At 33.4% G+C, this 72,089-nt stretch overlaps 5 protein-coding genes across 5 annotated transcripts; 3 read left to right on the top strand and 2 right to left on the bottom strand.

Annotated features, from left to right (window-relative positions):
- Positions 1-18,809: 18,809 nt before the first annotated feature.
- On the bottom strand, positions 18,810-37,817 carry LOC133328640 (procollagen-lysine,2-oxoglutarate 5-dioxygenase). The gene is made up of 10 exons (XM_061537184.1): positions 37,682-37,817; positions 35,599-35,684; positions 31,997-32,136; positions 31,392-31,923; positions 30,932-31,185; positions 30,617-30,718; positions 30,425-30,550; positions 22,092-22,218; positions 19,161-19,595; positions 18,810-19,102 (listed from the first exon to the last, which is right to left on the bottom strand). Exons 1-10 carry the CDS (start codon positions 37,815-37,817, stop codon positions 18,818-18,820), a joined length of 2,223 nt encoding a protein of 740 aa, XP_061393168.1. The 3' UTR covers positions 18,810-18,817.
- LOC133328632 (immunoglobulin domain-containing protein oig-4) lies at positions 22,931-25,524 on the top strand. The gene is made up of 6 exons (XM_061537175.1): positions 22,931-23,024; positions 23,158-23,264; positions 23,338-23,419; positions 23,487-23,554; positions 25,293-25,368; positions 25,441-25,524. The coding sequence occupies exons 1-6, from the start codon at positions 22,931-22,933 to the stop codon at positions 25,521-25,523; spliced, it is 510 nt and encodes a 169-aa protein (XP_061393159.1). The 3' UTR covers position 25,524.
- Positions 28,190-28,808, top strand: LOC133328629 (immunoglobulin domain-containing protein oig-4). Its single transcript, XM_061537173.1, has 3 exons — positions 28,190-28,363; positions 28,424-28,573; positions 28,647-28,808. Exons 1-3 carry the CDS (start codon positions 28,190-28,192, stop codon positions 28,803-28,805), a joined length of 483 nt encoding a protein of 160 aa, XP_061393157.1. The 3' UTR covers positions 28,806-28,808.
- Positions 37,818-41,007: 3,190 nt separating the features above from the next.
- Positions 41,008-45,124, bottom strand: LOC133328639 (ubiquitin-protein ligase E3A). Its single transcript, XM_061537183.1, has 7 exons — positions 43,816-45,124; positions 43,446-43,687; positions 43,042-43,384; positions 42,761-42,978; positions 42,519-42,700; positions 41,406-41,898; positions 41,008-41,350 (listed from the first exon to the last, which is right to left on the bottom strand). The coding sequence occupies exons 1-7, from the start codon at positions 45,098-45,100 to the stop codon at positions 41,012-41,014; spliced, it is 3,102 nt and encodes a 1,033-aa protein (XP_061393167.1). The 5' UTR covers positions 45,101-45,124; the 3' UTR covers positions 41,008-41,011.
- Positions 45,125-47,725: 2,601 nt separating this feature from the next.
- LOC133328638 (protein FAM91A1) lies at positions 47,726-50,838 on the top strand. The gene is made up of 2 exons (XM_061537182.1): positions 47,726-49,547; positions 49,727-50,838. Exons 1-2 carry the CDS (start codon positions 47,726-47,728, stop codon positions 50,836-50,838), a joined length of 2,934 nt encoding a protein of 977 aa, XP_061393166.1.
- The last annotated feature ends 21,251 nt before the right edge of the window (positions 50,839-72,089 follow it).

Below are 72,089 nucleotides of genomic sequence, written 5' to 3'. Positions count from 1 at the left end.
TTCTAAAATCATATACAGTTATGCCATATACAACAAAAAATTAATTTCTAGGAAAAAAGAACCGGTTTTGCAAATTGCTGAACCGGATATTCCGTTAATAATACTGATAAGCGGCACGGTTCAATAAATTTGGCTCATTTGTTAACTAGCTGTATAATAGAAGATATTTTAAAAATTATTATTGGCAAAATATTTTTGCTTAATATTTTTTTTTTTTTTTTTTTTGTAGTAGCAGTTGCACATCCCGACCCCCACCACCTTCGGTGCCCTTCCAAAGGTGTTTATTTTTTTTCTATTGTCTATTGTCTTTGTTCTTGTTGTTTGGTTATTAGCCTTGAACTTTCTAACATCAGAACCATGTGTTCTAGCCATTTATTTGCACACACACATACATATATATTTAAAAGCAAGAAAAAAATAAAACAATGCAGTTTTTATATATAAACCATTATGCACATGCATGAACGGGATTGTTATAAGGAACCATTTAAAAATATATCTTCTATTCTTTAAGTGCGACCTTATAGTCTTCCAACCGAAAAACTCCCAAAATATTGAAACCTATTCATAAAAATTCCATGTCTTATGGAATGTTGGACGCCATGGTTTTTAGTCCTTGAAAAATAAAACATTTCAAAGTCCTAGAACAATTTTCCAAAAAATCCTTGAGAATTAATCTTCAAAAATCCTGAATTAATACTTTAAAAAAATCCTTTAAACATATTCTTTAATAATCCCAAAAATATGATATTTAAAAACAGCCCTGTGATCCGTCGGTCCTTAAAAATACCTTCGAAAAAATATTCTTAAAAAGTCCTAAAAAATAATTTAAGCCCAGTTCAAGCCCATTTGTATATTTTGAAATAATATAATGGAAAAAATGTGTACATTTTCAAATAATATAATGATAAATAATTTGGAAGATACCTGCAAGTCTTCTCTATCGCATGACACACGAATTATGAAAATCGCTTAATATTTATAGGAACTGTGAGCAATTTCCCTTAAATACCCAATAATTAATAATACTTATACGCCCAGATGTTCAATTGCATTTAACAATTAATAATACTTATACGCCCCAGAGACCACCATAAATTTTTCCACAATAAAAATTCCAGCATATTTTTAAATTTCATATACATATTTTTTAAAGACATATCACCTAGTTTAATTTTTAAAATATCAAATTGTCTCTCGACAAATATGCAAATTATTTATTGAAATCAATTTTTTGTTTTGGTTTTCTAGACAAATCTAAATAAAATATGTGTCAGCTTAGATGGCAAGGCTTAAAATTTGATAATTCAATTTCAATTTATCGCTAAATGACAAGTAAATGTCATTTAGCGATAAATTGAAATTTGTTAGGTTGATGATTTTTTTCCTAGGAAAAAAATATGAATTTTAATTTACGGAAAAATATAAAGCATATTTTTTGTTGTGTTTCATCATTTTAAGCTTTAAAATAATTGATGCAAAACATTTTTAAAAGATTTCTGCAAGTCTTCTGTATAGAATGACACACAAATTATGAAAATCGCTTAATATTTATAGGAACTGTGAACAATTTCCCTTAAACACCCAAAAATTAATAATACTTATACGCCCTGATGTTCAATTACATTCCACCATTAATAACACTTATACGCCCCACAGGCCTCCATACATTTTTAAAGGCTAAAATACGAAATTCAAAGCATTTTTCTAAAATGCATTTTTTTCCTTTAGCTGCTTTTAAATAGAAATTCCGCCACTCCTTCGTGCCCGATTTTTTTCATCTTCAAGTAAACGAATTTACATTTTCGCTTAATTGCATATTCATGCATTGTGACATACATACATACTCATACATATTTCCATCTAAACTAGCATATAGCCTAGAAATCATCCATCCATTCATCCACTTATGTATGTTCGCTGGCTGCATCCGAACAAGGATTCCCAAGGAGGAAAATAAAACAAAAACAAGAAGAAGTTCGTTAAGGCGAAAATAAAAATCAATTAAGAAGCCACGACGATGAAGAAAAAGCGGATGCTGAGAGGTTACAACACATTGGGGTCTTGTTGTCGTTGATCGACAACAGACAACAAATAAAATGTTGACATCACTTCGCGCTAATCACTTAAAGGAATGTCTGAGACCTAAAAAAAGAAGACAAAAACGACCCATTTTAATAGGCCGATGCGAAAATATGCCGAGGGCTTTATGATGCCACAAACACACACAGAAAAAACGAAGATAATAATTAAATAGAGTGTTTGGAAAATAAATAATTGAATGCAGGGCAAAATCATGTCAATCGAAATAGCCGCTTGAAATCAATTATCTGCAAGAAATTTATAAACATTATTTTTTGGTGGATTTTTTCAAGTCGGCACAAGCCGTAAATTTCCACATGGAGTAGACTTTTCAAAAAAAAATATTTTTACGGGTCTCCAGATATTTTAAAAAATATTTCTTCCAAATACCACAATGTGGAGATTTTTTAAAAGGCATAGTTTTATTTAAAAAAATATTTTTCAGGTCTCCACAAGGCGTAGATTTAATATCCACAAGACACAGATTATTCAAGAATAATTTTTATAATTATATTGAGTTTAGATCCACGTGGAAAATTAAATTTTTCTTTACGGCCATTGGTGCGTATGATTATTAATAATAGAGAAGTTGTTCAAATAAAATCTCCGTAATTTCAAAATTTCTTTAACGATCTCTGATAAGAAAATGGGATATGAAACTGAACATTTCCAAGCTATTTTCAGTCTTTAGAAGCAATATCGAAAGTCAGCTAGAAATTACGTAAAAAAATTAGAAAGTTACAAGATTTTTTACGGAATTTTTTGTTTAATTTGTATCCGCATTTTCTGTAAAAATAGTTCGATTTTTTAATTCCATTTACATGAATAGGTTAGCTATTTTTATTTTGAATTCATTCCTTGACTTTAACATTCAAAAAATTAGCTCACATATAATAAAAAATTGTATTTTGTATTCATAGCCATTACAGCGTATGAGTATTATTAATAGATAAGTGGTTTCAATAAAATTCACATATCTTCAAAATTTCTTCAAATATTTCTGATCTGAAAATTGGATATGAAACTAGACATTTCCATCATATTTTCAGTCTTTAGAAGCAGCCTTTTTAGACGACAGAAAATTAAAATGCGTTTTCTAGGCGTTAGAAGCGTTTAAAGGCCTTAAAATACCTTTTTAGACCACAGAAAATTAAAATGCGTTTTCTAGGCGTTAGAAGCGTTTAAAGACCTTAAAATGCCTTTTTAGACCACAGAAAATTAAAATGCGTTTTCTAGGCGTTAGAAGCGTTTAAAGGCCTTAAAATGCCTTTTTAGACCACAGAAAATTAAAATGCGTTAAAATGCGTTTTCTAGGCGTTAGAAGCGTTTAAAGGCCTTAAAATGCCTTTTTAGACCACAGAAAATTAAAATGCGTTTTCTAGGCGTTAGAAGCGTTTAAAGGCCTTAAAATGCCTTTTTAGACCACAGAAAATTAAAATGCGTTTTCTAGGCGTTAGAAGCGTTTAAAGGCCTTAAAATGCCTTTTTAGACGAAAGAAAATTAAAATGCGTTTTCTAGGCGTTAGAAGCTTTTTAGACCACAGAAAATTAAAATGCGTTTTCTAGGCGTTAGAAGCGTTTAAAGGCCTTAAAATGCCTTTTTAGACGACAGAAAATTAAAATGCCTTTTTTAGGCGATAGAGGCCTTTAAAAATGCCTTAAAATGTCTTTTTACACGGTAGAGACCTTTAAAGGCCTTAAAATGCCTTTTTAGACGACAGAAAATTAAATACAATTTCAAAAGATGATTTCCTAACAAGCAATTATCATTTTATCTCTATTTCAATACTTACACACTCAAAACCAGAATTTAATTGTATATTTGCCCTACATTTTTCTAAGAGTAAATATAATTCTTTTTTTAAGTTTGTCAGTTTATTTTATCTCCTATCTACTTTTGTTGCTTTGCTGTTTGTTATTTAAGTATTTCATTTTTTCAGAATTATGGTTTTGTTTTCGGTTTTCTTTTGAAACTTAAAAAAGTACACTATTTGGCTTGTTATACAAACTGACACAAATCTACATAGATGTGTGAAATAAAAACCAACAACACCAACACTATGTTTCAAAAAAAAAAAAAAGAATTATGCATAGAATGTTAGCTAGGCCGACTTTCTATAGTTTTTATATAAAAAACGAACGAGAAGATCTACTTGAATTAAAACATAAAAAATATGCTATACGTGTAATAGAAAAACATATCTAAGTACATAATTTATGTATGTGTTTCAGCTCACTTCATCATAACCCACACCTAGAGCGTGTGTAAATTCTATTACGTCGAGGTACTACACAACACAAAGGCTGCATGTTTGTACATAGGGAAACAATATGTGTATATGTATACACTTCCGCAAGACACTCGAAGAAAAAGGAGCAGAAGACTATAATAATACGAATTGAATGTGAATTTTAATTCATAGAATATGAAGGCACTAGTACTAGGTTTGCATTTCAGTTATTAAGTACTAAAAAAATCCACTTCATAACAAATAAATTTAAATTTTATTTTCTTGCCATTAGAGCGTATGAGTATTATTAATAGAGTAGTTGTTTTAATAAAACTCGTATAACTTTTAAGTTTCTCAAGCGATCTCGGATCTAATAATTGAATATAAAAGTAAACACTTTACAGATATTTTCCATCTTTAGAAGAAATTAGGAAAGTTAACTAGAAACGCCCAGAAACTCGGGTTCTATAAGAAATATATTATGCTAAGGATTTTTACACTCCTATTCTAGAGGTTAAAAGTTCTTCAATAATTAGCATTTCGAGACGAAATTATAAGAAGTCTGAACGAGAATTTTATGTTCTTTAAAATGAAAGAAGTTACATCCAGATATCTCATTAAATACCCGAGATATGATAAAGTTTTTAGAATTACCCAAATTTTTCTAAATTTATAATATTTTTGCATACTGATTTTCTAAGGATCATAAGTTTCAAACTAATTGGCAGATCATTATGCAACAACTATATTTATCGAAGAGAAAAATGTGAACTTTGATTTGTCGTAACTTATATCAACGCATCTCACCCATGTATCTAATAAAATACAAAAATTATGATGGAAAACATAAATCGAACCAAATTTGAGATTTTTTAAAATTTTTGCGTCAATACATTCTACGGTCCATAACTTTTAAATCAATTGGTATAACCTAATAAAATGTAAAGCTTTTTGAAGCAGAATTTAATACTCTTCAAAATTAAGTTCATTAATTATAACCTACCGAAGAAAATTTTAGAGTTAGTATACAAAATATGCCTTTACCCAAAATTTTGAAATTTGTCAAATTTTTTTGTATTCCCATTCTGGGGACCATAACTTTTGAACCAATCGATATATCTTAATGAAATTACTTGGTTTATGAGAGAGAATTTTGTTTTCTTTAAATTGAAATAAATTATGTGTCTGTATCGGATCAAATTCCAAAGTTATGATGAAAAATATAAGCATACCCAAATTTGAGATTTTTAAAATTTTTATGCATATTAATATTCTAAGGCCCGTAACTTTTAAACCAATTGGTATAACCTAATAAAATGTGTAGGTTTTTGAAGCAGAATTTAGTACTCTTCAAAATTATATAAGCCAAGCAAAAGTTACCGAAGAAAATATTGGAGTTAGGGTTAAAAATATAACTGTACCCAAAATTTTGAAATTTGTCAAATTTTTTCGTATTCCCATTCTAGGGGTCATAACTTATTCACCAATCGAAGTATATAAATTATGTGTATGGGTTTATTGAAGGGCAGCATCTAAGCTTTAAATTGGCATACAGTACATCGATGTAGCTCATCAAATACTAGAGATATCGTACATAAATGAACCCACATTTAAATTTTTGGTTTGAAATTTTTCAATTTTTTGTATTCCCATTCTAGGGGTCATAACTTTTGAACCAATCGAGGTACATAAATTATGTGTATGGGTTTCTTGAAGGGCATCATGTAAGCTTTAAATTGACACATATTACATTGCTATAACTTATCAAACCCCAGAGATATCGTACATATATAAGCCCACAATCCAATTTTTGGTTTAATTTTTTTTGTTTTATTTCTCCTCGAGTGTATAATTTCCCCGTCAGTGTCTTAGCATAATATAATAGCCCACAATCCACATACATGTATTTACCTTGTACAGCCCATTCGAGCATATTCAGCATAACAACTAGACCCTGGCAAAGCTCTTTTGTAAATAAATAGGTAAATATAAGCACATGTGTTTGTGTGTGTGTCTGCAGGATCTATTTGAATATGTCATAGAAAATAATCCTCCACACACGTTCATACGCCTGGAAGTAATGAGTAAAAGTGCGTGTTTGCTCTAATTTCCTTTGTGTGTGGAGAAAATCACAACAACAAAGCCTATATCAGCATAAAATAGTTACAACAACAAAAAATGACGAGACATCAACAACAACAACTAACAATGTGAATGACATGAACAAGGTAAATACATACAAGCGATATGGAAAATCATCCGCCAAAGCGACGGGTTTAATGAAGGACTTTGCTTTGAGGAAAATTACCAAGTTTTTTCTCTCTTTTCACAAATGTTGGTCAAACCCCACATTTCATTATAGTTCATACTTCATTTCTAACTTGTCTCAACTGAGTGGGAATTATAACACTTTCACAAAAGGAGGGGCGGGGGAGGATGTGTGAGTGTGCGGGAAAAGCGAAATGTCATCACAACCATGTTTTACAATTCATTTGCCACAGCCAGCCCCCAAAACTAGGTGTTTATTTCCCATTCGAAACGGAAACAGGAAATCACTGGGAAAACTCAACACAACGCCACGGGAAATCTTTAGTGGTATTGAAATAATAAATCAAAGAGAATGCAAAGAAGGGAAAATGAAAGGGTATGCCAGAAAAAAATTATTTAAAAAATCTACGCCTTAAGATATGCCAGGAAAAAATTATTTAAAAATCTACGCCTTAAGATATGCCAGGAAAAAAATATTTAAAAAATCTACGCCTTAAGATATGCCAGGAAAAAATTATTTTAAAAATCTACGCCTTAGGATATGCCAGGAAAAAAATATTTTAAAAATCTACGCCTTAGGATATGCCAGGAAAAAATTATTTAAAAAATCTACGCCTTAGGATATGCCAGAAAAAAATTATTTAAAAAATCTACGCCTTAGGATATGCCAGAAAAAAATTATTTAAACAATCTACGCCTCAGGGTATGCCAGAAAAAAATTATTTAAAAAATCTACGCCTTAGGATATGCCAGAAAAAAATTATTTAAAAAATCTACGCCTTAGGATATGCCAGAAAAAATTATTTAAAAAATCTACGCCTTAGGATATGCCAGAAAAAAATTATTTAAAAAATCTACGCCTTAGGATATGCCAGAAAAAAATTATTTAAAAAATCTACGCCTTAGGATATGCCAGAAAAAAATTATTTAAAAAATCTACGCCTTAGGGTATGCCACCGATTTTCACGAAACTTAATACACATCATTCTAGACCTAATTCATTACGCTATGCCAAATTTCGTGTAAATCGAAAGATATATAGAGACATAGGTACACCATTTACTTTAAATCGGAGGGAAATATATATAGGAGCTATATCTAAATCTGAACCGATTTTCACGAAACTTAATACACATCATTCTAGACCTAATTCCGTACGCTATGCCAAATTTCGTGCAAATCGAAAGATATATAGGGACTTTGGTACACCATTTACCTTAAATCGGATATATATGGGAGCTATATCTAAATCTGAACCGATTTTTCCCAATTTCAATAGGGTTCATCCTTGGGCCAAATAAGTGACCTATACCAAATTTCATCCAATTCAGATCATAAATGCGACCTGTACTTTGTTTACAATTTAACATGGACTAACGGATGGGCGCAAGGACGGACATGCATAAATCGACTCAGAAAGTGATTCTGGGCATATTCTCAAAAGGAACCATGTGTCCATCTCGTTTCCTTTTGCCTGTTACAAACATATGCACAAAGACATAATACCCTGTACCACAGTGTGTGGTGAAGGGTATACAAATTAGGCCCCTCCTACCCCTTCCCCACTTTTAAATAGTGGCTGATAAAGGCAAATATTTCAAATAATTATTTTTGACACACATTTTTGTCAGTAACACATTTTTTTAATTTTTTTTTACGAATATTTAAATATTTGTCGTTCCTGTTTTAGTTACTGTTGTTGTTGTTGTCGCCCCCTGCAGAACAATAGCAACGAACGGAAATCGTTTGTAGATAAAACCGCTTTTAAATAAATACTTAAACAGCCGTAGAGTAGCGAAAATAAATACAAATACACATAAGAGACTTAGACGGTGGCGTGTCAATACGCCCTCCAACGCGCCACCCTCATCATCACCTCCTCCTCTTCTTTTTTCGGATTATTATTGTTGTATTGGAATCCATTATTGTGTCGAAGCCACTCTGACGGAATTAGTGGCACACTAATCTGCTAAGAAATTCACTTATTGTGATTTAATCTAATCTCAAAAAAAAAAGAAAAAGAGAATTTTTAAAGAATAGAAAAGAAAACAATAAAAAATAATTTTTTAAGAATAAAATGGATAATGTCATTCTTTTTAAGGCATTGTAAATTTAAATGGGGTATCCAATATTATTTATAGTTTATCTCCTTATAGCTTATCTCCTTGAAGTCCACAAGGCGTAATTTTTTTAAATATTTTTTCGAATAGGTACTAAGACGTGGATTTTTATACCCTTCACCACACACTGTGGTACAGGGTATTATGTCTTTGTGCATATGTTTGTAGCAGGCAAAAATGATCGGGATAGACCCATGGTTCCTTTTGAGGATATGCATAGAGTCACTTTCTGAGTCGATTTATGCATGTCCGTCTGTCCCTGTTAAATTGTAAAAAAAGTAAAGGTCGCATTTATGATCCGAATTGGATGAAATTTGGCACAGCTCATTTGTTTGGCCCAAAGACAAACCCTATTGGAATTGGGAAAAATCGGTTCAGATTTAGATATAGCTCCCATATATATGTTCGTCCGATTTAATGTAAATGGTGTACCAAAGTCCCTATATATCTTTCGATGTGCACGATATTTGGCACAGCGTAATAAATCAGGTCTAGAATTATGTGTGCAAAGTTTCGTGAAAATCGGTTCAGATTTAGATATAGCTCCCATATATATTTTCGTCCGATTAGAGGTAAATGGTGCACCAAAGTCCCTATATATCTCTCAATTTGCATGAAATGTGCCACAGCGTAATGAATTAGGTTTAGAATAGAGTGTGCAAAGTTCCGTGAAAATCGATTCAGATTTAGATATAGCTCCCATATATATTTTCGTCCGATTTTAGGTAATTGGTACACCAAAGTCTCTATATATCTTTCGATTTGCACGAAATTTGGTATAGGGTACTGAATTAAGTCTAGAATGGTGTGTGTTAAGTTTCGTGAAAATCGGTTTAGATTTAGATATAGCTCCCATATATATTTCGACCGATTTTAAAAATTATTGTTTTCCTTATACCCACTTCTCAGATCCCAGTCAGACCAAAATGTCATGACGTTCATATGAGACGCCTAGTTGTTTATCACTGCGGCATTCTTGGTATGAGTCACAAGCAGAACTGCACACACAACACACACTCAAACACACAAAAAAGCTGAATAAAAAACAACGACAACAAAACTCAGGAAGAAACTTTGCGTCTCAGGCCCATTTTTAAGCAGATGACGAAACAAATGTTGATCCGTTATCAATGCGTGTCTGCTGTTCTGCAAAGAGCACTTCTATTGGACCATAAATTGTTGCATTGCAAAAAAGACAAAGACAAAAACAACACACCAACAGGCTAACTTCTAAAAACACAAATTGCGAAAACAGAAATAGCTGTCGGTGGTGTTACAAAGTCTGTCTGTCAGTCAGTCAGTCGGTTTTGTTTTTATTTTTTACCCAAAACCTTCAAAAACAAATACGGCTCTCCCTCTCTCCTTGCCTTGCTGAATGGCTGGGTCTATAAACACCAGCCGCCAGACGAAAGAAAAAACTGTCCAACCATTTATGTTTTCTCGATGACGACAAGTATGAGTTGTGGTGGTCGAAGAGTACGGAGGTCGGGATATGGAACAAAAAATTCGTTTGTTTTTATCACTAAAAATCACTTTCGTTATAGCACCATCACCACGACCGACCACTACACCCCTAGGAGGAAGGCGTCGACGACCACCGAACAACAACAGGCGACCATATGTTATGATCTGTACCTCGGGATACGTACATACACGACATTCATGGTCGTCGGGATAATAACAGCACATATGCAAAGAAGACTTCAGTGGTTGTCGAATACTTCGAAAAAAGGGCAAAATGTGGACAGGAATAGAAGTGGGCAAAATAAAATTTTGAAGTCTTGTAAGGAGAGAGAGAGGGATTGTGAGAGAATGCGTGATAAATCGCTCATGGGCAAAATTGGATTTGATTTTGCTGTTGAGGCAAAGAAAACATGAAGCCTAATCCTCTTGAAAGAGCAAATATTTTGAAATGGTTTGGGGATCAAATATTCGCATGGATATGCCAAACATGTTTGGTTAAAAAAAAATAAAAAAATCTAAAAATATTGAAAGCATAATTTTTAAAAAATATAATTTGTTTTTTAAAAACCTAAAAAATGTTGAAAAAATCTAAAAAAAAAAATTGAAAAAATAATTTTTAAAAATTTTTTTTTTTACATTTAAAAAATAATTTTGAAAAATATTTCTTTAAAATTTTTTTTAATTAAAAAATTTTTTTTTAAACTGATTTTTTTTAATTTTAAACAATTTTGGAGTTTTTTTTTTAAATTTTTGAAAAAAACATGTTGAAAAAATCTAAAAAAATAATAATTTTTTAAAAATATAAAAAAATTGATTTTTTTAAATTAAAAAAAATAATTTTGAAAAAATTTATTTAAATTTAAAAAATTTTTTTAATTTTTTTAAGCCATTTTTTTTTAAATTTAAAGAATTTTGGAATTTTTTTAAATTTTTGGAAAAAGAAATTTAAAAAAATCCACCCCTTGTTGAGAACTCAAAAAATAAGTTTAAATTGTAAAAAATCTACGCCTTTTTAAAATCTACAAAATAATATATAAAGATTCTAATCCTCGATATATTTAAAAAAAAATTATAAGCTACACCCTTTTTAAATTAATATTTTTTATTTCAATATAATATTTTTTATGCCAATAAAAAAAGTACCCCAAATTTTTTACCTCATGAAATATGAGAACTAAATGGTTGTAATGCAATAAACATATTAACTTCCCTGGCCAATTTTTTTCCACTTTGATTTGTGTTTTATGGCTGGTAATTGTACCAAAAAAATTCAACCAAAAAAGAAATTCAGCGAAATATTAAAAAATGTTCACCTCTTTTTGTGGCCAATTTTTTTATGTTTCGGTTGGTTGGGTTTTTATGATGATTTTAGTTCTTTTATTTTAATTTCGGGGCTGGCAAAGTAACGACCAGCAGCACCAGCATTGCTTTCATTTGCAGTAACAAAAAAACATAAAAAATACCAACTACAAAATAAATGTACAAAAAGCCCTGCCACCAAAAAGCATTTTTATGCTCCACTAAAATTCAATGCGATACAAAAAAAAATTGGCAAAAAAATATTTTATTTGATATTTTTTTATAATAAAAAACGTGTACAAAACATTGAATTCTTTATTTTTTTTTGTTTACAAAACATGGGTGTGCAGTGCACGCACACACACATCCTCTCAAATTCCCCATTGGAAACAAAAGCAACAATGCATGCATTGACTGGCCACCCCACCAACAAAACAAAACCCCACATTTGTTGCTACGTTAAAGAGTTGTTGAGTTGCTGAGAAGAGAAAGTAAAGCTCTCCGAGTGCCCAAATAACAGGAAAGAATAGGCATGGTCGTTCATAGAAGAGTGGGTGGTTGGATGGGTGTTGATAGTAATCATGTTATAACAGCACACTCACACTCTAACTCTCTCCCTCTCTCTCTCCCTTTAAAATACCACGAAAAGAACCCCTCATTCGTTTTGTATAGAAAAATTGCCGAAAAAATGCGGAGTTTAATTATTTTTGCATTTAACAAGTAACAACAAAGAAGGCTCTAACACAGCAGTAACGGCAACTTGTGGGACAAAATAAAAATGAAAACAAAAACAACAACAAACATTTTATATTTGTTTATTGAGTGTGTGTGTGTGTGTGTATTATTCTCACTCCTGCTGTTTGGGGAGTTTTGTTTTCACATTTGTTTGTGGCCCGAGGAGTAAGCCGACCGGCAGTCGGGGCTGGCTTATGTTTAACAAGGGTGTTTAACCAAACAACAAAAACAACAACTGCGGCGGTAGTGTAGTGCAGTATTAGTTATAGCAGACCAAAAAATATTTTTTTAATTACTGTTGTTGTTTCTTTGTTTTTTGTTGCTGCTGTTGTTATTGTTATGGTAGCCAAAAAATAGTATAAAAACAAAAAAGTAACTCGTCAGCAGGTGTTGGCTGGCTGGTTGTTTAAGGGGTGTTCGTTGGTAATGGTGTGGTAAATAAATGAAATTAAAATTTGTTGTTGTTGCTGCTGAGAGAGGAGGGTGAAGTAAGAAGGCGTTAACGTATTTTATTAGAGAGTGGGTAATAAAGTTTGAATGATACTGCTTTGTGAAGGTGGTTATAATAATTATGGGGAAAAATAGCAAATTGATAACTGGTCAATTGACTTGTTTGGATTTATTGAAGATGCCAAGAACTAAATAAACGTCACTTTGTTAAAAAACATTTCTCTAAAAGCGTAAATATTTCGAATTTTTTTTTTTTTTTTTGATTTGATGAAAGAATTTTGTTAAATATATTTTTTCTGTCGATTAATAATGTTAAAAATTTTAGCATAATTTATTTCATTTTTTATACCCTTTACCACTCTATTTGTAACAGGCAAAAGGAAACGAGATAGACACATAGTTCCTTTTGAGAATATGCATAGAATCACTTTCTGAGTCGATTTATGCATGTCCGTCTGTCCATGTTATATTGTAAACAAATGCAGGTCGCATTTATTATCCGAATTGAATGAAATTTGGCACAAGTCTCTTATTCGGCCCAAGGACGAACCCTATTGAAATTGGGAAAAATCGGTCCAGATTTAGATATAGCTCCCATATATATTTTCGTCCGATTTAAGGTAAATGGGGCACCAAAATCCCTATATATCTTCCGATTTGCACGAAATTTGGCATAGCGTAATGAATTAGATCTAGAATGATGTATGTTAAGTTTCCTGAAAATCGGTCCAGATTTAGATATAGCTTCTATGTCTGGCCAAATGAAAAATTTAAAAAAATTTCATAGTGTGATTTTTTAACTTCATTTAGTTTTAAGTATAAAGTCCGAACATAAAGGAATGCATTTTTTATTTTTTATAAATCTTGGATTTTTTTTAAATACGCTTATAACTTTTTTTAATTTTTTTTCTTTTATATTTAATTCAAAAAGAAAATACAGTATAAACTTATAACTTTTTTTACATTTTTTCCGGATTATATTTAAAAAATCAAAAAGAAAATAAATTTAATTGAAAATGGTACCTATTATATTCAAAGTTCATATTTTTGAAATGAATAATTTTCGTTTTTAATAAAAACATAAAAATACTTAAATTATCACCAAACTAATATAAATTTATATATAATATTTTTTTTATCCGGATTAGCATTTTTGTATTCGAACTATTTTTAGTTTTTTTTCAAAATTATATTTAAAATATTTTTTTAATCATTTTTTTGGCTTTTTTATTTATTTAAATTATTTTTTGGAAGTTTAAAACTTTTATGTTAATATTTATTTAATTTTTTATTTTATTCTTTAAAATTTTCTGTGATGCCCTTTTTCCAAACACTTCCATTCTGACTTCCTTAAATCATGCTCCACTTTGCCATTCTTATCAGCCTCAACCTCATTCTATATTACAAATTCTAACAAGAAACACAGTCACACATACACATTTATGGTCACACACATATTTATGTGCATGATGACAATAAAAACAAATTGGAAATTTTATTAACATTGTTTTTTTTTCTTTTTTGGTTAAAGAAGTTTAGCACCAAATCCCATTAAAAAGGAACCCCACCAAAATTTGTTTTGTTTCACGGCAATATCAAGCGAAGACAATTAAAGGAGCACGCACATTTGTGTCTTTTTGAAATGAGAAGAAGAGGCAGCAGCAGCAACAACATACCTCACTTGTTTCAGGAGAGACAGACGAGCCAGCATAAAAAGGAAATGACATGGCAATGCCTTAAGGCAGCAACAGTAAACTAGCAAAACACACACAGGCACATACACATATTGTTGTTGGGGAACAAATGGTCTCGGGTAATAACAACAACAACAAAAATAACACACAACAAGAACTGTTTTGGCAAGGAAAACAACAACAACAGCTATACACTTGAAGATTTCGTTCTTATGCTAGTAATGACAAACACACACGTTTACTTCTATACAAGAGACAGACTGAGAGAGAGAGAGTAGTACAATAACGGTTACTCTTGTTCTTCTTCCTGGTTTTTTGTTTGTTAAGATGCCCTGTTGTGTGTTGCCGTTTTACCGTTAGTCCTTGTTGTGAAAGAAATATACACACTCACTATGCCTCTCCCTCTCTCTGTTTCACTCTCACTGATTTCTTAAGGAGAAATAATAATAATCTCCTTGGTTTATTTTGTTCATTCTTCCTTAGTTAACTAAGCAAAGATGCAATAAAAAACATTAAAGGATGAAGAAGGAAATAACAAAAATCCAATTGGATTTTCTTGTCTTCATAATAAATGTCGTTTTTTAATAAATTTTCTAATAATAACAACTATAATAAATTAAGTGTGACTTACTTTTTATCGTTTACACATTGTTTTCCCTGCTATATAAGCTGGCAATTTGTTTATCAGCTTTTGTTCGTTCTTTTTGTTTTGTTTTTTAATTCTATTTTATGTTTCACTCACTAATATATTTTTTATCACTTATTTTTTTCCAATTTTTCCTTTTGCTTTCAATTTTCTTATTTCATTTTTATAGATTTTCAATTACTTTTTTTTTTTTGATTTTATATTCACTTTATCTAAAGGAATTTCTTCTATATTTATTTTTTTTTTATTTTTGCATGCACAATTTATCACTTATTTTAAAGTTTCCATTCTGTTGTTGTTATGTTTCTTTCAAAACATTCATGGCCAAATGGTCCCGGTCCGGTCTTTATATCTTTACGCTCGAAAAGTCAAAACTGAACTTTAGAATAGCTCGCTCACTGGGTTTTATACTCCCTCAAATGGCTGGCCAAATTCTAGGCTTTCCGTTTTGTTGTTGTTTTTGTTTTGCTTTGCAAAATATCCAGCGTACCGAAAAAAGCAACGTAACCGAACAAACAAACGAAGAAATCAACTTGACTCGCGGCTATATGCGACTGACTGACTGAGGGATTTTCTGTGTTGTGTTAGTTGACACAGCCATACTATTTTTCGCTGCCGCAGCAACGACTGCGACGTCAGCGGCAAACACGACGCCGTTGTGATAAAAAGGGAACATATGAAATTGATGGATTATTATAGCCTTACATGTGAGTGGATAACAACGGCACTTTTCACTCTCTCTCTCTGTCTCATTGGAGATGGCGACACATACACACACTCTCTTAAACAAGAAAAGACCTGCCTTGCACAGCCTGTGTGATAAAAAGATGGGGAAAATAATCAACAGCACCCACAATTTTTGTCGTTTCTTATCAAAATAAACCACGCAACCGAATAAAATACACCTCCTGCTGTGCTTCTTTGTGGTTTTTCTTTGTTCCTCTTTTGTTGTTTTATCCAAAAATTTTATTTTCCGATTAGCAAAGTGGTTGTTCGTATGTCCGCCACCAGCAGCAGCAACAGCACATGACAAATTTTGTGAGGCAAACGCCACACACACATCCTTTTGACAGATAATGCAACACCAGCTGTGAGCAACCGACTAAAAGAGAGGGAGAAAAAATAAATTGGGAGTAGATATGTGTGTGTGTGTGTGGTAACTGTGAGGTGGTTAAGCACAGAAGAAAAACACAAAATAAAAATTCGACATCACCTGTTTACCATCACATGCTCTTGATGGCCAAGACTTGGTCTGTCGCAAGTGTTCTCTCTCTCTCTCTCTGTCAATGTCTGTCAATCGTTCTCTCTCTCCGCATTATAAACAACTAATCAGCTGGTATTTGTTTTCAAATGCAGTATTATTTTGTAGAAGAAAATAACAGTAACTTTTTTTTGGGGGAATGTTATCAGTGGAACAAATTGGAAATAGAACACAGTGCTTAAAGCGAGTAAATGGAATGAAAATATTGAATTTATAGAAATGATATGAATTATTAATAAAAGCATCTAAAATTTAATTAATTTAATCTTTTAAATAAAAAAATAGAAAAAATAATTCCAATTTGTAGTTTAACTGAAAATACTTATATCAAGTGGGAAATAATATTTGTTAAAAATTTTAGATTAAAAAATATTTAAAAATAAAATCAAAATTTTCAATTGACAAAAAAGTAATTTCTTAAAAATTAAAAATTCCCTATTGAAAATGATTTAAACAAATCATGCCTAACTTAAAAAAAAAATTGAAAAGCGGAAAATTTTGAATTTTTGAGAAAAAATTTTGCATAGAAATTTTGAAAAAAAAAAATAAAAACAAATAGTAGAAATATATTTCTGAAATTTTGATTTTTTTTTTTTTTTTTTTTTTGAAAGAAAATAAACTTTTGAAGTTAAAAGAAAGTAGAAAAAATATTTCAAATTTAATTTTTTTCTGAAAAATATTTTTATCAATGGTGATTTTTTTTTAATCCAAGCTTGAAAAAACTGTGCTAAGATTTAATAACAATTTTGATAAAAAGTTTTTTTAAATAAATTTTCCTAAAAAAGTTATTTCAAAGAAAAATAAAATTTTTCAAAATAATTTAAAAAAAATACAAAAAATTCAAGTTTTTTGAAAAGTTATTAAAAAAATAAAAAATGTAAAAATGCTACATAAAAATAAAAATATTTTTTTATCGTTATTAAAATGAATGGCAGCCCTAGTATGTTAACAACAAAGCTAAAGAAAAATATAGCATACTTTTAGGTGCAAGTGGTTAACCCAACTAAATGAAATAAATATTGATCGTTACATTTTTAAATAATTTGAAATATAAAGGGCGCCTGGGAAATATTGGTTGCAAATTCGATTATATGAATGAGAACAACAATTTTAGGTTAATTTTGAAATGTTCCGATTTGAACCAGAAAAGCGTATTTTTGGTAGGAGTTGTCAATGGAAAAAATATTCTATATACAATTTCAGTATAGGTCCCAAAAAAAAGAAAATCTCTGGCTTTAGTACGAATGTTTCCTAATTCCTTATCAACTAACTAAAAAACATCACTTTTTAGGTTATTTTTTAATTTTTCTAAATTTAATTCAAACGAGCATATTTTTGGTGGAGCGTATTTTGGGCGGACTTCAATGGAAAACGTATTCTATATAAAATTTCAGTATGAGTCAGTAAAAAATCGACTTCATATTGGAAATTTTAAACAACTATTTTGGTCATTTTTATATTTTTCCCAATCTGGTCCATTTTTCCACAATTCGTTATTTTAGAGGGTTGATGTCGATGGAAAAAATATTCTACAGAAGATTTCAGTATAAGTCATCGAACAAAGAAAATCTCTAGCTATGACACGAATGCGGGAAAATTCGTAACAATCAAATAAATAAAAAACATAATAATATTAAACATTTTAGGGTTATTTTCAAATCTCCCCAATTTTCCGTTGAAGACAAAATTTTTCGGGGTTAGTGTCAGAGGAAAATTTATTCGACAGAAAATTTCACTATGGATCTCCGACAAATTAGAATCTGTAGGTTTAGTAGATATCGGTAAAATTTGGGTATTTAAAAAATGTTATTGGTATTTTTTTTTTAGAAAAATAAACATTTTAGGGTTATTTTCAAATTTTCCCAATTTTAAAGCGAAGACTAAATTTTTCAGGGTTGGTGTCAGGGAAAATTTATTCTACACAAAATTTCATTAAGGGTTTCTTACGAAGTGGAGTCTGTAGGTTTAGTAGATATCAGTAAAAAATGGACATTTGGTTATTTTATTTCTTTCCTTTGAAATAATAAAAAATACAGTTTTGTTTTATAAATTCTTTTTTTATTATTGTTTTTGTTTTATTATATTTTCTATATAAAATATATATCAATTCGATTTTTGTTCGTTAGTTGTTCCTTTTTTGTTGTTGTTTTACATACAATATAAAATGTATTGCTTTTTAAGACTAATAGGTATGTTTGTATGTGTAAAAAGATAGTGATACAAAATAGATGGTAGGAATCAAGACATTACTAAAAACGTAATTAAACACATACGTAGTAACCTGGGGGAAGGGGGCGAAGAATTAAGGACAAATGGAACTTTTCACAAATTTGTTATGGGAAAAATTCCACCACAAATATTTGGAATTCGTTGAAAAATTTTGTTACTTAAAAACTATTAAACGAGCACGACGAAAGAGATTCTCTTATATATTCCACACATTCTCCGAGGTAATGGTGGAAAACAAAACCTTAAAGTAATTTAATTTCTTTGGATATAATTTGTGCTTAACCTTAATAATGGTTGTGGCAACGGTGGTTGTTTGATTGTGAGAGGGTTTGCCTTTATTTATGGATCAATAAAGGAAATCATAATATAACGTGTACCATTGGTTACACGTAAGCCTTCATGATAATGGGTCAAACGACCGGGATGCATAAGCATCCAACCTTTTTTGGTGGCCGTAACGGAACAATTGTAGCGCAGGAAACGACAACCACCACCCTCGTAGTCAATGCCGGCCCGATTCAAGGCAATATTAATGGTATAGGTGGAGGAGTCATGATGTGGTCTCAAGGAGGGTTGTTCATCGGGACGATAGCGCACCACAAAGTTCATCAGGGAGCGAGGAGGCTGAAAAAACCAAACATATTATTATTTGTAATCTTAAGAAAGAATAAAATGTACTTACATTATGATAATAACCCAAAAAGACCTTCTCCTGTAGTGGCCGTACAAAGAGATTCAAAAATTGCAACCATAGAGCATCCAAACCAACTTGTTTCATGTGAATATCCCGGGTAGGTACAGCCTCATAGCCACCCTCTAAACGTTCATCTTTATTACTGCCATCGGACCATTTACCAAAACCTTCCATAATGGCAACCATATCATCACAAAAAGCATCGGTGGCAATTTTAAACCAAAATACATCAGTGCAGGGTTGATTGTATACATAGTTGTCTTCCAATTGTTCTTGATATTCGGGATGAATATATTTGCGAGTCCAATCGAATTTATTCGTAAATAAGGTGTAGAAATCGGGCCGTGTTACAGTGATATCGAAATTATCCGCATTAACCAAATGACCATAGAAACGATCGTTGATAATGAACATATGGACGCCCTAAGGAATGAAAATAAAACAAAGAGGAAATGGAAAATTAGTAAGGATATTCAGATACTGTGATATTATGATCTATAAAATAATAATAATAAAATTTCTAATATAAAATTATTTAGAAAAATAAACGAAAATAACCAAAAATGTTCATCCACCTAAAAAATTACCAATAATATTTTTTAAATACCCATTTTTTACTGATATCTACTAAAACTACAGACTCCATTGACAGCAACCCTGAAAAGTAGAGTCTTCCATGTGAAATTGGGTAAATTTTAAAATAACCCTAAAATTTTTATTTTTCTAAATTAGTAATTTACCAATATTTTTTGTTTGTTTTGAATGCCCAATTTTTACTGATATTTACTAAACCCACATATTCCATTTGGTCCACGACCCATAGTGAAATTTTGTGTAGAATAAATTTTCCATTGCCACCAAAAATGAAAATTTTAGTCTTCCCTGTGAAATTGAGCAAATTTGAAAATAACTCAAAAATGTTTATTTTTTTCATATATTCAAAGTTGCTACGAAGTTTCCCGCATTCGTATCATAGCTACAGATTTTCTTTGTTCGGTGACTCATAATGAAATCTTATGTATAATATTTTTTCCGTTGACAAAAACCCGATAAATTAACGAATTGTGGAAAAAATTTACCTGATTGGGAAAAATAAAAAAATTGCCAAAACAGTTTTTTAAAATGTCCAATTTTGAAGTCGATTTTACTGATAAATTCTAAACCTACAGATTTCGTTTTGTCGGAGACCCTTAGTGAAATTTTGTGTAGTATAAATTTTCCATTGACAACAACCGCGAAAAATTTAGCCTTCTATGTAAAATTTAGAAAATTTATAAAAATAATCCAAAAATGTTTATTGTTTTTATATATTTAAAATTACTACGAATTTAAGCGCAGTTGTATCGAAGCTAGAGATTTTTTGGTCGTTGACTTATGTACAATATTTTTTCCATTGACAACAAACCTCTCAAATAACGAATTGTGAAAAAATTGACCCGATTGGGAAAAATATAAAAATGATCAAAAACTGTTAAAATATCCATTTTCGAAGTCGATTTTTTACTGACAAATTCTAAACCTACAGATTTCATTTTGTCGAAGACCCATAGTGAAATTTTATGAAGAACAAGTTTTCCATTGACGTCAACACCCAAAAACATGCAATTTTAAGTCAAATTTGAAAATACAACTAAAATATTTATTTTTTTTTATTGCTATAGTCAAAATTGCTATGAATTTCCGATTTCATAGCAAGATATTTTCTTTGTTCGGTGAAATCTTATGTATCTTTTATTCGGTGACTAATAATGAAATTCTCCCTAGAATATGTTTCTCATTGACACTTCCGTTCGAAAAAGGAGTTATCTGGGTCAAATAGTGAAATTTTTAAAATTAACCTAAACATTATCTTCTCTTGCACATAACCAAATTTGTTGGCATAATTTTCAATGTTATTATTGTATATAGAAATTGATTTTGTTCGGGAACTTATGGTGAAATTTCGCGTAGAATAATTTTCTCATTGACATCTCCCACGAAAAATCTACTCTACTGGATCAAATGGGCCGATTTTCCAAATTAAACTTAAAATGATTTTATCGTTCACATAACCAAATTTGTTTACTAATATTTCTCATATAATTATTGTATATAGAAACTTATTTTGTTCGGCAACTTATGGTAAAATTTCCCGTAGAATTTTTTTCTCATTGACACCTCCGACCAAAAATGCAGTATTCTAGGTCAAATGGGGACCTTCTTGAAATTAAAAAAATATAAAATTAATAATTCCAAAGTTTTTAGTGATTTTTACCCAAACTTCTAAGCCTCCAGAGCCTTAAGGCCACTTTGCTAAGATCCAAGACCTAGCAGTCAATGTATTTCCTAAGCTTACTTGTAAAATTTGTAAAAAAAATAATTTTCTTCAAAGGCGTTGTTATTTCTCTCCAAGACGTTGTTATTTCTTCACCATTTTTGTATAGTTTTTTATGTGATTTAAATATTTCTGTTACACCCTGGGTGGACCTTGGCCGGATTCTTCAACATTTTCAAAAATCAAAATTTCAAATTTGAACGAAATCGCTTGAAAATTGCTTCTTTTATGGTAAACATTACCAAATTGCCTTGTAAATGACGTTAGATGGCTTAGTTGTCAAAATTTAAAGCATACTTTGGTTTCAATTGCCTTCTATTGAGGAAAAATTATGAAAATTAATAAAAATAATAAAAATTAACGAAAATTAATTGAAAATAAAAACAATTAATAATATTTACTATTATCCCAGACTATATTTTCCGGAAACTGCTGGAATTTTCCTGCAATTTCCCTTGGGAAAAATAAAAAAGACTCTTTATAATACCATAATAACAAATAAATCTCGTAACTTGTGCGGAAATTAATTTGCATAGGCATTATTCACTATTTAAATAATAGTAAAATTCTGCTCTTCTTCTTCTCCTCAAAAAAGTCGTACTTACCGCATTTCTAAGTGATTCACACATGGCCATATCGGGGTCATAATATTGATGATCATAGTTGAGATGTTCAAAGGCAGTGTTTTTGATCAAATAAATGCTGGACACATAAGGCACATTCCACATGCCACTGGAAAGAGAAGTAAAGAGAAGAACAAAAAAAATTAAAAAATATGGATAAAAATAAAATCACAAACACAGTAAGTCGCAATGAATGTAAATTGAGCAACAGAGCCATTCGGAACAGACAGAAACAAATATATTATCTAAGGGGATAAAAGTGTAATCAGATTAAAGACCTGAGAATCTCAGTCATTTATAAAAAAACAGGGGTCACAAAACACCATGACTAACCCCTTGCTAGTGGGGCATGCTCAAAACAAATGATCACCCACAACTACTCCTCATAACGCTCATCAACCTCAACGCTCATCTCAACCATCCATCACAATAACGGGCTGGCTATGTGAGTGAGAGTGTGGGTTGGCAGCCCGACTGGCTGGCTGTTTGGTTGGCTCACAGTTTGATTTTTCTGACTGGGGGTCACCAGTATACCATAGACACTTCAAGCTCCAACATACCAACCAGGCAGCAGCGCAATAGGTGTCCAAATTAAATACTCAACAGCATTTAAGGCTGAATTGAAATTCACGCTGTTCTGAAAACAAAAAAAATTGCAAAAGCGAAAAACAACAACAAATCTATTTTTAATTTTTTTGGGTCAAAAACGCCGTTACAAAAACAAAAACCACAAAAAAAATTAAAAATTTTATTTTTTAAGTGGTCCGGTCGGATTGATTGGTGGACAAAAACGCATTCTCTTCGTTGTGAAAACAAAAAAAATGTGTTGGTCTTCTCATCGTCATCAACAGCAGCTGAAATTTTTAATATTTATTGTGATTTTATTAATACGGGCCAATACGTTGGAGGGTCAAAGTAAGGGATTTTGAAAGAAAAACATATTTTTTTTAATTAAAAAAAAACAGAATTAAATAAAATATTTTTTCCAATTTTTTAAAAAACATTATTTTTTTTGAAAATTTTTAAAATTCTTCGATCCTTTTCCTAGGAACTGTCAGTGGCCGTGGTGTATTACGTCGAAATTATACGGGTAAAAAACCAGTGCTGATACAACATCGTACCCCAGATGCTGTCAATTATTATGATCATGAAAATGTATGGTGAAGTGAAGCAAGATTGATCAAGAAAATTTTGGATTTATTGAAAAGTTGTTTTTTTTTTTTTGTAGGGTGCCAAAATAATCAAATCCTCCCACTTTGAATTGGACTATACATTGGGACGAAAAATCACCTTCTTTTGTATGGCTCAGGGTAAGTTTGGAAAAGAAGTGAAATAAATTTTGAATTTCATAAAATTTTTAATTTCACTTCCCCGAAGGTAATCCTCGCCCCACCATAACCTGGTTTAAAGATGGCTCGGAATTGTATCAGCATCGTTTCTTTCAGGTATGTCAAATATAAAAAAATCTAGATAATCTAAGCAAGATAATAAGATAAATAAATGATTAAAGTAAGATAATTAGATAACTAATTCATCTATGTTAGATAGATAAATAATAATAGATAATGTATCTATTATTATTCATTTATCTAACATAGATAATTTATATATGTTATCTAAATAACATAGATAATGTATCTATGTTGTCTAAATATCATAGATAATTTATTTATGTTATCTAAATAACATAGATAATGTATCCACCTTACGTAGATAATATATCTACGTTATATAACTAATATAGATAAGATATAGATATAGATATCTACGTTATCTAAATAACATAGATAAACTATTTACGTTATCTAAATAACAGATAATTTATCTACGTTATGCAAATAAAGTAGATAATGTTTATATATAAATGACATACATAATGTGTGTACGTTTATTAATAACTTATGTAATGTATCTAAGTTATATAAATAAAGTAGATAATTTATCTACGGTATATTAATAACTTAGTTGATGTATCTACGTTATCCAAACACCTCGGATAAATTATCTAACTCATCCAAATGTATCTACGTTATCCAAACATCTCAGATAAATCATCTAACTTATCTAAAATGTATCTACATTATTCAAACACCTCAGATAAATTATACAACTCATACAAAATGTGTCTCAGTTATCCAACCACCCCAGATAAATTATCTAACTCATCTAAAATGTATCTATGTTATCCAAACACTTAGTATAAATTATCTAAATCATCCAGATAAATTATCTAACTCATTTAAAATGTATCTACGTTATCCAAAAACCGCGGGAAAATTTTCTAACTCATCTAAAATGTATCTTCGTTATCCAAAGACCTCAGATAACTTATCTAACTCATTTAAAATATATCTACGTTATCCAAACACCTCAGTTAAATTATCTAACTCATTTAAAATATATCTTCGTTATCCAAACACCTCAGATAAATTATCTAAGTCATCTAAAATGTATCTACGTTATCCAAACACCTCGGATAAATTATCTGACTCATCCGAAATGTATCTATGTTATCTAGATAATGTGTAAAAGGTATCTAAGTTGTCCAAATGACATCTAAAAATTATCTGGACTATCTAGATAAGGGTTATAATAACCCCATAATTTGGATAGTGTATCTACATTATTAAAACACATCGTTTCTAAGTGGTCTAAATAACATCTAAAATTTATCTCAGTTATCTAGATAAGGTTTAAAATGTATCTTCATTATCCAAACGCCCCAGATAATTTATCTAACTTATTCAAACGCATTGGATAATGTCTTGGCAATATCCCAACACCTCATATGATTTATCTAACGTAACTAAACTGCTCGATTACGTATTTACATTATCTATACATGCGGATAATTTATCTACATTCTTCAAAAATTGACAGATAATTTATCTTTGCTATCCAAACCTAATGAATAATGTATATCTACATAAAATAGTTTATTATATCTACATTATCTAGATAATGTAAGTTATCTATGGTATCTGTTATCTAGAAAATGTAAAAAATGTATCTACCTTTCATAAATATCATTTAGAACGTATCTAAGCCATTAAATTTATTCCAGATAATGTTTGCTTCAATTTATCTAAAGTATAATACTACTAATAACATATTTATCTAGAAATTATAGCAATAAATCTTTTTTCTTTTAAATCCAAAAATGTTTCCATATTTTTCTTGCAGGTCCATGAGGCCCATATCGATAATAATATTATTAAATCGAAAATGGAAATTGATCCGACTACACAAATGGATGCGGGTAAGTACAGGACGTATTATGACCCCAAAATTAAATTGAAAACTAATTCAAACAAATTATGTATCTTTCCAGGATACTATGAATGTCAGGCGGACAACATTTATGCCATTGATCGGCGAGGTTTTCGCACCGACTATGTTATGGTGAATTTTTGAAGATATCGCCACTCCCTTTTTCCATCTTGTATTTATTTTTACATTTTGTATACGAAAAGAAAAAACAACAAAACAGAAAAATTGAAACCGTTTAACTTAATAAAATTAAAAATGTAGAAAATTCTAAAATATTACAACAAACAAACAAGCCTATTTTGAATTTATTTAATGGATTTAAATGATTCCGTTTAAAAGGTGTCAAAAACGGATCAACTGAATTGAATTGGGCGCCATTGTGGTATTTTCTGGAATTTCATCAATAAAGAAGACCAGAAGCCATTCACCGCGTTCGTCGTTGAATGTTTGTGGACTTTTCTCGCGGATTTTTGTCGTTGTTGTTATTGTTGATATTATTTTGTAACGAAAAAATTACTTCAATTATTTAATTTAAATGCGCGCAACAATAACAACAAATAAGTGTAGTACAGAGAATGATTTTTAAGAGATGGAGAGAATTTTTTATGTGTGGGAAAATTTAATGGAGAGCCAAGAAAGAAAAACTAAGAGTTAAAGCGAGAGAGAGCTGGGATGGGGGTACATCATGCAGTAAATACTGCGCAGCAAATATGGGTATGGGATAAAACATGTAGTCAAAGGTATTTGAATTGAGATTTGGAATATTATTTTTTTTAAATAAAACAACACAAGAATAACAGTTATTTTATGACAGTATAACAGTTTGTTAGGGTAGTATAACACTTTTAAAATGAATAAAATTATGTTCGAATTGCTAATAAAAGTCGAAAAAAATAGTAAACGATAAAAACACGAGTATAACAGTTTGTTAGGGTAGTATAACATTTTTAAAATGCATGTAATTATGTTCGAATTGCTAAATAAATGCGAAAATTTGTTTAGCTATAAAAAAACACGAGTATAACAGTTATTTTATGACAGTATAACAGTTTGGTAGAGTAGTATAACAGTTTTAAAACACATACAATTATGTTAAAATTTCTAATAAAAGTCGAAAGAAATATTTAACTTAAAAAAACAGAAATATAACAGTTATGTTATTAAAGTATAACAGTTTGATAAAGCATTATAACAGTTTTTATACGACCGTATTTATTTTAGCATTGCTAATAAAAGACGTATAATAAAGCAACTGTTAAATTTTTACAGTATAACAGTTTGGTAATGTTCTCATAAATTGTTTTGTATAACACTTTCAAAACAAACTGTTATACTGCATTGAAAAATCCGTATATGTGATTTTTTTATTTTTCTTTCAATTTAGAGCCCCGACTAAAATTTCAAAATATATTTTTGGACATATTATTTTGTATAACAGTTTCAAAATAAACTGTTATACTGCATGAAAACCCCCGTATATGTGTCTTTTTACTTTATTGAAATTTTATAACCATAATTACAATTTAAAATATTGATTTTTGGTTATATTACTTTGTATAACAGTTTCAATAAAACTGTTATACTGCATGAAAAAACCCCGTATATGTGATTTTTAATTTTCTTTAATATTAAAATTAAAAAAATACATATTTTTTGTCATATATTTTGTATAACAGTTTCAAAAAAAAAACTGTTATACTGCATGAAAATACCGGTAAATGTGATTTTTTATTTTTCTTCCAAATAAGAGCCCTGACTAAAATGTAAAAATATATTTTTGGTCATATTATTTTGTATAACAGTTTCAAATTAAACTGTTATACTGCCCGAAAATACCCGTAAATGAGATTTTTTAATTTTCTATAATATAAGTAATAAAGTAATAATAATAATGTAATAAAATAAAAAGTAATAAAAATTAAAAATAAATATTTTTGGTCATATATTCTGTATAACAGTTTCAATAAAACTGTTATACTGTGCAGAAAAATTTTTTTTTTTAGATTTTTTCGGAATTTTTCTCTAAATTATAATTTAATTGGGAATTTGATGGATTTTTTTATTGCATTATTGTCCAAATAAAAGAGTTAAATAAAATCTATTCAAAAAAATGATTTGCATCCATTAATGGCTTCTGGAAAAAATCTAATTTAGCCAATGAACCCAAAACACAATATGCAGTTTAATCAGCTACCTTCCCCACACTATCTCTCTCTCCCCTCGCAATGCCCTACAAACAAGTCTGGTGTTCCCCAGACTAATGGGAGCCGACATCCATCAAGAGTTAACTGCCTGTGAGTTTTATGAGTTACGGAAAGAGGTAAATTGTGAAATGTGAATTCGAGACAGAGAGGAAATTTTGAATTCAAAATTAACTCAGATGATCTGCAGATGAGCTTGAGTTAATGCAGATGGGGGTGAGAAAAATTGTGAGTGATAAAAACATAGAAACCCAATGAGCTTGTCTGTGCCCATGGAGGTCAGCTTTTTTGGGTAGATCATGGATAGCTGTGACATCGAATTTTCAGTTCTAAATAGGAAATCCAAACGTGCAAAACGGCAAACAAATAAATCGGCAAAATCAGCAGCACAACAATTGGTCCATAGAGAGAGAAGAGTGTAGATCACAACAACAAAAAAAGAAAGGGAACGTGTTGGCACTCGAAATTAATTGAAACAATTTTAACGAAATCAAAAAAAAAAGGAAAATAAAAAATAGAAAAAAAAATTGAAAAAATTACGGACCCAAAAAGGAAGGAAATTTGACCACCAGACAATAATTTTGAAAAAAGAAAATCTTCTAATAAAAAATGTATTTAAAAGTGGTGTTGCTGTGTGTGTGCATTTTGATATTGACCAGCCCCGTAACTGAAGGACGACGTGGCCGTGGCAGAGGTCGTACCAAATCGAGAGTACAAATTGGTTTACCCATTACAGGGAAATATAGAGATCCCGAATCGGATCAATATTACAATAATAATAATGTAAGAAGAGGGGAAATATTATTTCAGGAATGGTTTTGAAAAACTATAGCCTATTTGTAGGGTGCGAAAATTTTGCAAGCTTCCCACTTTGATTATGAATATGTTTTGGGCCACAAAATTGCCTTTTTGTGTGTGGCCAAGGGTAATCCAAGGCCCCAGATCACTTGGTACAAGGATGGTACGGAGATTTTCCAGCATTTGTATATGCATGTGAGTATGCAGGATGAAATCGGAAAATAAAAAAATACAAAAATTAAAAAAAAAAAACATTTTTTTCTTTAAGGTCCATGAATGGCGTATTGGTGAGGATCGTGTCAAATCGAAAATTGAAATTGATCCGGCCACCCAAATGGATGCAGGGTTGTATGAATGTACCGCCGATAATATGTATTCCATAGATCGTCGTAGTTTTAAAACAGATTTTTCAATTGCTTTCGATTAAAACCACCAAATCAGCAACAGCAAGAGAGATGGATGTTGGAGAGAATGGAGGAGGATGTTTTGTTTAACAATTTACTCAACCCACCAAAAAACAAAACATGAGAGGAGAGAAGAATCAAAAAATATTCAAAAGCCAAAAAAATATCACACCAAAAAATTGAGTATCTGACTGAGGCCAGTGGGAGACAAAAAAGCTTGAGTGTTAGTTTTAAGCTTTTAATCATCATCACCTTTAAATTGTCCAAAGTTCGGAACTTTTTTATGTACATTTTGTCATTTTTTAAACAGCAGAATAAATTGAGAATTTTCTAAAAAAATTGTGAAACGTTGTGCAAACAAATCTACAACCTTAAATGCTTTGAGGGCTCTCAAAATAATTTAAAAATAAACTGCAGCAGATCAGCGATTAGAGGAAATTGAACAAAAGAGACCGACCATCTGAGTTTTAGAGGCAGATGATCATGATTAAGAAATTGTTCGGTGATTATTTAAATAACAAATAAATGGGTCGCTTAAATCCAGTCTCGAAATTGGAAGGGAAAAAAGAAGAAGAAAAAAATTATGGGATTATTTCATTAAATCTTAACAAAATTGGGACAGGTGAGGAGAGCTGCTTAGCAAATTGAAAAATTCAAACCACTGTAACCAAGGCAAAGCGAAAATAAATCTTAAAAAATTGCAGAAGATTGGGAGAAAATGATTAGGGGAATATTGGGAGTTTGGTGCTCCATTTACATAAAATCGGACGAAACTGTATATGGGAGCTATATCTAAATCTGAACCGATTTCAACAAAACTTGGCATACATAAATTTGGACCTAATTCAGTACTCTGTACAAAATTTTGTCTCAGTCGGACCAATATTGGCAGTATGGTGCTCCATTTACATAAAATCGGACGAAACTATATATGCGAGCTATATCTAAATCTGAGCCGATTTTTTCCAATTTCAATAGGGTTCGTCCTTGGGCCAAATTATGGACATGTGCCAAATTTCATTCAAATCGAATCATAAATGCGACCTGTACTTTGTTCAGAAAAATACATAGACGGACAGACTGACTCAGAAACTGATTCTATGCATATTCTCAAAATGAACCATGGGTCTATCTCGATTAGGGGACTATGAATCTACATTTCAACTTTTCTGAAATTAGTTATTTTACCTCCGGAAAGCAAAAATGACATATTGCAGTCACTTTTGATCGGAAAATGCTTTTAAAAGCCTCAAAATATCGGAAATCGGGGCATGGACTCAACATACAAAAATTTCCGCTTGGAAGTTTTTAATCCTGAAAAAATCGGGAACGCAATAAAGCAACTTCTACGATTGGTTAGGACCTTCAAAATTCATAAAATTCGTCGGAACCCTAATATTGAAAAAAATCCTTCAGGCATTACTTTATCCTGTGAACATCCCCTGAAATGGCTAAGATCGACATTGAATTAACTTTTCTCTATGGAGATTCACAAAATCAATTTGGTTTTAAATGTTCTGTAGAGAATTAGTTTCCTGATGAAAAAAAATTAGGAGGTTTCCAGGCTATCTCCCATCCAACTCTGTTACAATTTAATTGCAAAAAAAATAATAATAAAAAAATGCTCTGAAAAAGTACTCACATAATATCACCCTTGACAATATCCACATAATCGGGTGATCGGGCATAATAGCCACCTTCGGATAGGGCACCCCAGAAATTACTCCACAGCTCATTGTATTTGGTGACAACGGGGGCAATGAATTGTCTGTAATAAAAAACAAAATAAATTTTAAAATATTATTTCTAAATTTGAATATTCAAAAATTGTTACCTATTATAGGTCAGCAATTCTCTCAAGACTTCTTTATCATCGATATGGGTATCGGCATCAACAAAGAAAATATAATCGCTTTTCTTTTGTTTGGCTTGTTGGCTGGAATGGAGGATGAAGAAAATGAAAACATTAATGCAATTTATGTAAAACAAAATTACAATGAATCTGGGTAGAACGCAAAAAATATATTTTAAAATCCACCCCTTTTGGGAGGACTCAAAAAATACATTTAAAAAATCCCCGCCTTTTGGATGGACTAAAAAAATATATACTATTTTTATTTTTTTAATTCGGTTTATAACAAAAACTTACACAGCCAATTGCCTAGCCCGACGCTCATCAAATTGATCGGTGGATAGCACAATTTTTGCCGACAAATATTCCTCCTCGTATTTCTTGACATGGGACTTGGCCATGGAATCCAAATATTCCACACCACTGTAGATGAAGAGATGCATGCGATTTTTGGGATAATTCAAATGGGCTGTGTGATTCAGGAACATATCAAAGAAAGGCACGGGAGTGATACCAATCAGGGCCAAGGTGACAATGGGTAGATTGTTGTCCTAGAAAAAAAGAAAACAATAAAAAGAAATTAAAGAAATAAACCAATTACTGCCTATTTCAATAAAATTCGAAACGAAGCAAAATTGCACTAAAAATATTGAAAATTCAAAATTTTGTTAGTTCGAGATTTAGATGTTTTGAATGTTTTTGATTTTTTTTAAAAAAAAAGTAGCATATTATTCTTTTAATCCTGTGGAAAACTCACATCAATCTGCACCCGATTCTCCTGACAAATCAAACAATGGCCATTAAAGGTGTTCGCCAAATAATTGGCAAAGGCATTCAGTTCAACTTTACTCGGCCCATTGCCATGAATGACACTGGGAGTGGTTAGGAAGTTGATATTTTTCAAAGTGCCACGATTGGTTTCCAAATTAACATCCAATTTGACATCATCCTTAGCGCCATTAAGATTTTGGAATATTTTCGATTCAACATCCAATTTCATGCCCAATTTTGCTCTCAACTCTTCATTGAGATATGACTTTGTGTAGTATAGCTGATCATCTTCTAAATTTTCAATGGTGGGCTGCAACAATTGCCATATTTCCGAAGCATAACCAATAAAGGCACCAGAATTTAAATATCTTGAAGCCTTAGGTTCCACACTGGGATATTTGGAGGCCAACTTTACATCAGGCCAGCAGTATTTTTCGGCAGAGAACACCACACGGGCGTTGAAGTCTTTGAATTTTTTAACAATTTCATTTAGGCGGGATGTGAAGACAACATCGTAGCTGTGAAAAAAGGAAAGGAGAAAAAGGGAAATTAATGGAAATCCAGGGAAAATTATTTTAAAACAATTCTTACCTATCTGTAAACATAATAAGGGTATCCTTTTCATCTTTAAGTGGTCTTACGGCTTCTCTCAAGAGATTAACCTTAAAGCCACCACCAACACTGGACATATCACCACCCTTCCATTCTTGATCCAAACCCAGGGGAGTGACCTAAAACAAAACCAAAAAAAGATAACAAAAAATATTAAATTTCATTTATCAGCAAAAGAAAAAATTAAAATAATTATGATTTTCTGGAAACAGAATTTTCTAATCTCATGTTTCTTAACCCAGCCGAGAGCAGGGGTCATTAGAACAAAACACCCGTACTTTAAATTGTCATCTTATTTCCAAAACTGATAAACCGGCTTTTTTCTTTCTATTTCTGGGTCATCGTCAAGCCAGCATCCCAGTGTTTTTTTTTAATTCATTCATATTTTGGTTTTTATCAGTTTCCAATAGGAATTCTGTCCGGACTACGTGATTGAAATAACGCCTAACGTATAAACAGAGAACACATCATCATTCATAACATTGTTGTTGTTTTCCTATTTTCTTATAAACACAAAACGCAATGAAATGAAAATGTGTAAAGAAAATCCAAACAAGAATAAAATTGAGAAAAATCTGGAACATCATCACAACCCAACTGCATTGAAAACCATATGTGGCTTGAATTAATTTTCAAAGAAAAGAATAAAAAACAAATAAGAAAAATTTAAAACAATAACAAATGGGGATATTATATGAAAACGTATTGAACATGTGTTGGAAAAGGCAGGGCAATAAAAAAACCGAACTATGACAGAACATTAACCAGTTGATATGCGATGCGGTTCGGATGTGTGTGTTTGTTTATTAGAACAATAGAGACGAAGACAGAAGGCATGATTAGCCGGTGCGTTTGGTTTTAGTTTACATGATGAGACAGAAACCGGATGCAAATCTGGAAATAATTTTTATTATTTCGATTTTTTAACGGTCTATGACCTCACAGGAATATGATATTTTAACAAAAATATTTTCTTTTTTCAAGAAAATCATTATCTCTTTTAAAAATTATCTTGGAGACCGAATCTTTGAAGAAGAAAAAAATCTAAGGGAAATGCATTTTTTGAATAAAAAAATTAAAAAAAAAGATAATTGTAAATTAAAAAAACTATTTTAGAAAATTCACATAGTAATCTGTGCAGAATTGTGTCCCAATCGGACAAATATTGGGAGTTCACCTAAAATCGGATGAAACTATATATGGGAGCTATATCTAAATCTGAACCGATTTTAACAAAACTTCGCAGACATCAGTCTGGACCTAGTTCAGTACTCTGTGCAATATGTTATCTCGATCAGGGATGGTCCGTATGACAAATTTTTGGGTTTTCGACTGTCAAAAAGGTGTAAACGTCGAAAACGTCATATACCTGTATAAAATGTAGTAAATGTAGAAAACGTAATTTATTCGAATATTATTACCATATACCGTTATTTTCAAAACTACATATTAGTTTTACATATATCTGTCTGTTCCTTACTAGAATTAATACAAAATTCTAAACTTTTTTTAGAAAATTTTTTTGAAATTTTATATGGATTTCAGTAAAGCATACGTAATTTCCAAATTCACTAATGGAAATAGGTATTTTGTCAAAAACCTAATGGTTTTGGGTGGATTTCCGACGTTTCTGACGTATGTAATATACGTCGAAAATGTATGTCATTTACGTCACTATTTCTGACGGACCATCTATGATCTCGATCAGGCAAATATTGGACGATATGTGTATCATTCTCACCCTAAAAAAATATTTAAAAAAATCTATGCCTATCGCTGGGCCCTAAAAGATATGTTTAAAAAATCCACGCCTATGGGCCTGGGTTTGGACATTAGATTTTCTTTTATCGAAGCCGTAAGATATTTTTTAAAGCGAAACCCATAGGCATCTGTTAGGAATTTAGGAAAATATTATAAAAAAATGGGAACCTTCGAAAAATATTTTGAAAAACTTAGAAAAAAATTTTAAAAATCCTGGCCTATGGCTGGACCTTAAAAACATATTTTTAAAAAAATCCATAATCTGACTTAGGAAAATATTTTCAACAAATCTACGTTTATAAGAGGACCTTAGGACGGGCTGAACCTTAAAAAAAAATTTGTGGTTTTCCCTTTGCATGTGAAGACTACGCTTGCTTTATTTTGTAAGCCTTAATGTCTCGATTTTTGCCACTTCACCACCAACTTGACAATTTTCTATCGTCTCTGATTCATGTATTTTTTTCAGATTACCTATATATAATCTCAAAATATATATAATTGACATTTTAAAATGACTGAAACATTTATTACCCTGTTATTCTGAATAATTAATGACTCGACGGCAGCGTTTTATTTGAAATTAGGTGGAGCTTGCAGAACCGCTTAATTAGAATAGTTTATTGCAAATTTATTGATTAGGTTTGTTGCTGTTTTTTTAATGTAGTTTTGCTCGTAAATTTTGCATGTAATTGATAAGAGAATCTCGTGAGGTTGGCAAGAAAAATGAGGGCGGGGAAACAAAGTTGCATTTCTTAACAAAAAACAAAAATTCTTTGATCTCTAGCTACTACATTAAGGAACTTAGTTTTTTTAGTAATTGCCTTTGCCTAATGTAAATCAATATCTGTTAGGGTGTTTTCACCGTGCTGATCTGTTCAATACTTTTATGGAGTAAATAAAACTAATTTAGTTAATTTTTTTACTCAAAGTTTCGTTGGTCTTTTTCAATAATTTTCTTTCTGTGGCAATTATCAGTTTTTTAGTTAGAGTGGAGGAAATCCTTTGCCATTCCCCTTTCCTGCCTCATTGTGCCTAGTTTAAATAGAAAAACAATAAATTAATTACAATTAACAATACAAGTCAACATTATCAATACTTAGTTTGTTTTCATTCTCATTTTGCAATTTGTTTTCATTACTTCACAGCTCTCAAAACTCTGACCAACAAAAATTATCGAATTGAATATTCCGCAAGCGTACATAATTCAAGTTTAATATATTCAAAACCAAAAAATTGATTATTTTTTAGAGCTGCGCTGTTATTTTAAATGTCAAGAAAGAAGAAAAGACGAAGATGATTGAAGAAAAAATACAACAAAGTTAGCTTGGAGTTTACGCCAACAGTTACGCATCAAGTGTACAGACCATCAGCCCTTCCCTAAGAAAAGGAAACCGGTAATGCTTATATGTGAGTGTGTGTTTGCCAAACAAATGCCGGCTACCGCGGCTTGACAAAAAAACATCAATCAATTTGATGAATGTTTTAAAAATTAAAATAAATATCTATGATCGCTAATAACCACTAATCATAGTTATTTGATATTATTTTGTTTGTGTAAATGCTATTCAAAACCTGTTTTAATTCAATATTTGGTTCTTTTGTTTTTTATAAAAACACCATTCAAACTCTGAAATGAATATCGTTTTGTGTGACTCCTATTGTTTGGCGATTAGTAGTTCTGATCTAAATGCATTAATTGTTGTTATTTGTTTATCTTCTGTTCCGAAATAAACTAGTTTTTAAAAATCGTGTCTCTTCTGTGAATAGGGAGAAAGGTGTTAAAAAGCATTTCTTATTAGAATATTTATGGTGGAACTTACCTCAATATCATAGACCTTGGCTGAACGCATATAACGCAAGAAGCCATCGGTACGCTCGGTGGCCACTGTGAAGACTTTTACTTTGACTGTAAGGGAAAATAGGGTAAAAAGAAATCGATTAATAAATGGATGTAGGAAATAGTTACAAAAAAAAAATAGTTAAACAAAAAATTAAAGAGAACAGTATTAAATTTGTACCTATACAAATAAATGAGCTGAAGAGGAGATTTATAGACGAGCTGAAGGGAGTCTTTATAGACGAGCTGGAGGGAGTCTTAATAGACGAGCTGAAGGAAGTCTTTATAGACGAGCTGTAAGGAGTCCTTATAGCCGAACTGAATAGGATATTTTATATACAAGCTGAAGGTATTCTTTATAGACGAACCAAAGGACATCTTTATAGAAAAGCTGTATGGAATCTTTATAGATGAGATGTAGGGTGTCTTTATGGACCAGCTGTAGTGGTATTTATGACGAGCTGAAGGAAGCCTTTATAGACGAGCTGTATGGAATCTCTATAGATGCGCTGAATGAAGTCTTTATGACGAGTTTCAGGGAAACTTTATAGACGAACTGAAGGAGTCTGTATAGATGGGCTGTAGGGAGTCTTTATAGACGAGCTGTAGGCAGTCATTTAGGTGAACTATAGGTAGTATTCGTAGAGGTAGGTGGTAGTAGCTGGAGAGTTCTTATATACGAACTAGTACATCTTTACATGTTAGATTTTATGCCAAGAATTCATAACTCTCAATTTTCTCTAATGATGCCACAAATATTGCATTTCTTTGAATCCTTTTATTATTTCTCCATTAGCCTTTCGACATATTTTAGACTTTCTTCTGAAACTGTCAAGTTCTAATGTTCTAAAAATATATTTTATAAAGGATCACTTTGAGAAAAAAATTATTATGTTTTTTTAATTTTTTACTTTTACCAATAATTGTGATTATATGTGCTACCTTCCTTCTTGTTATTTTATTAAACCCTTTTGGAATATTTTCTAAATGAATCTCATCATATTTTTCCTGACAAATTTAACTTTAATATAAAAGGTTTTGGAATCCATCCTTTTTTCTTGTTATATCCTCATAATTCATAATTATCAATTTCCTCTAATGATACCACAAATATTAAATTTCTTCGAATCCTTTTATTTGTTTCCTCCAACATCCTTTGGACATATTTTGCACTTTCTTCTAAAACTGGCAAAATGTTCTAAAAATACATTTTTACTTTTACCTATATTGGTTGGTGATGGCCACCTTCCTTCTTATTATTTTATTTAACACCTTTGGAATATTTTCTGATTGAATACTACCCTATTTTTCCTGAGAACTTTGACTGGCCTTTGAATCCTTTTCTTTTGTTTTTTATCCTCATTTTCATATCTGAAAAATGCAAAATTCAATTTCATAAAAACATTACTTAAAAAAAATTAATAAGTATCCAATTTTGTTATTTTACCTAAACCTGTGTGTATACATATCTATATGTCCTTGAGTACAAAATTCGCACACTTGTTGCTTGTCCTAGTTTTTTGGGTTTGAAACCGGAAAAAAGCATGTTCATCCATAATCATGTCACTCTTATCTCTACAAATACACCATATACACATTTCATTATATATTTCCAAGAATTATAAATTTAATATTCACATGCCGAATATTTCATTTCACATCCATGAAATTATACATATATACCCGACACCATCATTGCACACATGATATTCTGCATGAATGCATTGCCTTTATAGTTTTCCAAGTGTATTTTTTGCATAGCTCTTATTAAAAAGAATGATATCATGTTTTTTTGGATTCCATCCATATAGGCAGAACACATTTCAAAAACAACAACAACTAAAAACAAATCTTTAAATTTTTTCCTTTATGATTTCTTCACCTCCAGCCAGCCAACCAACCAACTATTAGGCTCTTGAGTGTAATAGATATGGCAGGCAGACCCAACCATCCATCCACAACATACCCCTCTCCTGACTGACTGGTCTCAGTATATAAACATAAAATAAACTATAATTATTAATAAAAAACAGAAATAAATGAATTGCAACTTTTTGTTTACATACCATCAAGTGGTGTTTCATCCTCCACCGCCGCCGCCGTTGACGTTTCCGATATCACTTCATCTTGAATGCATTTCACATGGACAATTAGCACACACAGTAGTAGCATAAAGCTACTACATTTTTTAAAACTAAGCATATTTTGTTTTTGTTGTTAAATAATTATGAATTATTTCGCACAACTAGAGGAGGAGGGGTTTTATGTTTCCCGACTTAGGATTGCATGAGATATAGCTTCCTTTTTTACACTTGTTGTATTCTTGTGATTTCCTTCTTTTTTGTTGATATTTCTTTTCTTATTTGCTTCCTTTACACTTAATTAATGTATTTTATTTACTTTTCACTTGTTAAATAGCGTTTCTTTTTAATTAATAAATGATTTTTATTTAAAACAAAGTAAAACACATCCCCAACAAGTTCACGCACGCACCACAAACCAAACCGCTCCAGACAAATGTTTTGTGACAAATGAAATGAATTGCTCCCCTTTACAACAAATGAAAATAAATATGTGCTCTCACACTCACAGTCGCTCTCAGTGAGAGGGCGTTGCTACACCATTGAATGATAACAATGGCTGGAGCACAATGCAACGTCAAGGCGTTTGGCGTTGAATGGCGATAATAAAGAAGAAAATTCGAGATAAAGGCAAACTGTGGGCATTTATTTAAAAAAAAACATTGATATTAAATATTAAATTATCAAAAAATATTGGGGAATAGTTTAAAGAGAACAAAATGCTCTCTTATTATTATGTATTTATAGAGCTCAATGGAAACGCTAAGGCGTTTGAAATTGATAATAAAGAAAAATTATTGATAAAGGAAAATAATTATTAAATGAAAATTTATTAAAAAATGTTACTAAAAATTAAAATATTGAAATCATATAATATATATATTTTCTATTTTAGTAACTAAAATTATTATATAAATGTTAGGAAATAAAAACTTTATATTTTTATTAAGAAAGAATTATTTTTTTTTTTTAATATTGCATATAAAATTCACGCTCTGTTAATCCTTAAAAATTTATTATTTTAAAACCCCATTGGTGATAGAAAAAATATTCTATAAAAATCGATACACTATACTAGTTATACAAAGTCTTCATAATACGAGCTGAAGGGAGTCTTTGTAGACGAACTGGAGGGAGTATTTATAGGCGAGCTGAAGGAAGTTTTTTAGACGACCTGAAGGGAGTCTTTGTTGACAAACGGAAGGGAGTATTTATAGACGAGATGAAGAATGTCTTTATGGACGAGCTGAATGGAGTTTTTGTAGAGTTTTTATAGATGAGCTGTAGGGAGTCTTTATAGAGTCCTTATTGAGGAGCTGAATGGAGTCTTTATAGACGAGCTGAAGGAAGACTTTTAGGTCAGTTGATGGAAGTTTTTTTAAACGAGTGGGAGGGAGTCTTTGTAGACGAACTGAAGGGGGTCTTTATAGACAAACTGAAGGGAGTCTTTTTGGCGAGGAAGTTTTTTAGACTAGCTCAAGCGGATTCTTTTTATATATATATCAGATATTGGGATGTATTAAAAAAAGTAATTCAATTACTTTCAAATGAATTTCGAATACAAATAGAAACCGTATTAATTTTTATTATAATCAGTTGCCCGCTTTTCCCGGAACTATACGAATTTTCTATTTCTATTCTATAGAAATATTAATGGAATTTTATTTCTCATTTCTCTTTATAAATTTGAGAAGTTAAACCCCAATTTTTAATATGAAAACAAACCACATTTTAATTCTTCAGTTATAACGTTGATAGTTGTTTGAAATAATATTACGGAATAATTTATATATATTTTTTTAATATTCTTGTATTATTTCCACTCTTCAATTTCTAAGAAATATGTATTTCATTCAAAATTCAATTTTGGCTGCTGCAGCATCTTATCCAAAGATTATTCTTTTTTTTGAAATGCGTAAGCAATGGGATCTGTCTTATCAGAAAAAAAGTGTTAAAGGTCATCTTCTGATTATGAACGTCTACATCTAAGTTTTGAGTCACCCAAAACAGTGTATTCGATATTTGATATTTATGGTGAAATTGATAGTGCACAAACATGCACAAGATGTTTCAAGGGATGGATGGTTTGTTCAAACATTTTTCCAAAGTGATAACAATTTTGGATTAGAAGAAAATATTAGGGGTTTACAGATAAGTGTAGGAAAATTTATAGTCTACGAGGGATTTAAAGAGATCGAAAAAGAATTAGAATATTTTGGAAAAAATAACTAAAATGTATAAATGCTGAATTTTTTAAATCATTTTTTATAATTCGTCTAACACAGTTTATTGGCCTTAAAGGCCTTAGTGTTACGGAATGAAGAATTTTATAAATTAATTATTTAATAACAGTCTTCAGGTTGATTTCTGAGTATAGAAGAACAAAGGGATAATTCCCTGACTATTGGAAAAATATCAACAAACTGGGCTAAAAAATCACCCACTTAGGACAATTTCAAAAAGTGTTTTTTTTTTATTTTATTATACCCGCTGCTACAAAGGAAGCACCAATAATAGTTTTTTCTTTTTATTTCATTTTACCTTAAGCTTCATAAAATGGTTTTGCTGAAAATAAAAATTAAATATTTTTGTTTTTGTAGTATAATATAATTATTCTTCGTAAAATTAAAAAGAGACTTTATTATTTACATAAAAAAAGAAAGTTAAGGACATATTTAATGATCATCATTTGCTTTTGTTGGTTTTTCTTGTTCATATCTTTCTTTTCTTGACGAGGGCGTTTTTTCGATTTTTTTTTTTTTTTTTTTTTTTTTTGGAAGAAGAGCGTTGGAATATAATTTTTGGCCGAAGATAAAAATATATATGGGTTGCCAATTAGATTCGATTTGATACGTTGAATATGTATACATGTATAAAAAATGCCAAAAAATATGTATGTGAGTGTATAATATCTATGTAATATGGATAAATATGCAAATAAATTAGGCGATGAATTAATAACCTATAAAAAATTTCTTTTGGGAGACCAAATTTTGCGTTTCTTATGAGTTAATAAATGTGTTATGTTTCCATGACTTTCCTTTTTTCTTTGGGGGTAAACTAGGTGGTCATCGTTTTCAACAAGAGAGAAATGAAAATAAGGACATGCTCTCTAAGGAAAATGAAAGTCTTTTTTTTAATTTTTTTTGGGATAAACCAAAAAATGGATTAATTCCTTTCTTTCTAAGAGATTTTTGTTTTCATTCTTTTGTTTTTTTCAAAAGGCCTTGGATGATTACACCACAGCGGGGTTTAGAGGGGGAATTGGTCAATATTTAGATTCAACTGATTTTCTGTTGTTTGTTTACTGCTTCTTTACAACATGCCAAAACCTTTGGAATAATTAATGGCCTTTAAAAGTCGTTCTTCCAGCTTTTCTTTGCTGCTATATTCCGGTAGTAAGAGCACATTGAAACAGGTATGTGATGTGGGCAAGCGATCACTGTCTGGACCATGTCTTGTTATCAACAACTTAAGGCGACTGAGACCTCCAACCGGTACACGATCTGACCCCGTGGTAAATTCCAATAGTTTACGTTTAGATTCTTCAGGTAGGCTATGGACAATGCTCCAGAAATCCTTGATGATTTGGGTATCTTTGGTATAGCCACCTTCGTATTCGGTGGATTTTTCCAATTCCACAAAATCGAATTTCTAGAACGAAAAAAAGATTAATACAAATTCTGAAATTTCTAGCAACTCTACATACCCTACTACCACACACGAGCAACTCAATCTCTTCTGGTCTAAACAACAACTGCAGGGGCGATTCATCGGTAACCATATCGAAACCTTTCTTGAAGGCCTTAAATTGTTTTTCTATGCTGGTGTTGAGCAAAAAATCACTATACAAATCAACAAATTCCTTTTTGTTGTGTTGACCCACGGCTATATCACCACCACCTGGCTTTAGTTCATGTTCGACCACTTCATCGAATACATTTTTATAGCTAATTTTAAAAGTTTGCATGAAAACCTCTTCCATATCGGATTCTTGATAATCCAACATCGATTTAAGACTTCGATAGAGGGTGGGGTTCCAATCTTTAAGATCATAAAATGAACCACGACCACCCATTAGTTTACGATATACGACCATGGGAAAATTCACAGCCAAAATGATGTTATTGTATATGGCCAAGCCGATTATTATGCCGATCAGGGCAAATTGGGCGCCATTTTCAAAGGGTGAGGGATTGAACCTGGAAAAAAGGAAAATATATCGAAATTAAATTGAATATAAAAATAGATTTGAAATGGAGGACATGGATTCCAATAAGAGGTGTTATTTTGGAGCCCTGAGGAGCATCTACACCACAGTAGATGAGTGGGGGGTCATATACTCCCTAGCAAATGACGTCTACTCCATAGCAGATGATCCTGAAGAACATCAACTCCACAGTAGATGATCCTAAGGGTCATCTAATGTGGAGTAGATGTTCCTGGGAACATCTACTCCACAGTCGATGACCCTGAAAAACATCTACGCCACAATAGATGATCCTGAGGGTCATCTACTCCACAATAGATGATGCTGGAGTTCATCTACTCCACAATAAATGATCCTGGGGGTCATATACTCCCTAGTAAATAGATAATCTTGAGGATCTTCTACTCCACAGTAGGTGACCCTGAGGATCTTCTACTCCGAAATAGATGTCACTGAGGAACACCTACTCCACAATAGATGCCTTAAAAGATATATTCCTTATCGTTATGAAAAAACCATCCAAGGATCGGACTAAAAAATTACATTTTCTTTGGTTACCAAAAACAAAATACATCATGTTGGAAAACCCTCCCTCATCCCCTTCAAACTTACCACATGGTATTGGTTTCCTCTTGATGAACAAACATGCCAAAATCTGGATTGAAAATCTCCTCAACAATCAATTGAAAGAATTCTTTGGACACGCCACCCTCATCGATGCCCTGCTCACCCACAAATTCCACCACCAATTGTTTTTTCAAGTCTTTAGGATTACTCATGGCCACCAGTTCCAGCTAAGGGACAATAAAAACAAATTAAAAATATTTCCAAACTCATTTCAAAATTCCACATACCCCTATTAAAGCATCATTAACAATATTATCACGTCGAACTTTTAATTTCAAATCCGGGCGTAGACCCACATCATTGCCATCACCCAAATAATTGAACAGTGAATACAGAGAGGAGTTACGCTCACTATACATACGAATGCGACTGTCATAGTACAAGGCAATGACTTTGGTGGCGGGGGTTAAAATGAAGGAATACAACATAAAGGAGAAATGGTTGCCTACAAGGAAAGAAAGTTCGATAAGTACATGAATAAGGTTTTTGAACAGTAGTCTATCCTTACCCGTTGGATCTAATGACAAATTCTTATACGATAGATAATCCCGATCCATTTGTATGGCATCACTTAACGGCTCATTATAGAATTCTTCAAATGGCACCAATGGTATCCGACAATCCATGCACGATATACTCAGCTCCTTTTCCAAATTATCTTCGGAAAATGAATAATAGGGGAAATAAACAAACATGCCATCATCGTAATTATTTGCCCCACTACCGCCAGCTGAACCGGAAGCAGCATCAGGATCTTCACTGCCATCCTTGGTGGCATCGTCGTCCATAGAGGCAGCAGATCTACTGTACGTATCAATTTCACCAGCCAAGAGGCTGGCATAAAAGGCTATCTGCAAATTTCAGAAACGATATAAAATAGGGGGAGTATTGGAAAAAAATAGCCGAGCTTACCTTTAAAACTTTGGTTACCGCTATAACATCACTATTCTCTTCTACTGTATCCTCATCCATTATGACTTGCAGGGTAATTAGCTGCTGACAGCATTGTACAAACGACTGCAGCTGATCCTTACAGTGTACGGACCAAATGCGTGCTAAACGTGCCTGTGCCTTAATGGGCATGGTCTGTGCAGCCTGACATAGTTTGGGCATACTTCTTTCTAAATATTCCAAGTCGGCATAACGATTTGAGCCTGGAAAGAGACAAGAAATTAAAGATTTAAAAAATAGAAGTTAAAAAAAAGAAATTTAGGTGGCCATAGATATGTCATCTACTCCTTTTTTTAAAAATAGTTTCCAATCTAATTTTCTTCCAACTTACTTGTCGTTGCCATATCAAAGCATATAACAAAACAATGCAATATCTTCTCCCAATCATAGAAACGTCCATATTTTATACTCTCCGCCAGCAGTATAATATTATTATTTAATGCTTCGTTCACGGCATTATTATTCAGTCCATAAAGTTTCTTTTTGACGCGACGTAAACTTTCCAAATCCACCTGAGTATCACAACTTTGCGTAAGCACAACAATGTCATCCAGATCCACGGAGACATCATCTTCATCCATGGGTTCGATGCCCTCAGAAGCAGACACTACACCACTAACACCCACACCTGCAGCATCAGCATCACCACCTCCATCATTATTAGCTGATGTTTGTTCCATATCCATGGAATTAGAGGAATTTGATGCGGGTCTAATATCATTGATGGCATCACTATCGATTGTTGTTGCTGGTCCAGTGTCATCATCGTCCTCCGCATCGATACAGGTGCTATCCTCATCTTTGTCATGCTCCCCTTCGAGAGTTCGCAAATCTTCCTTTTTCAGTTCTTGGGGTGATTTGCCCAGAATTTCTTGCAATTTCGAGGCATTGGCGGTGTTTGAAGCCAATTTCACCAGCGGCGGACGTTTAAAGCTTTTACTTAGTTTCTTAACCGAACAATAGACCTGATTAATGGCATGTATTAGCCGATCATGGGAATTGAATTTTGTACACTCCTCTATTAGCTCGTCGATTAGTTGTTCATTTAGATATTCCACATTTTCGAGAGTGGGTGTGGTGGGAGGACTTGTCGTGGATTTTTCCGTCTTTCCATTACCCGATGTATTGGGTGTTTCCACCTCACCCAAGGCTTCGAGAAGTGGCAACTCTTCGGTGGCACAGCTTGATATATTGGTATTACTACTACCCGTCGAACTGGCAGAGGATGAGGACGTTGAGGAGGAAGTGGAGGATGATGATGAACCTGAAGTTATGGTACTATTTGAACTACAACTGCTGCCGCCGCCACCACTTGTACTGGCAGCAGCATCTGGGCCGGAACATTCCATATCCATGGTGGCTGATCGCGAGCTGGAGGGTGAGTCATGCTGGGGACCTGTACGGGGCACTTTGGGTTGTTGCTGGGCATAGTTATCACACAATGGTGCATCCTGGGAGAAAAGAGAAATTGCCTTGGCCGCAATTTCATTGGGTGACATGGGAGCCACTTTACCACTGGAGGCACAATTGACATTGGAACATTTGGGATTACCACAACCCCGCTGCAGCTGATAGAAATAGCGTTCGATTAACTCCTTGACGGCGGAACGTTTCATGTCCGTGGGTGTTGGTGAGGTATGTGTAGTGGTAGAACTTGTTGTTGTTGTCGATGATGTTCTGGCTGGTGGAGGTGTTTGCTGCTGACTTTCTGTTGTTACGACGATTGGTCTTTGTCCTGCTACAGACAAATCTTGTGGCACACTAAAAAAAGCAAAACCAACAACAAAAAATGCAATTACAATTTTAAATTAATTTATATTTTCCATTGCCCCCCAACTCACCTTATTGTTTCTTCGTCATCTGACATTGGATGGTCTTGTTGTTCTATTAACTGGCCGTTGTTCTCCTCTGCTGTTCCTGCTGCTCTTGGCAACTTTAATTTATTCTCGTCTGTAGGGTTCATATGTTTTGCTTGCTTTAGAATTCTTCTTCAGTTTCTGCCTTTTATAGCAAATATCCGTTTTCTTTCTTTTCGTAGCTCTTTCGCGGGGGGCTATTTCAAAAGGGTTTATTTTCACTGTTTTTTATGCTTTTCTCACAATTTAATCCAATTTATTTTCTATTGGAAATGCTTTGTGTAGATAGATATCGTCGCAGTATCTCGCAAATAATTCCTTGTATTTTGGAAAAAAGGAAGAATGTCAAACTGCCAAGAAAAAAATCAAATCATCCTGTCAATGAGAGTAACCATTCACTCTATTGTATTGCCTCTGTCAGGCAAGTAACCGATAGTTGTGTTTTTTCTTATTGGATGGAGGGTAAACACGGCCGGGCGTATTTAGCTGGGCGTAAAACGTCATTGTACAGGGGAAAATAATTTTTTTTTTGAAATTAAAATAAAAAATTAATAAAAAAGGTTTGAAAGGATTACACCAAATGACAATTTTAAAAACATTAAGGAGTTTTCAATAAGAACTGTTACTTGGAAATTAATTTTTTGTAGATACATAATCGGGTGATTAATTCATTCTGCAAACTTCTTCGAAAGTCTGCGAAAACCTTCTGAGATCTTCAAAAACCCCGCTTGACCTCAGAAAACCTGCAGAGTGCTCCGAAGGAAATATGAGACAAATTTAATTCTTCTACTGAGGACTTCCAAGGCGATAGAAGACCTGTTATGAACTTCTTGTGAAGTCCTGTGGACTTCCAAATTAATAAAATACTGTTATTGGCCTTCTGAGAACTTTAAAAGCAAAACTAGGCCTGATGGGGACTTGGAGAAATCCTGTGAACTACGAAATTAACAGAACACTGTTATTGGCCTTGTGAGAACTGCCTTAAAAAATATACAGAGACTTTTTGCTGCTAAAAATAACTTGATAATCCATCTGTTGAGGACTACAATTAACAGTTGAAGAACTTCTCTGGACTTAGAAATTAATAGAAGATTTTTTTGGCCTTTTGAGAACATTAAAAACAGCGGACCTGCTGGGGGCTTCTAAAGATCTGCTGAGGAATTTTATGGCTATGAAAGACCGGCTGAAGTCTTTTCTTGACAATAGAAAACCTGCTGAGGAGTTCTGAGCGAATTTGAAGACCTTCTGTAGACTTCTATTAGCCTTAGGAAACCTACAGAGGACGGCGAAGTCCATACTATACATACTAAAGGCATCTAAATGAATCAGTTGACGACCTCTTCTGGACTTGGAAATCAATAAAAGAACGTATACCGATTATACCCCAGAAACCTATTGACGATTAATTAATTTTTCTGTGGTGATATAAGGGCTTCTGAAGTCTGGAAAGGATCATATTATTTTCGTGAAATGTTTTTTCAGGTTTTGAATGTACGTTTGGTCTTTTCCTTTATGAGTAGATTTTTGTAGTACGGGAACAGGCCCAAAATTATTCATTTGGTTATTTCATTGAAAATAATCGATTTTCTCAACCCTACCATTTATTGTCATTTTCGATCTATATAACGCTAATCACTTGGCATGTGTTGTGCATTTGTTTACGTTTATTCCAATAAGGAATTGTTCTAGAATACTCCATTTCCAACATACTCAATGGATTCCAATTGGAATACACCCTTGCATGTATGAATATTTTGTATGAATTATGAATTAGGTGAAACTAGTGCCGTTAGTTCACTTCACTGAACCCATAATGTCAACAGCTGCTTTGCAATCAGCTGTTAATGTGCCACATTCATTCGTAAACACTAACTAAAACCTTTATTTGTTTTGATTCCCCGATTCGTCCGATTCCGATTTTTGGACCTAAGAAAGCCTAAGACTAATCTTTGTTTGTTTGTTTTGATTCTGGCTTTATCAGTTACGTTTTAAATCTATTTCCCCTAATTCCGCAACGCCGTCAAAACTTTAACGGAACGGCATTGTATTTAGAAGGAAAGGAACGGAAAGCAAGCACGTCAATCGAAGGAAGAATTCATTAAATTCTTTTAATATTTTAATATTTAATTATAATTATTATAATTTTATTTATTATATAATACCGTAAATACCATACCAGCCAGAAAACATAGGAGTTACAGATTGTAAGTATTAAGTTTTTTGTCTTATTCTACGATTTTCCCGATTTTATCACCTGTTATCTTCTTTCTTGCCTGCGTAATTACGGAAAGAGGAAGAAGAAAACTAACATGGAATAGAAGCAACTCCCACATATATCAGAAGAAGAAGCATTACACACACTGAGGCCACGATTTCTAGAACACTATGAGTAACGAAAAGATTGCCGAAGACATTGCCAACTGTGTGCGCAAGGGTATTCCGTGGCATAATCTGCCCGTGCATCTGATAAATCGTTTCCACAACAATCAACGTGACTACGAGAAATATGTTTTCAATTACAGTCTGAAGAATCAGCTGCGATTCCGCGGCAATTTGGTTAGTAAAATCTTTCGCAAAGAGCAGAGATACTATGAGCTGCTCGTCCAGAAATCGATTAACACCTTGGGTCTGTTCCCCTATCATTTGGCCGATATTGTTACGAAGGGTTTGCGGGTAACCCCCTTCAATTATTATCTTGATGTGCTGTCACAGTTGTTGAGAAATGATAAGAGCTATGATAGCTTACCGAACTTCACCGCTGCCGATTGCCTGCGCGTCTTGGGCATAGGCCGCAATGAATATTTGTCGCTGATAAGTGAATTGAAAACGCATACAACACGTGCATTGCTGTTTACCACCAAACCCAACCCTTTGGAATACTTACCGAGATTTCCTCAGCGTATACGCATTGAGCCCTGGTGGCGGGTAGAGGTGGGTTTTGTTTTGGAAACGGATATTCGTTATGTTACGGCTGCAGAGCGAAGCCTTATCGATGATTTGATTGATTTTGGTTCACAAACTGCTGGCAAATGTGATTACAGTGTGGTCCACAGCCTGTATCGGAAGGGTTTAATTTACCTCGATGTCCCCATTTCGGGTGAGGATAAAATTTCCATTCCGCCCTTGAGGAATTTTGTTATGAATCGCGTGAGTGGTGATTATTTCGAGAATTTGTTGTACAAGATTTTCGTTAGTGCCGATGAGCATATGACTATTTTGGAATTGGCTCAAATGTTGCAGCTGGAATTGGATTTGGTCAAGCAGGCGGTGAGTTTATTTTGCCGTCTGGGCTTTGCACAACTGAAGGAGTCGGCAGCCAACCTGGAAAGCCCTTTGAATGGCTCGAGTAAATATCACGAATCCTGGGATGCCTACAAAAGGGAACAGGCCTTGGCCAAGGAGGCACCACAAATCACACCCTTAAATTATAACAACTATATCAACAATGAGGTCGATGGCCCAGCCTCGGTGGAAACCCCCAAAATCCGCCAGGATGAGGAGAAAAACAAAGACAAAGATTCCAGTTCTATTGGTTATCTATCGTCCGATGGCAATACCAGCGATTTTAGTTTTGCCAATATGCCCACACCCTCGCCACAGGCAGTGGCGAAAAATTCTCCTCGACAAAACTCCGACGATCCTGATCTCTCCTCCGAAATTGATGATCTATCGGAGAATACGACCAAAGCAAGTCTACGCGAGGCCATAACACCCACAGAAAGTCCACCCAAGACGGGTAAACGTGTGGCCTTCCTATTCGATTCCACCCTCACGGCATTCCTAATGATGGGTAACCTTTCACCGGGTTTGAAAAATCATGCCGTCACCATGTTCGAAGTAGGTAAGCTGTGTGAGGAGAGTATGGATTCCTTGCTGGCGGAATTGGAAAAGGTTTCCCTGCTCGATGCTGAGGGAGAGGGGGATGTATCCCGCTACTTTGCTCATGCCGTTATTTTACGTTCCACTATTTGTTCGCTGCGTAATCTCTTACCCGGTGGCATGGATCTGCTAAGGCTGGAATGCCTTGAAAGTTTAGATCAAAAGACTAGAGATCGGGTACTGGAAAAGAAATATAAATTTATTATATCCTCTACCCCGCTAACTGCCACAATGTCACATCTCTTTACCATACCATTTTTTGGACAATTTTTCCGTTCCTCCGATAATTCGCATATGTGGACCAAGTTGTTCTACAATCATATAACAGGTGGGTTAGAAAACAAATATTCCAAACAAGAGTTGTTATTTTGAATTTGAAGAAGTAAAAATGCGTCAACGTGCCCCTCGAGGGCTTGGCCAAAATAACACCTCTAATTGGAAACCCCTGTACGTTTATTAAAATTTTCAAAACTCAATATTAATTTTCCTTTTTTTCTGTATTTCTAGGTTATGGTCCACCCTCCCTGTTCCTTTGCCGTGGCACAGTTCTCAAATCCCTACCGCGAATCTTTTTAGGTTATGGCAAGCTATTGGTGAATATCTTACATTCCGATTCGTATGTCATTAATAGTGAAAATTTCCGTAACCTCAATGATCAATTGAAAAATGGCTGCATTCTCCTGCAAGGTTATGGCATTCGATCACCCGGTGAGCTACACTATGAGGCGTTCCCATTCACCTCCGATGGCAGGAGGGACTCCAATAAATGGTCTCAACACAAAGCAGTGCAAAAGCTGCAGGAGCATTTGGATTTAAAACATCATTGTGGCTATATTACCTTTGTGAATACCGGGGTCGCCGATATCGGTTGCGAACATTATGAATTGGAGGTACGCCTGCGACATCCACGTAGCAAATTAAAGGCTGTACGCAAGGAGAAAGATACGCCCAGCTCAACTGTGCCAAATGTACTTAAATTAGAAGGAGAGGAGGGAGGAGAAGAGAAGTTGGATCCTGTTAAGGATTTGCTATCACCCGATCAAACGGAATTGTGTAGTTTCGCAAGGTCGACAAATTCTCCTCAACATCAAAATCTAAAGACACCGGATGAAAACTATTTTGCCAGCAACAAGGCGAATCAAGAACCCTCAGCTGTCTACACCTCAGAAGATTGCAGTGAGTTGCTGGCCTCGGAATTGGCCAATTGTAGTGGTGGTAAAATGGAATTGGTATCGCAGGGGTCTGTGGAAATACCCCTAGATCGTGAGGCACTACAGAGACAACCAATACTAACTGAAGAAGAAGATGATTCGGAAGATACCACAGAAGAATGGACACTACTGGATGTTAATTTTGGTGTACCCCTATTCGATGTGGATACCAACACGAGAATTTGTGAACAAATTGTAAGACACCTTTCCGCGGAGGAGAACCTAAATGAGTTACCAAGAAAATCCGCCGAAATGGCAGAGAAATTTAACAACTTCATAAAACAATGCCTCTACTTTGAGGATGAACCGGCGGCGGTGGAACAATTGAAATTGGGTAAAACTCTGCCCCACCCACGTATTAATTTGGCCTTTGAAAATGGTAAAGTTTGCTATTGGAATGGTAGATAAATGGGAGTTATCTTTAAAGGGTAATTTTTATACATTGAGCCATGCTGGCGAGAGAGCGAGAGAGAGATCGAAAGACAAAGAATTTCCATCCAGTTTCTTTTTTTGGTTTTTCTGTTCTATTTTTCTTTGTTGTTGTTATTGGTAGGATAAATCAGGATTTTTTTTTCAAAATGTTATTAAAAACAAATTTAGAATTTTATTTAGAGTGAGAGAGTTGGGAAAAAAAATTGCGAAATTTGAAACTAAAATAAGCCCGTTTTAAAATTGAAATAATTCTAATGAAGGAAGAATAATTAAAAGAAGGAAAAGTAAAGAAGAATAGATATTAGGGAGAGGAAAATAATGACCTGAATAGAGACAACGAATAACGTAAAAAATAATTATTATCATTATTAAAAAAAAACCAAATTGAAGGAGTATGTCTATGTGGAAGCTCGGATTTATATTGAAAATGTTGTGTGGAAGATGAAGGTCCCGAAAACCCAAATTTCAGCCACTTCGTAATCCTAAATCCTTCGTAATCCTCGAAATTCCGCAATATGAGGGCCTATACCAAAACTTCGACCGATGTTGATTATTTTTCTAGTAGGAATATTAGCCTCCTAAATAGAACCCGATATGCCAAATTTCAGCTAATTTGGTTGAAATTAGCCCAAAATAACGAAATTTGAGGTACCGTCATATGGGGGCTAGCCTAAAAACTGAATCGATATTGATAATTTTTGGTTGGAAGATTTGCCAACCTATGAGAACCCAAGATGCCAAATTTCAGCCAATTTGACCGAAAACTTGTTAAAAATTCCGAAATTCGGGAGGTACCGTTATATGGGGGCTACCCTGAAATTTGGACCAATATTGATAATTTTTGGTAGAACGATTTAACACCCAAAGCGAACCGAAAATACCAAATTACAGCTGAATCCGACAAAAATTTTGCCCAAAATTCTAAAATTCGGGAGGTGTTGTTATATTTGGGCTAGCCTGAAATGTGGACCAATATTGATAATTTTTGGTAAGGAGATTTTCTACCCGACGAGAACCCAAAATACCAAATTACACAAATTCGGGTCAAAACTTGCCAAAATTCCGAATATTGTAAAGTAACGTTATATGGGGGCTATCCTGAAACTTGGACCAACAGTGATAATTTTTGGTAGAATGATTTAACACACAAAGCGAACCGAATATACAAAATTACAGCAAATTCGGTTGAAAACTTAACCAATATATCGACATTTTGGAGGTACCGTTAATGGATGCTATCCTGAAACTGGGGCCAATATTGATATTTTTGTAGAACGATTTAACACCCTAAGCGAACTCATAATAGGAAATTACAGCCATTTTGGCCAAAAATTTGTGCAAAAAATTGAAAATGTTTAGGGGTACCGTTATATGGGGTCCACACTGAAATTTGAACCAATTTGTATAGTTTTTTGTAGCAAGATTTTCTATCCTAAGAAAACCAAAAATTTCAAATTTCAGCCAAATCGGTTAACAAAAATTTCTCGAAGTATCGAATTGTTAGAAGTACCGTTATATGGGGGCTACCATGACATTTGAACCAATATTGATCATCTTGGTACGGAGATTTTCTACCCGATGAGAATTCAAAATATTAAATTACAGCCGAATCGCTTAAGCACTTGCCTAAAATTCCGAAATTCCGGAGGTACCGTCGTATGGGGGCTAACCTGATATGTGGACCAATATTGACAATTTTTGGTAGAACGATTTAACACCCAAAGCGAACCCAAAATACCAAATTACAGCCGAATCCGAAAAAAAATTTGCTCAAAATTCTGAAATTTCGGAGGTGCCGTTTTATGGGGGCTACCCTGAAATGTGGACCAATATTGATAATTTTTGGTACGAAGACTTTCTACCCGATGTGAACCCATAATATCAAATTACAGCAAATTTTTTCTTGATTTAAAAAAAATAAATTTTAGTGAGAAAAATTGTCTGCATTTATAAAAAAATATTTTTTCAAGTTCCAACCAAGGTTTGGAATTTTAAAAAATTATATATTTTTTCAAGGCTGAAACTTATTTGGATTTTTTAAAAATATTTTTTAAGGCAGAATTTTTTTTTTGATTTTTAAAAAGATATAAAAAAAAAAATTTGAAAAAAATATTTTAAAAAAATCCAGATTTTTTTTTAGAAGAAGATGTTCAGAATTTTTTTCAATGTTTATCCAAGGCTTGGATTTTTCAAAAATAAAACGTATTTCTTTTAAACGGGTTTATAGAATATTGTGGGAATTCCTAGTAATAATTTAGAAAAAATTAAAAAAAGTGCCAAAGATTTCCCACAAAATAGAAAACTGTTAAATATATCTATTTCAAAATTTCGTATCTACAGCCACCTCTCTCACCCAATTAAAATCTGCAAATTTGTATTAACATTTATTGGAATTTTTTTTATTTGTTATTGTTTTCCCCCCTTGTTTATTTTCTTCCAGTGAAATTTTTGTTAAAATTGTTTTCCTTTGATTTATTTAAAGTCATATCTTATCTTATAACTTATCTTATTATTATTAATGATATACATACATATATATTACACTATATTATTATCTCTTTCAAAAAAATACATTCCACATTTTTTTGTTGTTGCTGTATTAATGCAATTCGATATGGAATTGCAAAATATTGTCATAGCATTTATCTACTACTACTACAACTACAAGGCTACATAGATAATGTTTTTGTAGCTAATATTTTTTATTGTTTTTTTTTTCCATTAATTTTTATTATTATTATTGTTTGCAAATGTAACTGATTTCCTTCCACTTAATTTTAAACTATAAAAAATTAATAAAAAATATAAAATATTTTTAAAATATTTTCAAAAAAAAAAAAAAAAAAACAAAAACAAAAATTTTTTAAAATGCTGTAATTTTTAGGCCATTAGTTTTAATAAAAATATATACATATATTGTTTTTTATTAAAGTTAAAAAAAAACTGTGCAATTTTTTATGACTTTAATGAAAAAGATTTTTTAAGAAAAAAACAACTATAACCCATGGGCTAAACTATTTAGCCACTTATTAAAACAAACATACATACCTAGAATCTACATTCAAAGCTATATACACATATTACAAAAAAATCCTTCCTCCTAACACACACACACACACAGATACACTAAATTAACAATTTTAATGCTTATTGTAAACAGAAAAAAATAGAAGCGACTAAAAATAAAACAAAATCTATTTTATCACAAAAAAAATCGATGAAAAAAAAATAAAACTAACAACAAACATTTGTGACTAACAAAAAAATCTAAATAAATAAAAAAATCACATATTAATTAATATTATTAAAAATACATATTATTGTAAAAACAAAGCAAATAAAATAAAAATCATAAAAAAATTATTAAACAAATTAATTTTTTTCTAAAAAAACTTTTTAAGGTTTACCCATGGCGTGGATTTTTAAAAATATTTTTTCAAGGTTTACCCAAAGCGTGGATATTTTAGAAATATATTTTTTAAGGGTCCATACAACAATATTTTTTCAAGAGTAACAAAAATATTTTTTTCAATGATCCAAACAAGGCGTGAATTTTTATACCCTTCACGACACTTTGGTGGTACAGGGTATTATTTTCTTGTGCATATGTTTGTAACAGGCAAAAGGAAACGATATAGACACATGGTTCCTTTTGAGAATATGCATAGAATCACTTTCTAAGTCGATTTATGCATGTCCGTCCGTCCGCCCGTTAAATTATAAACAAAGTACAGGTCGCATTTATGATTCGAATTACATGGAATTTGGCACAGCTCATTTATTTGGCCCAAGGACGAACTCTATTGAAGTTGAGAAAAATCGGTTCAGATTTAGATATAGCTCTCATATATATTTTCGTCCGATTTAAGGTAAATGGGTCACTAAAGTCCCTAAATATCATTCGATTTGCAAGAACTTTGGCATGGAGTACTGCATTAAGCCTAGAATGATGTGTGCTATGTTTCGTGAAAATCGGTTCAGATTTACATATAGCTCCAATATATATTTTCGTCCGATTTAAGGTAAATGGTGCACCAAAGACCCTATATATCTTTCGAATTACACGAAATTTGGCATAGCGTACTGAATTAGGTCCAGAATGATGTGTGTTAAGTTTAGTGAAAATCGGTTCAGATTTAGATATAGCTCCCATATATATTTTCGTCCGATTTAAGGTAAATGGTGCACCAAAGACCCTATATATTCTTCAATTTGCACGAAATTTGACACAGCGTACTGCACTAAGCCTAGAATGATGTTTGCTATGTTTCGTGAAGATCCGTTCAGATTTACATAAAGCTCCCATATATAGTTACGTCCGATTTAATGTAAATGGTGCACCAGAGACCCTATATATCTTTCGAATTACACGAAATTTAGCATAACGTACTGAATTAGGTCCAGAATGATGTGTACTAAGTTTCGTGAAAATCGGTTCAGATTTAGATATAGCTCCCATATATATTTTCGTCCGATTTAATGTAAATGGTGCACCAAAGACCCTATATATCTTTCGAATTACACGAAATTTTGCACGGCGTACTGAATTAAGCTTAGAATGATGTGTGCTAAGTTTCATGAAAATCGTTTCAGATTTAGATATAGTTCCCATATATATTTTCGTCCGATTTAAGGTAAATGGTTCACCAAACTCCCTAAAAATCTTTCGATTTGCACGAAATTTGGCACAGCGTACTGCATTAAGCCTAGAATGATGTGTACTAAGTTTCGTAAAGATCCGTTCAGATTTAGATATAGCTCCCATATATATTTTCGTCCGATTTAAGACAAATGGTGCACCAAAGACCCTATATATTTTACGATTTGCACGAAATTTGGCATAGCGTACTAAATTGAGTCTAGAATGATGTGTGCTAAGTTTCGTGAGAATCGGTTCAGATGTAGATATAGCTCCCATATATAGTTTTGTCCGATTTAAGACAAATGGTGTACCAATGACACTGAATATCTTTCGATTAGCACGAAATTTCGCATATCGTACTGAATTGAGTCTAGAATGATGTGTGCTAAGTTTCGTGAAGATCCGTTCAGATTTAGATATAACTCCCATATATATTTTCGTCCGATTTAAGGTAAATGGTGCACCAAAGACCCTATATATTCTTCGATTTGCTCGAAATTTGGCACATCGTACTGAATTAAGTCTAGAAAGATGGGTGTAAAATGTCGTGAAAATCGGTACAGATTTCGATATAGCTCCCATATATGTTTTCGTCCGATTTTATGTAAATGGTGCGCCAAAGTTCCTATATATCTTTCGATTTGCACGAAAGTTGGCATAGTGTACTGAATAGACTCCACAATGACGTGTTTCAAGTTTCGAGAAAATCAGGTCAGATTTAGATATAGCTTCCATATATATTTTCGTCCGATTTAAAATAAATGGTGCACCAAAGCCCCTAAATATCTTTCGATAAGCCTAGAATGATGTGTGTTAAGTTTCGTAAAAATCGGTTCAGATTTAGATATAACTCCCTTATATATTTTCGTCCGATTTAAGGTAAATAGCTTTCGATTTGCACGAAATTTAGCACAGCGTACTGAATTGAGTCTAGAATGATGTGTGCTAAGTTTCGTGAAGATCCGTTCAGATTTACATATAGCTCCCATATATATTTTCATCCGATAGCTTCCATATGTATTTCGAACGGGTGTCTGATTGAAATTAAATTTTTAACAGTGCGGCATACCGAATAACGTGTATCAATTTTGCCATAAATTGTTTTCCATAAATGTGTCCCGTGGTACGCAGACGACTCTAAATCTGCCCGAATGAAATTCAATTTACCATAGGTTGCAGAAAGACATGTGTATGTTCCTTCGAGGGAACTTTGACATGCACTTGTAAGTATACATATGAACAATATAACCAAAGTGGTGAAGGGTATCATATAGTCGGCCCAGTCCGACTTTACTACTTTCCTTACCGGTTTTAATATCCATTTGTTGACATTAGCCTTGATAATTCCAATTTAGCTAAATCCGAACACCTTTCGAGGCGTGTTCCGGCAGCATGACACACATATGAGAAGACAACTCTACAATAATACCAACAACAACAACTACATATCATTGATGAAGTGAATTAATTTTATGGCGTTTTTTTTTGTGTGTACCCTGCCATTGCGAATACAGCAATTAGACCCCAGCTTCGGTGTGAATTTTTTTGGATTTAACACTCCTTCTAACGAGATAATGATTTGTAATGGCGAATCAACTGTTTTACGATTCCTCTTCGTTGCCCCGAGAAGATAAATGGGTAACAACAATAACACGAAGAGCACAACTAAATCACTGGCTTAACTTTATCTGAGATCCAGACGAGGGATGTTAGGTGAGATGGGAAGATAAACGAAAAAAACATTCCCTCCAAAGCTGAAATACCACCATCATGACATAGAAGGTAAATGCTTAGCCGATCGAAAGCACTGCTTCAAGGGGGAGATAGGAACAGCTACACACATAATGTCTGGTGGACTTGTATGGTGGGGTCGGTATGTATGATTGTCTAACATATGTACGAGTGTGAGTGTGTGTAATTACAATTTTGCATGTTTTTGTTCGGTTTAGATAGATGGCCAAAATGTTTGGTCTGGGACTGCTGACTGGCTTATAATGAACGATATCTTATTTGATTTTTGATTTTTGTCTTAGCCAAAAAAATAAAAACAACAACTAACCATGAATAACCGCTTGCTGATATGATCCGTTTAGATGTTTTTCTTTTGGTTGGATTTGAAAAAAAAATATCGTGGATCGCGGATTAGGAAAATTCAAACTCAAATGGCTAGCAAAGTCATTTGTGTTGTATATGTGTGTGTTTGTTGGCTATGGTCATTACTGTGGAGGCGTGGTCCAGTCTTTAATTTTCTTCTGTTTTTTTTTATCATGAAAACTAATTTTTAAACTGTCTTCAATTCTGTGTTTTGGAGATGTCTGCCAAAAAATATATTTAAATTGCAGTTGAAGTGAAAGTTATGGCATTTTCCGAAAGGAAGATAAATTAACATTGAAGCTAATTCAGAAGAAGTGTAGGAATATTTTTTTAAATCTACGCCTTATTAGGACCTTAAACCAGACACCACCTCTCTTAGCAACTCACAACACGCATATATAAAGGGCAAGAAGTTGGCATTCCTGATACCCTTACGTGTTGGATAGATAAAATGTTTAACAGCAGAATTATAAATTCATGTGCGGGGATACAAAAATCAGGAAAACGGTAGCTGGAGGTACACCTCAGGGAGGGGTGCTCTCGTCGTTGGTATAGCTATTGGTATTTTATAACATACTGAGGGAACTGGACGGGAAAGGTATCAACGATGTAGCTTAAGCGGACGACGTGGTGATATTGATTTCCAGAAAATGTCCGTCAACAATCTCGAAGCTTATGCAAAGAGCCTTACTGACGCTGTCGCGTTGGGCCAGGGCCTTGGTGTAAATCCACGGAACTGGTAATGTTCACTAGGATGCGTAAGCTCGCCTCAAGTCGACACCCAGTAAATTAGACAAGGTACAAAGAGCCGTCTCGATTTTAGTTGCAAAAGCCAGACGGAGTACGCCACAAGCAGCTCTGAACGCAATGCTGAACTTTAAGCCTCTGGGCCTCAGCATTAAGTGTCAGGCCGCGCGCAGCGCCCTAACAAAAAGACCTCTGGCGAAATTTTACCTTTGGGCATGGTAGTATTTTGAACGAACCAGGTATGACATTGGACCAACGCGTTAAACTAAGCGACTTTATATCACCCATCCTGAGATTTGATGATGTAGATGTCGTTATCCCTAGTAGAGACGACTGGAACCGAAGTAATCCTCCTCTGGACGGTCTGGCCTTCTATACAGACGGATCCAAGATGGAAGAAGGTACAGGGGAGGGCGTCTACTGTGAAAGGCTAGGCCTTGAGTTAACCTACAAGCTGGATAGTGTTTTCCAAACCGAAATCTTCGCGATTTGGAAGGCAGCGGAACTGATAAAATGTCTGGATGCAGAGGTCGTTGAACCGGTGACTATCTTTGTGGATAGTCAAGCGGTTCTTAAAGCCATCAAATCTTGTTATATCAAATTTAAGACCGTCCTCATGTGTAGAACAGCTTTGGAAGAACTTACTTACAGCTATCGGTAGTGTTGGGTACCAGGACATTGTGACATCTTGGTTAATGAAAGAGCGGACGAACTAGCTAGACGAGGATCTCAATCCACAGATCTAGCAACTGGTGACTCAACCAAACCACCCATTTGTCATTTTTATCGGAACTTTGAGGCATTCTTCGACGAAAGAGCCTATGAACATGAGGCAACAACGAACCTAGGTGCAACGTGTCAAGATCCATTTAACCGACTCTGTCTACCAAATGGACACACTCACTGTTGAACCTGAGCAATGCTGAAATTAGAGTGATGACAGGAATCATTACTGGTCACTGGAATATCAGGGCTTTTACTAGTTAATGGGATCTTGATGCAATTGATAACTGTAGACTCTGTGTTGACGAGGAGGAGGAGACCGAGACAATTGAACATCTCCTGTGTCACTGCCTAGCTTACAGGCGAGTCTCAGCTTCTTCTCAATTAGAAACCTAAAGTGGTTAGGAACGTACAACCTTGACACGTAACACATCTTCTTTCTGATTCCTATATATATCGACCTTTATTCCTTTTTTAATTATTTCTGTAAACTCTCTTCTCTCCCAAACAAATCTGTTTTCATCTCTTCTCTTCACTGCATCTCTTCTCGTCGATGATCACAAAGGACCTAACCGGTCTCAGAGTGCTACTGCCACATAAGTGACTGCATATGCCCAAACCTAACCTATCCTAGGACCTTAAAAATCTTTTTTTAAAACTACGCTTTGTTAGGACCTTTAAAAAAATTTAAAACAACCAAGCTTTGGGTAAACCTCCAAAAAATATTTTTAAAAAATCCACATCTTGGGTGAACTTTACAGTTCTTAAAAATATCCATTACATAACTATACCAAACATGATCAGTTATGATTTATTACTTATTCTTTCTTCCATTCTTTATTTTTTCTAATCTGATCTTTTGTCACAGCAACACCTTTGTCTCACCTTGTCATTGTTAGAATGGTTCTGAGCCATAATTTTGCTGATGCTATCGTCATGACAGACTTGACACATCTGTCAAGTCATGCCAGTTCAGTGATCTCTTTATTGTGTTTATTTGTCATATAATTTGCCATTCGTTTGTTCGCATAGAAATAGAACAGCGCAAGGTATGTTCACACAGGCCAAATGGGAGAAGCAATGACGGCTCCCACCACTCCTGATCCCCCCGCTTGGCTACATCCCTCCCATTGAAGGAAGACACCTTTCGAAATTGTTGTTCTCTGTTACAGTTCTAATCGAAAGACCCAAATCGAATTGTTTTTTTTTAACATCGTAATAATAATACATCCCCTTTGTGTGTGTGTGTTTTTTGGCCCAGAGATTCAAATCGTTAATTCGTCATTTGTGGTTCACGTACATTTCTTCTTTACGATTTTTTTCTTTAGTCGGGGGAAAAATAGAAGAACAAAAAAACAAAATCAAAGGTGAAATATATGTCATTTAACCATGAAATGTGCGATCATCGTGGCGGAGATGATTATGAGAATGATGATGATGACGTTGATGAAATGGCAGAATTGTGATAAAACTTCACAACAGAATTAAACAATGAACCGTTCTAAAACGGAAGTAATCACCCCGTTGAGAACAAACAAAAATCTCAAAGACAATGGCCAAAAAGAAAGGTAGACAATAAATATAAATCATAAAAAGAAGAAGAAGACGAAAAAACAACTGTAAATGACACAATCATCAACGAATTGTTTAATTTGTTAAGAATCAGATTTTTTTTGGACAAAATTAGGTTAATACACAGAAATGGGGTACAAAATATGTAGTTATGTTAATGTAAATCGAAAGACTTAAGAACCAAACATGATTGTTAGCTAAACCTTAAAACCCAAGATTTGAAAAATATTTTTAACAAATCCACGCATTGTTTGGACCTTTGAAAAAATATTTTTTAAAAAATTCAATTAATTTTTTTAATCCATCTTCTATTGCCTATGCAAATCAAAAGACTTAAGACCCAAACGTTTTTTACACCCTTCACCACACACTGTGGTACACATGATTCCTTTTGAGAATATGCATAGAATCACTTTCTGAGTCGATTTACGCATGACCGTCTGTCAATCGGTCCGCCCGTCCATGTATTTTTGTGAACAAAGTACAGGTCACATTTATGATCCGATTTGGATGAAATTTGGAATAGATCGCTTATTTGGCCCAAGGACGAACCCTATTGAAATTGGGAAAAATCGGTTCAGATTTCGATATAGCTCCCATATACATTTTCGTCCGATTTAATGTAAAAGGTCCCTATATCTCTTTCGATTTGCACGAAATTTGGCACAGTGCAATGAATTAGGTATAGAATGATGTGTGTTAAATTTCGTGAAAATTGGTTCAGATTTAGTTATAGCCCCCATAAATTTTCGTCTGATCTAAGGTAAATGGTGCACAAAAAGACCTTATATATCTTTCGATTTGGACGAAATTTGGCATATCGTACTGAATTAAGGCTAGATCGGTTCAGATTTCGAGCTCCCATATATATTTCCGTCCGATTTTGTGTAAATGGTGCACCAGAGTCCTTATATATCTTTCGATTTGCACGAAATTTGGAACAGCGTAATGAATTAGGTCTATAGTGATGTGTGTTAAGTTTCGTGAAAATCGGTTCAGATTTCGATATAGCTGCCATATATATTTTCATCCGATTTGAGGTAAATAGTGCACCAGTCCCTATATATCCTTGGATTTGCACGAAATTTGGCACAGCATACTGAATTGAGTCTAGAATGATGAGTGGTACGTTTCGTGAAAATCGGTTCAAATTTCGATATAGCTGCCATATATATTTTCGTCCGATTTAAGGTAAATGGTGCACCAAAGTCCCTATATATCCTTCGATTTGCACAGCATACTGAATTGAGTCTAGAAGGATCTGTCTTAAATTCCGTGAAAATCGGTTCAGATTTCGATATAGCTCCCATATATATTTTCAACCGATTTGAGGTAAATAGTGCACCAAATATCCTTCGATTTACACGAAATTTAGCACAGCGTACTGAATTGAGTCTAGAAGGATGTGTGTGAAGTTTCGTGAAAATCGGTTCAGATTTAGATATAGCTCCCATATATATTTTCGTCCGATATTTTTGTGAATGATACACCAAACTCCCAATATTTGTCCGATTGGGACAAAATTCTGCACAGAGTACTAAATTAGGTTCAGACTGATGTCTGCGAAGTTTTGTTAAAATCGTTTCCGATTCAGATGTAGCCCCCATATATAGTTTCGTCCGATTTTTTGCAATTTTTTATTGATTTCAGAATGATATGTGTATGGGATTTTTTTTAATTGGTTCAAATATCTATCTAGATAGCACATTTAATTTCGCACGATTCCATCTCAATGGTCTATGTCTGTTCGATCTACAGGCTATTGCAGATATTGACATCTCTTGTATGTACCCAAAGTGGTGAAGGGTATCATATAGTCGGTCCCGCCCGACTTTACTGCTTTCCTCACTGGTTTTTGCTTTGTTTTTTAAATTACCCACCCAGAACCAATGGTTTTGAGAACTTTACCGTTAAATATTTCATAACTAATAATTTGTGTTCTGTTCTGCTTTAACTGTGCCTCGTCTTCCCTTCTTCATCATCGATTTTGCCATAATGGACCTAATTCACTTTGGTTCTGCTAAAATACATTCCATAGCGATTTTTTTGTTTAAGTAAAGAATTTGTCCCAGCCATGCTGTGGCCGCTTAACGTTTTTTCTTCTTCTTCTTTTAGACCACTTGCCAAAATTGTTGTTCTTACCCATATTTTATTTTTTGTTGTTGTTTTCTTTAGTCGCTGTTGGTCGGGATTGTTTATTTTATTTTCGTTTTTTTTGTTTTGTTTATCTCTTAACGTTAATGACCAAAACCGAAGCTGATGATGCTGTTGCCGCGGCAGAGACTGCTATCCATTCTAACCATTCAGTCCAACAACGCCTTTTAGACCAAAAGATACCGTTTGTTTACGAGTATTACTGGTTTTTGGTGTGTGTGATTTTTTTTCTCCACTTCTCTCCCCTCCGATTCTTCTTCTGCTCCCCATCCCGTTTGTGATTTTAGTTTTTGTGTGTCTGTCTGTCTATCTATCTTTGGTTATTCACTGACGTTGACGTTCGCTTGTGTTGTTTTATGGTCATGATTAGTCTGACCCAACAACCGACCACCTGATGATGTCGCCTAAATACGACGACGTTCACATAACGAACGCACTTGTGCGTTCCAGTCTTCTAGCTCCTAATGTGGACACATAACACGTTGCCATGCCTGCTAGGCATGAGCAATGTTTTTTTTTTTGTGTTGATGTTCTTCGGTTTTTCTTAATACCGGAGATCCAGTGCAGCTTATTGTCATGATGCTGCAGAGTAGAAGAGAGCACACACACACAAACTCGGCAACCTGTTAACATCTATAACAAGAACAACAACACCAATAATGATCATTAATGCCACCAGACAGACAATGACTGTCGGTCGTATGCTTGGTTCCAATCATTACACTTTTCAGGGTGGCGAAGGGGTGGGTAACAAGATGAACGACCGGCCTCCACTGGCTATGGGCTGTGTGCTTTGGATGGTGGTTTCATTGCTGCTGGTTTTTCTGTTCGCTGCCGCAGCCACTGGAAAAGTCGGTCAGTTATGATAGCATCGTATTAAAACAAAATGTTCTCAAAACCAACAACAACAAACATTCCAACCATAGACAGGTTCTTGTAAGAATATTCTTGTATCGGTATGTATGCGTGTGTTTGTCCGTGTGTATGTATATGTAAAGTAGTTTTATTTATGAATAATGAAAAAACAATAATTTTCCAATGATTTCATTTCAAAAATATGTCGGGCGGCCCACCTAATCGACAGCTCTAAGCAAACTAAAGAAAAATCAGTAAGGAAAATAGTAATGTCGGAAGGGGCCTACTATATGGTACCCTTCACCACTTTGGTTAAATACAAGAGATGCTCATATGAACAATATCCTGAAGAAATGACGAAGAAATTAAATGTGTGGACTACATAGATATTTGAGCCTATACACATACAAATCCGGAAATCTATGAAAAATTGCATGTTAATGTTAAGACAAACAATTCTAGACTCAATATAGTACTCCATGCCAAAGTTCTTGCAAATCGAAAGATATATAGGGTCTTTGGTGCACCATTTATATTAAATCGGACGAAAATATATATGGGAGCTATATCTAAATCTGAACCGATTTTCGCGAAACTTAGAACACATCATTCTAGGCTTAATTCAGTACGCTGTGCTAAATTTCGTGCAAATCGAAAGCTATTTACCTTAAGTCGGACGAAAATATATATGGGAGCTATATCTAAATCTGAACCGATTTTCACGAAACTTATCAGACATCATTCTAGGCTTAATTCGGTACGCTATGCTAAATTTCGTGCAAATCGAAAGATATTTAGGGTCTTTAGTGCACTATTTACCTTAAATCGGAAAAAAATATATGTAGGAGCTATATCTAAATCTGAACCAATTTTTATGAAACTTAGCATACAACATTCTAGACTCAATTCAGTAGGCTATGCCAAATTTCGTGCTAATCGAAAGATATATAGGGACTTTGGTGCACCATTTGTCTTAAATCGCACGAACATATATATGGGAGCTATATCTAAATCTGAACCGATTTTTACGAAACTTAGCACACATCATTCTGGACTCAATTCAGTAGGCTATGCCAAATTTCGTGCTAATCGAAAGATATATAGGGACTTTGGTGCACCATTTGTCTTAAATCGGACGAACATATATATGGGAGCTATATCTAAATCTGAACCGATTTTTACGAAACTTAGCACACATCATTCTGGACGCAATTCAGTACGCTATGCCAAATTTCGTGCAAATCGAAAGCTATTTACTTGGATCAACCTTGGACCAAATGAATGAGCTGTGCCAAATTTCATCCAATTCGAATCATAAATGCGACCTATACTTTTTTTACAATTTAACATGGACAGACAGACGGTCGGACGGACATGCATAAATCGACTCAGAAAGTGATTCTATGCATATCCTCAAAAGGAACCATGTGTCTATCTTGTTTCGTTTTGCCTGTTACAAACATATGCACAAAGACATAATACCCTGTGTACCACAGTGTGTGGTGAAGGGTTTAAAAACGTTTGGGTCCTAAGTCTTTTGATTTGCATAGACAATGGTAACCATGGATATATTAAAATATTTTATCGAGTTTGAGACACAAAACAAGGCGTGGATTTTTTAAAAAATATTTTTTTTAAGTTTTAAACAAATATTTTTTTAAGGTTTATCCAAGGCGTGGATTTTTTTTAAAAATATTTTTTTAAAGGTCCAAACAAGCCATAGGTTTTTATAAATAATTTTTTTTTCGACTTACCATAAACATAGAGAAAAAACATAGAGAATCTCTCTTCTACCCTCAGTTATCATGTCCCCTACAAACAAAAGACTTAGACAACAAACACGTATTTTTTACTTGGCAGCCCAAACACAAAATAAATTGACCAGCTAACCGGTCAGTTTGACTGCTGCTAACAACAACAAAAATTCAACTTCTTAAAAAAAGAACTGAAGATAAGAAATACCACCACCAAATCTAACCAGCCATCAAATTAAATGCACCTGTTATGGCCTATTGTCAGTTGGTTCGTTGGTTGTTTACTTTTGGTTTGTTAATAACTTGTTTTCAAGTTGCTGTGGCATGGCTTGCCACAAAATGTTGCATTTTCGGGGTTTTCTTTGGCAGTCTGTCACAAAAGTGGTCAGCTAACAAGATGGCAAAATATTTGAAACAAAATGGAAAAAATAAATTCAGGAAATTTTGATATTCAAGAGAACTTTGGGTCTGTAAAAATACCGATCGAGTACCTACATAGGCGTGGATTTTTTAAAAATAGTTTTTGGAGTACCTCGATAGGCGTAGATTTTTTAAAAATAGTTTTTCGAGTACCTCCATAGGCGTGGATTTTTTAAAAATATTTTTTTCGAGTACCTCCATAGGCGTGGATTTTTTAAAAATATTTTTTTCGAGTACCTCCATAGGCGTGGATTTTTTAAAAATATTTTTTTCGAGTACCTCCATAGGCGTGGATTTTTTAAAAATATTTTTTTCGAGTACCTCCATAGGCGTGGATTTTTTAAAAATATTTTTTTCGAGTACCTCCATAGGCGTGGATTTTTTAAAAATATTTTTTTCGAGTACCTCCATAGGCGTGGATTTTTTAAAAATATTTTTTTCGAGTACCTCCATAGGCGTGGATTTTTTAAAAATATTTTTTTCGAGTACCTCCATAGGCGTGGATTTTTTAAAAATATTTTTTTTCGAGTACCTCCATAGGCGTGGATTTTTTAAAAATATTTTTTCGAGTACCTCCATAGGCGTGGATTTTTTAAAAATATTTTTTTCGAGTACCTCCATAGGCGTGGATTTTTTAAAAATATTTTTTTCGAGTACCTCCATAGGCGTGGATTTTTTAAAAATATTTTTTTCGAGTACCTCCATAGGCGTGGATTTTTTAAAAATATTTTTTTCGAGTACCTCCATAGGCGTGGATTTTTTAAAAATATTTTTTTCGAGTACCTCCATAGGCGTGGATTTTTTAAAAATATTTTTTTCGAGTACCTCCATAGGCGTGGATTTTTTAAAAATATTTTTTTCGAGTACCTCCATAGGCGTGGATTTTTTAAAAATATTTTTTTCGAGTACCTCCATAGGCGTGGATTTTTTAAAAATATTTTTTTCGAGTACCTCCATAGGCGTGGATTTTTTAAAAAAAAGTTTGCTCAAGTGTGGATCATTAATTTTTTCTAAAATCTACCAGGCCTCAATTCCTATTTCTTTTTGTTTCAAAAAAAAATAGCTTTCCTAAGAATTTATTCACAAACATTGCGGCTAGTGGCCAACATTAAATACCTATTGCCCGCAATTGACATATTTTTGTGGTCTCTAGGCTTTTGATTGTGGCAGGCCAACCAGCCAGCCAATCGGCCAAATGGCTAACCATTCGTTTGTTGTTGGTCTAATAATGTGCCACATTAAATTCCTTTTAGTTGTCGGTGTTTTCTACTTCTGTCATGCTCTCTTCCGCTCTCTCCCTCCATGTCCCCTTTTCCTCATGGAGCTTCCTTACAAAAGAGGTCAGTGGCACGTTTGGAATTGTTTTGGCCAACATCATCATCGTTGGCCGGAATGTTGACAAAGTAATGGTTGGTCTCTCTTTCAATTGTTGTTGTTATTGTTGTGTTGTTGGTTTTAATGTTTATGTCTTTTTAAAAGGAGGTAAAAAGAATGTCCGCTTGTAGTTCTTCTTTTTTCGGTTTTTTATTAAACATCTTTGTCGCTTTTTATATGCTCACCTCACTTTGGTGTTTGTTCACTTTGTTGTGTGTGTGTGTTTTTTTTTATATTGCAGTGTCATTAAAACTGGTGGTGGTATTCCTTGAAAGAGTTGGCATGAAAAATATATTTTTTATTATATTTTTTATGCTTGACATGTTTTCATGCGGTTCTGTTCTGTGGATCTAGAAGAAGAATAATGATAGCGACAAAGGCCATGAAAGAATTTTAGAAAAAAAAATGGGAACTAAATTAAGTTGTTCAATTGTTAGCTATGTCGACGAAGGAAGGAATGAAGAAATGGAATTTTAAGATTTCATGCACAATGTAAAAGGGAAGAATAGCGACATAATGTCTGGAAAGATTACCGATAAGGGGCAGGGAGCAAAGGAAAATTTCAAAGGAAAATTATCTCGGAGAAGAACTTGTGAAAAAATATTTTTAACAAAACCAGGCCTTGTATGGACCCTGAAAAAATATTTAAAAAAATCCACGCCTTGGGAAAAACTTGAAAAATTTTTTTTTAAAGTCCAATCTTTGTTTGGACCTTCAAATCAATCATTTAAAAAAAATCCACGCCTTGATTCGAACTTGAAAACATATGTTTAAAAATCCCAGCTTGGTGTAAAACTGGATTTTTTTAATTCACTCCTTGCTTCGAACTTCCGATAACTTTAAATGCAAATATGTCAAAATTAGAGCCCTTTAGAAGCCGGAATTATTAACTATTTTTTGGTGTTCTCTAGAATTCTATACGTCCAGATGCTTGCACCTTTTAGTATAATGATGTGGGGTTTCAATTCTGCGACAGTTTTCATAAATTTTTTCTGGTCCCCTAATGACACGTTATAGACCTTAAAGACCTGCTGAGGATTTCTGTGGAAGATCAAATGTTTTTTGACAATAAAAGACCTGCTGATGACTTCTGTTGCCCCAAAAAGTCTCACAAGCAATGTAAGTCCAGCTGATGATATTTGTGGCTATGGAAGACCTGATGAAGATTTTTCTGGCAATATATGACCTGATATAGACTTCTACTGATCTCAGAGGACCTACTGAGGACTTCCTAGGCAATGAAAAACCTACGGACTTTAATGGATTATTAAAGACCTCCTGGAACTTTCCGAGAACGGCAATGTCAACCCTGCTGGGGATTTCTGTGGCTATAGGAGACCTGATGAAGATTTTTTCGCAATATATGAGCTGCTACAGACTTCTACTGACCTCAGAGGACCTTCTGAGGACTTCCCAGGCAATGAAATGCCTATTAAGGACTTCTATTGATTATTATGAAGACCACCTGGACTTTTCCGAGAACTTCAAAGGCAATTCCTGTGGCTACGGAAGAATCATCAATTTTTTCGGGCAAAATATGACCTGCTACAGACTTTTACTTACCTCTGAGGACCTACTGAGGACTTCCTAGGCAATGAAAGATATATTAAGGACTTCTATTGATTATTAAATTATTCGAAGACAATAGAAGCCTTCTGAGAACTTCGACAGCAATGGAAGTCCTGTTGAGGATTTCTATTACGCCATTACTTGACGTCTTCAATAGTTTTTAGAGCAACTTCTAGTTCCAAAAACCTTTCCAAGTTTGTCGCAGCTACTTTATATTTTCGGATTTATTGCACTTTTCCGGATAAATGCTTGGTTTTTTCTGCAAAGGGTCCATTGTTTTTTTCTTTGGCCTTCTTCAATGATCTCAGAATAAAAATCTTCGCCGATGATTAAATCCACTCTGTCAAACTTATTAAACAAGGGTTCTGCTAAACAATAGTTATTCCATTCTTTTATATTGATATCGAATGACTCTGCCGTGCACTCATATCGTTGGCAGCACCTGAGTGGTGCACCTATGGACAATTGTTTGACAAAAAAAAACTGCTGAAGAATTCTATTAACGTAGGAAGATTTTCTAAAGACTTCTATTGGCTTCAGAAGACCTTCTCAATAAAACGAAGGCAATAGAAGCTATCTGAGAACTTCAAAAGCAATGGAAGGCCTGCCGAGGACTTATAATTACTTTTGCCAAACTGCTAAGGACTTCTGTTGGCTTTTGAAGACTCCTACGGATATGGAAGGCCTACAGAGGACATCTAATTACTTTTGCCAACCTGCTGAGGACTTTTATTGTATATTGAAAACCTTATGAGGAACCCTGCGGCTATTGTAGACCTGATGAAGAATTTTTAGTAGCAGTTGAAGGTCTGTTGATTTTTGAGCAATATAAAAAACCACCTGTAGACATGGCGTAGACTTGTAATGACCTTGGTATACCTACTGAGGACTTTCTAGGTGCTAGAAGACTTTTTATTGATTATTGAAGGCTTCTATTAACTTTCTATGCCCTTCTGCGTCTGTGGTAGTCTTTATGAAGGCTAACTGAATATGGCCTAGTATTTTCTTTCCCATTGGTTCTCCTTTGAAATTTTAATAACTTTAAATGCAAATACGTCAAAATTTTCGCAAGATTTTGTCCTGAAAATAAAAGAATAAAATATATTATTGAAATTTCTATAACTAACAATTAAGCAAATAATTTATTATTACCCGTTTATTTTTGCATTGACATGTTGGGCGCCATTATTTGTACATGGGGCCAAGAAAGAATTCTGAACATATTTCAATTACACGAGGAGACACTAAATGAATTTTAATTTGTCTCTGGCCAATGTCAAACATGTCATACACTTAGATTAGCCAGAGGTGGTGGTAGTATATATCCCGCATTTAAAGTAATATCATGCGAGCAGAAATTCTTTAAACTTCAGGTTTGTGTGATTTACCAAAGGTAATGTTATTTAATATTCCAAACAGGTTGTTAGAATAGAGACAATATGTAAACACTTCAGGTTGTCGGAGAGGGGTCCAGCAGCCAAGGTATTTTATGAGCGAGGGATAGAGGTTGTGAGCGATCGGTGCGGGAGTTATGCCTACAAAAAAATAAAAGTGTTATTACAATTTTTAAACGTGCAATGTTTTTTTAATTATCTGTCTGATCGACCGGGGGAATACTGGCGTCCAGCCGCACACATTGTTGCGGTTTTGTTGGTTTTTTTTTGTTGTAAATTATGATGGTGATTTGGAATTCCTTTTGATTTGTTTCTGTTCGATTTGTTGTTAAGGTTAATTATGCAATTTGTCTGCAGTAGCATTTCAAAATTTCCTTTGTCTTCGTCTTTTATCTCCATCGGAATTGGTTTTTAATTGTTTTCAGATTTTACATGCAATCTCAATTTTGTGCGGTGTGTGTGAGAGATTTTTTCTATTCGATAAGTAAATTTTATTCATTGAAATCGAAAGGAATGAAGTGAAACTTCGAAGACAGAGAGAGAGAGAGAGAAGAAAAAAAAACTAATATCAAACAAAAATAAATTACAAATGGAAATCTATGCAGATAAAATTGGTAAAAGTAAAAGTGAAAATGCGGAATATTTTCTTCGCTTGTTGTAACTTAGCCACGAAGAAGTTATGACAAGGATGCGAGCCATGGTTTTTACATCTTTTTTAAATATTAGCATTATGATAGAGGCAAATTGGAGGTATGGGTTTTCAGGGGCGTTTCTTGAAGATGAGCAGTAGATTATTGATATGGGAAATTCGGAAAAGGTTAAATGAAAAAATTACAACTTTCTGGTGATTTCTGTGTCTGTGGGTGCCAATTTTATTGGCGTTTGAATACCTTCTTAAGACTTCTCCTGGTTTGAGGAGATCTCTTGAGGACTTTGAAGACAAAGGAATACCTTCTGAGAACTTCAAAAGAAATTTATAACCTGTCAGGCTTTTCTAATTCTGAATAATTCTATTGGCGATTGAATACATACTTCCGAAGACCTTGAGAGGACTTTGAAGGCACCTTCTGAGAACTTCAAAAGAAATGAATATCCTGTCAGGTTCTTATGTTTACAGTTTAAGTGGCTATGGAAGGTTCGATAAAGTTATTTTCTACCAATGGAATGCTCACTGAACCATTACATTGGTGATGCAAGACCTTCTAAAGACTTCTATTTATATCACAACACAAATGGAGAACTTCGAAAACAATGTTATACCTGCTAGGCTCTTCTATTGACTGTTTTGACCATAGAAGATCTTCTGAATGTTTTTCGTTTTTTTAATGGCTAACTCGACTGCAGATAATTTCTGTGAAGTATAAATATGAGCAGATGATATATTACTTATCATTTGTGGCTCCTTATTGGCATAGGCGACCATTAGACTGACCAATTTGTCAGGTTCGACCTCTGCTGATTGACGTGTCTTCTCCGAAAGAGCCAAATCATTCAAAAGTTGAGGATTTCTATTGATTTTTGAAAACTTGCTGGGGACTTCTATTGACTATCGAAGACCTTCAGAGGACTCCTGCGGCTATGGTAGACCTGATCAAGATTTTTTTAGTAGTTGAAGGCCTATGAATAACATTTTGTGCGATATAGGAAACCTGTTGTAGACTTATATTAGCCTTAGATGACATACATAGAACTTCGAAAGCAACCGAAGTCCTACTTAGGACTATTAGAAGATACATAAAAATAGATCCCTGTTTAACTAAATTCTCTCTCCTCAGCACAAAAGACCTTCAAGATATTTATTATATGAAAATCATGTTCGCTTCGTGAAGACCTGCAGTATATCTTGATTTTGGGCTCTTTTTCTCGGTAAGCTGTATTTTTCATATTTTTCTTCATAAAGCACTGAAAGTTGCATTTCCAATTGAACTT

Source organism: Musca vetustissima, unplaced genomic scaffold, assembly GCF_032173495.1.
Source record: "Musca vetustissima isolate MV318-11 ecotype Yass unplaced genomic scaffold, APGP_CSIRO_Mvet_v1 utg1071, whole genome shotgun sequence".
In the NCBI taxonomy this organism is placed as follows: Eukaryota; Metazoa; Arthropoda; class Insecta; order Diptera; family Muscidae; genus Musca; species Musca vetustissima.
The sequence above is the reverse complement of the archived record's forward strand: the minus strand, read 5'-3'. Positions and strand labels throughout refer to the sequence as shown.

Excerpts from the sequence above, each read along its gene's own strand:
- LOC133328629 (XM_061537173.1), top strand. The coding sequence starts at position 28,190 with ATGTATTTAAAAGTGGTGTTGCTGTGTGTGTGCATTTTGATATTGACC. Across the intron at positions 28,364-28,423 it reads AATATTACAATAATAATAAT|GGTGCGAAAATTTTGCAAGC; the intron begins GTAAGAAGAGGG and ends GCCTATTTGTAG. Across the intron at positions 28,574-28,646 it reads TCCAGCATTTGTATATGCAT|GTCCATGAATGGCGTATTGG; the intron begins GTGAGTATGCAG and ends TTTTTCTTTAAG.
- LOC133328639 (XM_061537183.1), bottom strand. The coding sequence starts at position 45,100 with ATGAAACGTTCCGCCGTCAAGGAGTTAATCGAACGCTATTTCTATCAG. Across the intron at positions 43,385-43,445 it reads CGGTAACCAAAGTTTTAAAG|ATAGCCTTTTATGCCAGCCT; the intron begins GTAAGCTCGGCT and ends TGAAATTTGCAG. Across the intron at positions 42,979-43,041 it reads TTTGTCATTAGATCCAACGG|GCAACCATTTCTCCTTTATG; the intron begins GTAAGGATAGAC and ends CTTTCCTTGTAG.
- LOC133328632 (XM_061537175.1), top strand. The coding sequence starts at position 22,931 with ATGTGTTGGTCTTCTCATCGTCATCAACAGCAGCTGAAATTTTTAATA. Across the intron at positions 23,025-23,157 it reads CAATACGTTGGAGGGTCAAA|GAACTGTCAGTGGCCGTGGT; the intron begins GTAAGGGATTTT and ends TCCTTTTCCTAG. Across the intron at positions 23,420-23,486 it reads CTTCTTTTGTATGGCTCAGG|GTAATCCTCGCCCCACCATA; the intron begins GTAAGTTTGGAA and ends ACTTCCCCGAAG.
- LOC133328638 (XM_061537182.1), top strand. The coding sequence starts at position 47,726 with ATGAGTAACGAAAAGATTGCCGAAGACATTGCCAACTGTGTGCGCAAG. Across the intron at positions 49,548-49,726 it reads GTTCTACAATCATATAACAG|GTTATGGTCCACCCTCCCTG; the intron begins GTGGGTTAGAAA and ends CTGTATTTCTAG.
- LOC133328640 (XM_061537184.1), bottom strand. The coding sequence starts at position 37,817 with ATGCTTAGTTTTAAAAAATGTAGTAGCTTTATGCTACTACTGTGTGTG. Across the intron at positions 22,219-30,424 it reads ATTGTCAAGGGTGATATTAT|TGGCATGTGGAATGTGCCTT; the intron begins GTGAGTACTTTT and ends TTCTCTTTCCAG. Across the intron at positions 19,596-22,091 it reads GTGAATCACTTAGAAATGCG|GGCGTCCATATGTTCATTAT; the intron begins GTAAGTACGACT and ends TTCATTCCTTAG.